General features: G+C 48.7%; 2 protein-coding genes across 3 annotated transcripts in view; one reads left to right on the forward strand and one right to left on the reverse strand.

Moving 5' to 3' along the window:
• Positions 1–1,288: 1,288 nt before the first annotated feature.
• C9H16orf96 (chromosome 9 C16orf96 homolog) lies at positions 1,289–35,308 on the reverse strand. Of its 2 annotated transcripts, XM_050968199.1 has the most exons (16): positions 34,697–35,306; positions 25,809–25,913; positions 24,532–24,612; positions 22,471–22,557; positions 21,305–21,458; positions 18,843–18,928; positions 15,455–15,565; positions 13,843–13,917; positions 11,215–11,379; positions 7,456–7,574; positions 6,292–6,354; positions 6,082–6,177; positions 4,840–4,996; positions 4,397–4,496; positions 3,670–3,759; positions 1,289–2,481 (listed from the first exon to the last, which is right to left on the reverse strand). In XM_050968199.1, exons 1-16 carry the CDS (start codon positions 35,117–35,119, stop codon positions 2,342–2,344), a joined length of 2,052 nt encoding a protein of 683 aa, XP_050824156.1. In that variant the 5' UTR covers positions 35,120–35,306; the 3' UTR covers positions 1,289–2,341. The 2 variants fall into 2 exon arrangements, with proteins under 2 accessions (XP_050824156.1, XP_050824158.1); XM_050968201.1 differs by lacking the exons at positions 11,215–11,379; positions 13,843–13,917; positions 15,455–15,565 and having other exon boundaries at positions 34,697–35,308.
• An 8,771-nt stretch (positions 35,309–44,079) lies between these two features.
• The window catches only part of CDIP1 (cell death inducing p53 target 1), a 33,368-nt gene continuing 6,884 nt past the window's right edge, over positions 44,080–70,563 (forward strand). Inside the window, exon 1 of the mRNA XM_050968487.1 lies at positions 44,080–44,183. The gene's annotated coding sequence lies outside the window, so the exon portion shown is untranslated. The remainder of the gene's footprint in view (positions 44,184–70,563) is intronic.

Consider the following 70,563-nt stretch of genomic DNA (forward strand, 5'->3'; position numbering starts at 1 on the left):
TGGCTGAGCCAGAAGTGACACTGATGGTGCCCACACTTCGCACAACAGGTGCCACTTGCCAGGCTGAATTTTATAAATGCGATTCCACTCTGTGCGGGCGTAGGCCTGACACGCTGCCAGTGGCTGGCAGGGACGCACTGCATGGCCGTCCTGTTGTCTTTTGCTCTCTGTGTTTGCTTGACAAGGACACTTGTTCCCAGAACAATGTGTGCCTTGGCTCTGTCAGAGGGAGCCCAGCATTAAATATCAGTGCTTCTGCACCTCAGCAATGCTGCTGCCACTCGTTGCATGCATTGGTGCTGGCATTGCTCCAGGACCAGATCTCATAGCCCAATGCACCGCGACACTGGCCACAGACTCTGCTCCATGGGGCTCTGTTACGTTGCTTTGGAGGACCAAGCTCTCGGTTCCCTCTCAGGGACAACCCCTCCAGATTCAAGTGCTCTCAGTCTTTCCCAGCTAGCTTTCCCTAGCTACAGGCACCAACACTGCAGGCTTGACTGGTGGGCAAGAGCATGCCGTTCTCTCAGAAGTGCAGGGCTGTGCAGATGCCTGGGAGCCAGAATCGCCTGCATTCTAATCCCACTGCTCCCACCAACTCCTCCTTACAGCCCTGGGCAAGTCACTTCACCTGTCTCCACCTTTTCTCCCCCACCCATAATGGGGGGACAGTTGGGGTACATGAGTGTAAGCAAAGGCAGAACTAGTCCCAGATAGGAGAGACAGAGTCTAGTGATTTCAAACCATTGCAGCCAGAGAAATGCCTTCCTCAGTGTGTAGGGGGAACACGGCATTGGACTGATACGCTCCCTCTCAGGCCACAAAACAGGGACAGCACCAATGTGCCTCACTGCTCTGCCACCACAGCTTTCTTGTCCTTGGCCTCACTGAATACTACGAGATGGACCAAGGCTAGCACAAAGCTGCAAAGTGGGAACAGCTTTTCTCTTGCCATGCTTGGGCTGGATGAGAACCTCTGACCTCGAGACAAAGGGCTGGCCACTGATCTCATGCTGGTGTAACTCCTGTCACTTTGGGATTTACTCTGGTATAAACAAGGTCAGTGTTGGCCCCAACGGCTCTGCAGGTGTAGGACGCAAGGTGATACTCATGGTATGAGGAGATGTCCCCAGCCATCCCTCATGCCCTTTGGCCCAGCGCCCAGGCCTCAGTGAGCATGTGATCAGTAACCTGTCCCCACCCGCAGTGAGGCTCTCGCCTCGGTACCAGCAAGAAATGATCCCACCTAAAGCCACTTAGAAAAGTGAAAACTTTATGGAGTTCCTTAAGTTAGTCTGTTGTGAATGCACAGCTGCGAGGGCAGCCAGCAGCTCCGGGGCACCTGCTTTCCAAGCTCAGTGCTGGGAGGGAAAGGGGGAGTGTGTTTGCAGGCTAAACCAAAGGGTCCCTGCTGGATCTGGAGAGCGGACAGGTCCAGGCGCAGCAAGCCGAGCTGGCGCTGTCTGGTGGAGGCCTGCACATGCTGCCATGCTCGGGCTCTTGTTCAGAACCCCAGGCCTTAGCGCCTCGTGGATCAAGGTGAGCTATGTAGTGATGCACCCCGCTGGAGGTTCATATCCTCATGTGCCAGGACTGCTGCACCTGGTGGAGGGACCCAGTTTGTTGGAGCCGTATGGGGCCCTGGAAGTGACGTAGCAGGAGCCTGCTGGTCTGGTGGTGGCAGGACAGAGGGAGGGAATTCTCCTGGGAACCCAGTTAAGGGTGATGGAGGGAGGCAAACCAGCTGTGTAAGGACCAGAGATCTCCCACTGCAGATCCAGAGGAGCTCCTGTGACCTCAATGCAACACATCTGGGCCTGGGTGATCATTATAATGATTCAACAGGCAAGCTAGCCACAGGCCCCTGAGCAAGGCAGCCTTTGGGACTCGTCACAAGCTCCCATGGCCTAGGGAATCCTGCTGGTAGGGCGGTTGGCTCAGCTCTGCCCCAGGGGTCCCGCTGTGCCTTGTGGATCCTGGCTGTGACTCTGTGTTAATGCAGAGATTATAACGAGGTGACACATGCGGCCAGGGGCAGCCCTCCCAGCCCCCATCCTGCCCCCCGCATGGCTGCCCCCAGCAGAGCTCCTGGTGAAGCTGATGGCTGGTGAGTCCCTGCTGCATGGAGCATGCCCTGCCCAGCAGAAACCCCTCTCGTTGGCCCGGTTGTAAGGGAGACAGTGGGTCTGGCCTGCTGGTGGTGCCGTCCAACGGCCATGTTCTGCAGGAACGCCTGGCGATGGCCATCCTGCGTAGCGACATAGCACAGTATTTACACAAGGAATGGTGGGTAAAGGAAGGGGGGGGCAGGGTCTGTGGAGCTGCCACAGTCCCTTGTGGCTCACAGGCCGGCCACCCCGCCCTCGCTTGGCAGCTGTCCCGGGGGGAGCTCGGTCTTCACCCGCACAGTGCAGGCCAGCAGCTCGTGGGCAAGCTGCGACTTGCTCCCTGTGGACGTGGCCTTCATCCGGACGACAGAGGCTGCAAAACATGGAGGGAAGAAAACACACTCAGCCCATTAGCTGGGTGACTCAAGGCACCCCCAGGCCCAGGGAGTCATGGCTACCAGCCAGCAAGGGGATGCTTTATAGCCACCCCTGGAGTTCAAGGGGGTGAGACAGAGAAGACTGCCCACCCCCAAGTTCCCTGGCAACTTGGGGTAGAGGGTGGAGCTGGTCCACAGGGGATGCTGTGTGGAGGCTCCAGGGATCTGCCTCCTCTCACTCAGCTGTGACTCTGCCCAGGGGACAATGAGCTGAGTGGGCCAGAGCCCACAGTGATGTGATGGCTGTTGCGAGCTAGAGCCAGGGCCTGGTTCCTGCTCCCTCTTTAACGCTGACTTCAGCAGGGTTCCTCTGGCGGCCTCGCGTGCAGCTGGTACAGCCACACCACTCTCACCACCAGGAGCTGCCTGGCACCATGGCAAGGCACTCACTGTGCATGTCATGGATGCTGGGTTGGCCAACCTCACCCCCTGACATCGACAAGGATGGCAGCCACCAGGTCCACCTGGGAGACCCACATCCCCAGCGGGGTATGCCGGCCACTGGCCAAGGGCGGCTGGAGCTCTGTGCTGCTCCAGGGCAGCAAGCTGGCTGGCTGGCCTAGCAGCTCACTCTCCTCTCCACTGCCTGCAAGTCTCTGAAGCTCAGATCGACCCTGCATAGTTACAGACTCGCTCCTGGATTTGCTCCAGACTGTCTCCAGACCCTGCCCCTCCTCCCTTTAGTCTCCTCCCTGCTGCCTCTGCTCATCCAGCACACACTCACCCTGCGCTGCTGCACAACCCTCCCCACAATCCCCCACTCCCTTGGTGCGAGAGCCTTCTGCACTGCAGCCACTGCCACATCTCCAGAGAATGTCACGCCCCCATCCATCAGGTCTTTCCTACTGCCCCTTGCCCATGCCTGGCTCCCTCCGCCTGCATTCCCCGACTCTACACAGCTTGTGTGCAGGCTAGTACACAAGAATGGTGTCGCGCTGTGTGACCCTGGCTGTTCCCAATGTCATGAGCCTGCCAGATGCACTCCCCCTGCCATCACAGGCACGTATCTCACTGTGCACTCAGAGCAGAGCTCTGGAGCCAGGAGCCGCTCTAAATGCTAGCCAGGAGAGGCAGGCCTTGGCCAGCCCCTCGGAATGCCACCCTGCAGGGACACCAGCACTCACATGCATAGGGTGATACATAGTGGCTGCCATAGGTGGCAGAGCGGGTCCTTTCCATCCCATGTTTGGAGGGTGGCCGGGGGGTCTTTGCTTCTGCAGAGTGAAGAATTGAAAGAGACCGGTTAGCATGGCAAGAGGCCAAAGCCGTGTCCAAGCAGTACGGGGAGTGCAGGGAGGCCAGCCCAGCAGGGATATCCCCAGGACAGAGCAAGACTGGGGGTGCATGGCTACCAGGAGGAGATCTCACCTCTGAGCAGCCATCTTGCGCTCTGGTTCCGTGTGTATGGAGCAGGGTGAGGCCAGGGATTCATGTGAAGCCCCCATGGGAATGTCTGAGTTGCTGTCCACATGACACTCCCCACAGCACCTTTCCTCTGCTCTGCTCATGCCTCATGGCCTCACTCAGTCAGGCTGGGCACATGGCGTATGTCCATCAGGTACCCCGCGGCGCCCAAACTGCCCAGTCCAGGGGGCTGCACTGGGAACCCACTAAGGCCACTTAGAACGTGTATACAATGGAGCTGATTGCAGCCCCCTTCATCTTCAGGGGCACCCATGCTGACTACAGATCCCAGCATGCAATGCTCCATTTTGGGCGGAGTAGCTCGAGTGCCAGGAGCTAGTGCGTTGCATTCCAGGGGTGGGGTCATCTGCGCATCTCCACTCTAAAAATGCAAGTGGCCCCAGCTGTCCCACACCATCTGCCAGAGGAGCTGCCCCTCCAACCAACCTGAGAACTCCTTCTCCAGAGAGACACTCTGGTTTGCCGGCTGTGAGCTCACCCTGCCCTTGTAGAGAACTCCGTTGATGCCCAGGATATCCACTTCGCTCTGCAAGGAAGAACACAATGTGCATGGAGATCTCACCTGAACATTGCTCTCCTCACACCAGGCACCCCAACTTCCTCCCTGCTGCTAATCTCTTCCTCTTCCCTCCGCCACCGACCTCCCGACACTGCCTGCCTTAACCCTCTCACCCACAGCCACTGCCCTTCCTGCCCCCCTGCCAGATCAATCCCCTCCAGCAGGTTCTCCTGGTGGCCCCATTTCCCCATGCTGGCCCTTGGCTCGATGCTCCAGTGGAGAAGTGGCCCCAAGCCAATTGGTCTAAGGGAAGTGCTGTGCTGAGGTTAGCATTGGAGGGGAACACACAGGGCAACAAGGGCTGGCTTACATTATCATAGGTGAGGACTGTCGGGTCTCCGTAGGGGTACATGGTGGTAAGAGCCTTCACCTTGGACAATCGCTTGATGGGGTAGGCAGCATGTGCCTGGCATTGCCAGCACTGCTGGGAGGAGAGCCGCCCATCATTGCCCTCTACAGCTTGCTCCCTGGGGAAGGAGAAAGCAGGCAGTTTGCTGCAGAACCTTGACCTTGCCCAGCCAAGAATCAGCCAGTCTCCTAGAGGAAAGCAGATGAGCAGGGACCTGCATGGATCTTGCAATCTAGCCAGCCTGTGCTGCTGGGAACTTGGAGCTCCCTTGGACTGGCTCAGCGAGTTTCAGAGAGCTGGAAAGAAGCAACTGGTGCTCCAAAGAGAGAGAGAAATTTCATGCTAAGCCAGGTGCTTCAGGGGTGATGTGCTGGTGCTGGTGTCCGGTCCCTCGGGCTGCTGATGGGTGTCAGCACCAGCAGAGGGCAGGCTTGCAGCAAGGTGACAGCTCTACAAACTGGTTAAAGTCCCAGTGGGTGAGGAGTTTCTCCCCAGGTCAGAGCAGCAGGGCTGCGACAGCGGGTTTGGGCCCTGGTGAAAAAAATTTTCGGGCCCGCCAGCAAGGGCAGACTGGCTAAACAGGGCCAGGGAAGCTGGGCCTCGGGCCCCCTTCCGGGCTGCCAAGCCCTGATAATTTGTTCCGGCTTCTCTCCTCTCTTGTCAGCCCTGCAGAGCAGTGCCCTGGAGTAGGGTATGCAAGAGCAAGGGTATGTAAACCTACTGCCCGTGGCAGGTGTCTTGCAGAAGTGACATCCACTGGCAGTGCAGGAGCCCTGTGGCAGGGACTGGGAACCCGGTTCCACTCCTGCTCAAGTCACTCACAGGATTGAAATACAGGCCCCTGCCTCGCCAGACACAAGGGCTGAGCCAGGTGCCTGACCCCAGCAGGGCAGAGAGCATCTAGCACCCAGTGATGGGGCACCGCTGAAAGGAGGCAAGTGGCTTAGCATGAGCCTGTAACGGGACTGCAGGTCTTCAGAGTGAGAGAGGGGCTGATTCAGGTGCCCTGGCGAGCCAGATGGTGAGACGGTCACCCAAATTAGAGGGCTGGGAAGGACACAGGCAGCATGTGAGGAGTCCGCCATGCAGGCCCAGGAGCAGCCAGGTACATGGCACGTCCCTCGTCAGATGCAACTGCACGAGAGGAGCCTCCTGGCTGGTTTGGCCGTGCTGGGACCTGCAGCTCCCTGGGGAATTGCTCACCTTGCTCGCTGCTGAAGTGCCAGGTACTCGTAACCGTTGGCACTAGCCGGACGGGGCCGGGAGAGCAGATTTGCTTTTCGGACCGTCACCAGGTGCCTGCACGAAAGTAATAGTATGAAAAAAGGTCAAACAGTGCCCTCTAGTGGAAACACCCTGTGCTCACTTGGCTCAGCCAGAACTGCAGGAAATGGGGCACTGCTTGATACTCACGGCCCAGTCATCATGGCCACGGGTCTGTCACAGGAAATGCACTTCACTCGTTCAAAGAGCTGCCTGAAACAGACACAGTGACTTGCCTTATGCCGTGGTTATGCTACGCTGTAGCCTATAGCAGAGCTCACAGGTGGCACTGACTGTAGCTTATAAACTCATTTATTTTGATTTGCATTATGGTAGCACCTGGAGATCCCAAATGAGATCAGGGCCCTGGACATGTACAGTGAGAGGCAGTTCCTCCCCCAAAGAGCTTACACTGTACAAAGGGGAAGGAGGAACCAAAGTGGGGAAGTCACTTATTCAAGGTCCCCCAGCAGTTCAGGAGCAGAGCCAAGACCAGAAGCCAGGTCACCTGAGCCCCAGCCCAGTGCTCTGTCAACTGGCCAGAGTGGCTTTCTAGAGCCCCCTCTATGAATCAGCCCCAGGAGCTCAGGTTAGTGATTCTTGCCTTGGGCATGAGTAACAGAGGAAAGAGAAACATTAACTCCATTCTCCAAACAGTCTAGGTGAGACTGAGCATTTGCTGCAGGTGTTGAGGAGGCCAATCTGTCCTTCGCTTTTGACACATGGGCCTTGTGTGTGGGGGCAACTGGAGGGGATGTGGAGCAGCTGCTCCAGTTTCACTGAGAACCTTGCAAGCTGCCAGGTTAAATCCTGAGCTTCAGGAGAGAGCAGGATCTCCCATGACTAAGGGTCTGTGACTAACTGCTTGTGAAGCCAGAGTCTATCAAACATGATGCTGACAAGCCTGCTAGAATCCAGACCATTGGTCATGGCAGGGCTGGTGAAGTCCTGCCTGTAAGCCCCTGTGTATATAATGCTCTCACAGCTGCCCTTGTCTTTAAAATTGCCCAAAATTGATTACAGCTCCCAGCAGGCAATAGGGGCTCCATCGGGGTGCAAGGATTTGGCGGCTAGCAGCAGGATGCAGCATTGCTTGCTGGGACTAGTGGTTCACTTGCGGCATCTCTATGAACTTGGCTGCCTTTGGCTCCATTTTATCCAGCAAAGTGCAGCCCTTGACTCTGGGCTGCCTGCCCACACAGTCCTTGGCAGGGCACAGCCCACCTGCTCCTTTGTGATCTCTCCAGGGTAGAACCAGAGGGAGGGCCCAATACTCCAGTCCCCTCCACAGGACTCTGCCTCTCACCCACTCACCTTTTAAAGCCAGCGGCACTGTCAGCATCAAAGCGGGGGCCCTCACTCAAATACTTCTTAATGAATTTCCACACTTCCTCCAGCTGTTTCCGCAGAGGGTCCAGGGCCATGTGGTCCAACTGCATAGAGATGGGGGAGAGAGAAGCCTGGTGACCAAGAAAGGAGCCCTGCCAGCAGCAGCAGGCATCTGTCAGTCTGCACTTTACTCTCCCTGTAATGGAATGCTAAATTGTATTATACTGTTCAGCCATTAGATGGCACTGTCTGTAACAGACCTTATTTAAGCTAACCTCAGCCACACCTGGCAGAGCACTAAAGGATCTCATAGTGAACACATCTGATGTGTACCTCTCTGAGAAGTAAGCTCTGCAGTCAGTCCATATTTGATGCAGAAGCCTGACCTGCTAGTAGCAGCCCTGCAACCTACTGCAAACAAGAAGTACATGACATGGTGTCAGAAGTAAGCTAGTGCCAGAGGGGAACAAACAGAAGGAACAAAGCAACAAAGGTTGCAGGAGATCATCAACATGCCACTCTTCAATGCCCCAGAGAACTTCAGTTTTGACAAACCTTCACAGTGGAAGCAGTATTTTGCAAGATTTCAAATTGCTACAAAGCTCCACTAGTTAACTGGAGATATACAGGTATCATTTTTAATTTATACTTTGGGGAAGCAGGCAAAGCATATCTTTAAATCCTTTCAGTTTACTGAAGACAGGCACAAAGATGACTAGGAAAGGGTTCTGGCTATGTTTGATGCATACTTTATACCTCAGAGAAATGTGGTTTATGAAAGAGCATGTTTTCACCAGAGGATTCATTAACCATGGAAAAATATTGAATTTTTTATAAGAGTTCTGCATGTATTAGCTGAAAACTGATTTTGGGATTGCAGAACGTGAAAATTGAACCCTAGCTACAGCTATACAGATAAGAAAAGCAGTCTGAACTAGTCAGACAGCAGAATCAAAGGCAGGAGCAACTTGAAAAACCTGAAACTAGCTTAGAAGCTATAAACACACAGTTGATTGTTAAAAGTCATTATCATGAAACCCCTGAGGTAAGGAGAGAGAACTCCCAGGCTAAGAGGGTCAAATTCCAGCCTACGTACACACAGTGTAGAAAAAGTCATATCCCAAGAAATGAACCATGTCCAGCCAGAGACTCACAGACACAAAATAGGGACACTTTGCAGCTGTTTGCTGCACAAAAGCAGTCAGGGAGTTGACTCAAGTGCCATGGCTTCTGGGATCTATCACTTGTGATGATACAGAACCTGCCTGGAGAGTGAAACTTAATATTCATGGAAAGACTATTGACTTTAAAATTGACTCAGGATCTGACAGTCATCTCAGAAGGGACTTACAATCACCTTGAACCCCTTTCAGAGCTGAAGTACCTTGACACCGCTCTGAATAGCCCCGGAGGTATTGTGAACTGCAAGGGCCAGTTCACCACAGAAACAACTTACAAAGACAAAAGCTGTGTATTCAGAATGTATGTGATCAAAGGACCACAGAGTAAAAGCCTTCTCAGTCGCAGTGTGGCCCAGTGAGACAGGTGGAAGAACTCAATGGAATATTTTGTGATATTGGAATTTGAAAAAAGCTCCAATACAAATCACCTGAAGACACAATGCTAAACCCTACAACTGGCAGGCTTTCTATCCCATTACTTCATAAAGTGGAAAATGAGTTAAAGAGAACGGAGTGGATTGGAATATCAAGAAAATGTCTGAACCAACAGCATGGTGTGCTCCGCTGGTACCGGTTACAAAGAAAAATGGAAAGATACAAATCCGTGTGGATCTTGAAAGACTTAATGAAGCAGTTGTCAGAGAAAAATATATCCTCCCAACATGGGATGACTTCCCCCCAGAGTGAAGGGAGCTACAATATTCTCCAAAATGGATGTCTCAAGTGGACTATGGCAAATTCCTTTAGCTAAAGAAAGTGCTAAACTGAGTATATTTATCACACCTTTTGGGGGATTTTGCATTTGAAGTTTACCTTTTGGGATTGCTAGTGCACCTGAATGTTTTCACAGAACGACAACAGAACTGTTAACGAACACACATGGAGTTTTCATGGACAATATTTTGATATGTGGGTTTTCAATGGAAAGACAAGACAAAACCCTCAGCAAAGTCCTGAGCCTAATCAGTCAGTCCGGACTGAAGCTGAACAAGGAAAAGTGCAATTTCCACCTACCCCAAATAGGGGTTTTGGGACAGACAATAAGCAAAGATGGAAAAGTTCCTTGCTGCTGGTGGCAGGGCAGATAAGCCCATCAGTGCACAGTGCAGCCAGCAGTGGTTAGAGAATGGAGCCCAGGCCTGTGCCCTTCCCTCTCCATCCCTGTGCCAGCTGAATGGATCCCTGTAGGGGTTTGGCCGGGACTCGTCCCCCTCATGTGTGGCTGGGAACCAGGCTGCCTCACTACTTAGGTCCGGTGAGTCGGGGAATTAGCCCGGCTTGTAGGCAAACAGTCAGCACCTCAGGCCCTCAGGCAGGGGCTGAGCGAAGAGTTTAATATTAGCAAGCCCCGGCCCTGGGTCAGAATGGGGCAACGAACAGTCAGTGGCTCAGGCCCTCAGGCAGGGCAGAGCAAACAGTTCAATAACAGGCCCAGGTCCTAGCTCCGAAGGACCAGGGAGCGGGGAGACGGCCACCCGCGAGTTGGGTGGCAGGGGTGACACAGACTCTCCCACTCCACTGCGTCCCAGCCCAGGGCCCTAGCAGCAGCAGCAGAAGACCCGCTGCTGCATAAGTGGAGATCCTGGCCGCAACACACTGACATTGGCTCTAGATGTGCTGCAGCCAGACTCGGGTCGGCTGCCCCCGGCCTACTTCCTACCTCCCCCTCTAGAGGTACCTGCATCTGGACGGAGTCTTCCAAGGAGTCAAGCACCATGGGCTCCTCTGGGTACCTGGCGGGTGGTAGGCTTGGCAGCTCCTCTGGGTAACTTGCCAGCGGCAGGTTTACCAGCTTCTCCGGGGTCTGGTCAGCATCTGGCCAGTCGTTGGGTTGGCCGCAAGCTGCAGGAGTCTCCCAACTGGGAGCTAGGCCACAGGTGTCTGGCTTCTCCGGCAGCCGGGCCTCTAGTGAGCTCTGGGGTTGGGCTTTTGTACTTCCTGTCCTGCGCCCTGACGTCTGGGGGGTGGGCACAAGCTTCACTGGCTCCACCCACTTCAGCGTCCGGAGGGGCTCATCCCCCTTCGGGGCAGCTGGGAACCAGGCCGCCACACTACAATCCCTCAGTGAGGTATCAGCACAGGACTTGAAAGCAGGGGCAGCACACTCCCTCTGTGGGGAGACACCTGCCACGTTAGTGCCCTAGGGCTAAGGCATCAGAGCTCGGAGCAGCCCTAGGGTAGAAGGGAGTATGTGGGCCAGATTCTGCTGCCATTGGGAGGGACTGCATTTACCCGAGTGGAACAGAGCCAGGCCTACCCTGCATGCTTCCTTGATCCCCTGCCCCTCACACAGAGGGGAGCTGGTCAGCCTGTCCCCATGCAGCATGCTGTTTATCCAGGGAGCGAGCTGCAGGGAAGGGGGGCAATAGGGAGACTGATCCTGGTTTCACTCCAGCAGAGTCCGGTGTCTTTCCATTTACATGGTGTGAAAGGAAGATCAGGCTGATGGTGCTTTATACCCTGTTCAACTGCAGCATGTACCTTAGGCCCCTCCCCCCACTTGCTCTGGAGTGTAGTGATTTCATGCGCTAGCCATTCCCTCCCTCCCTGGTGAAGCTGCTACCTTGGAATCCATGTCACTGAACAGCTTCTCCAGCGCCTTCTGCCAATCCTTGTCTTGCAGGGACATCTTCTGCAACAGATCCTGCATCATCTCGCTCAGCTGAGTGGTGGCGCTTTGCAGCTCCCCATGGTTCACCATGGCCTCCAGTGCACTCTTGTCTGCTTTCTAGTGGAGAGGCAGCGTTTCAAAGGGCTCGTCCCATCCTAAGTGGCTGTGATGCAAGGACTCAGACCTGGTGGGTTTTGGGATTCCACTGCCACTGCCCTATGGCTGCAGCCTACAAAGTGGATACCCTACAAGCTAGGACTTTCCCTCAGTTCAAGGGGTGGGGCCTGCAATTCAGGAGCAGAGGCTGCTGAGCTCTGTGTAGGCTGCCTGTGCAGCATCACTAAGGACAGAGTTGGTTAACATGTGGGCAAAAGCACTGTAAGGAGTGTGAGCCAAGGGGCAGTTACTGTAAGGAAGCGGTTTCTAGAAGAATTCATAGACTCATAGAACTGGAAGGGACCTCGAGAGATCATCTAGTCCAGTCCCCTGCGCTCAAGGCAGGACTCAGTATTATCTAAACCATCCCTGGCAGGTGTTCGTCCAACCTGCTCTTAAAAATTCCCTATGATGGAGATTCCACAACCTCCCTAGGCAATTTATGCCAGTGCTTAACCACTCTGACAGTTAGGACATTTTTCCTAATGGCCAATCTAAACCGTCCTTGCTGCAATTTAAGCCCATTGCCTCTTGTCCTATCCTCAGAAGTTAAGAAGAACAATTTTTTCCCCTCCTCCTTGTAACAACCTTTTATGTACTTGAAAACTGTTACGTCCCCTCTTAGTCTTCTCTTCTCCAGACTAAACAAATCCAATTTTTTCAATCTTCCGTCAAAGATCATGTTTTCTAGACCTTTGATCATTTTTGTTGCTCTTCTCTGGACTTTCTGCAGTTTGTCCACATCTTTCCTTAAATGTGGTGCCCAGAACTGGATACAATACTCCAGCTGAGGCCTAATCAGCGTGGAGTAGAAGCAGAAGAATTACTTCTCGTGTCTTTCTTACAACACTCCTGCTAATACATCCCGGAATGATGTTTGCTTTTTTTGCAACAGTGTTACACTGTTGACTCATATTTAGCATGTGGTCCACTATGACCCCCAGATCCCTTTCTGCAGCACTCCTTCCTAGGCAGTCATTTTTCCTTTTGTATGTGTGCAACTGATTGTTCCTTCCTAAGTGGAGTACTTTGCATTTGTCCTTATTGAATTTCATCCTATTTACTTCAGACCATTTCTCCAGTTTGTCCAGATCATTTTGAATTTTAATCCTATCCTCCAAAGCACTTGCAACCCCTCCCAGCTTGGTATTGTCTGCAAACTTATAAGTGTACTGTCTATGCCATTATCTAAATCATTGATGAAGATATTGAACAGAACCAGACGCAGAACTTTTAAGGCTGGTCCAGGTTCCTCAGGCCTCAGGGGCCAGACCAGTGGTGAGGAGCCAGGATTTATGTAATGAGAGACCTGGATTTTGTACCAACTGCAGGATCCCACCTCTCTTGCTTAGAGGGGATTAAGGGCCCAGTTCTACCAGGTGCTGCACAACCCTGGCACGGTGCTGCAAGCTCCCATCCAGGGCCAGCTCCAGGCCCCAGCACGCCAAGCGTGTGCTTGGGGCAGCATGCCGCAGGGGGCGCTCTGCCGGTTGCCAGGAGGGCGACAGGTGGCTCCGGTGGACCTCCCGCAGGCGTGCCTGCGGAGGGTCTGCTGGTCCCGCGGCTCCGGTGGAGCATCCGCAGGCATGCGTGCGGGAGGTCCACTGGAGCAGCGGGACTGGCGACCGGCAGAGCGCCCCCCACGGTGTGCCGCCGTGCTTGGGGTGGCGAAATGGATAGAGCTGCCCCTGCTCCCATCCTATCATGGAGGGAGAGGATGGAGACAGGCAGTGGTGACAGGGCATGACTAGGGTCCAGAGCGTGAAAAGAGGAGCAGATCCTTGGGGCTCAGTCAGAGACGGGTGGTGTCCGTGACCCAGGCAAGAAACAGAAAAGGTTAAATGCCTAGCACTGAGGCCCTGGTCCTAAAGCAACAGAGGTACCTATCTTCCTTCTTCTCCCTAGGTGACTAGGCTACACTTCAAAAGAATGCCTGGACCTAGCTCCATTCACAGCAGGAGAGAGAGAGAAATAGAGATACTGAGAAATTCATCTCAGCTATAATGGAGGGAACGCCTCCTGTTCAGAGACCAGGTGGTCGCAGCGCCCCCTGTGAGCCTACAAAGAGAGCAGCGACTGGGGCTAACTGAGATCCCCCGGGAAAGGCTGGGCCACTCTACGCACCATGGTCAGAATTTAAAGTCCAGGCACCAGGCTTGCAGCTGCTAGGATTTATTCCCTTTGCTGGATTCTTTCCTGTGCTCTTTCCTAAGCTTCAGGACCTGCCCGCATGGGGTGAGATAAGTGCCAGGCTTGTGCCCTGCAAGTTCAAGGGCACCATCGGGAGAAATGTGTTCTGTGCCTGGGCCATTTGTGCAGTGAGCGCTGAGCTGGAAACCTGTTCTGCAAGGCCAAACATATTATGGGGGAGGAGGGAATAAACTCTTAGCCCTGAGATCGGTGCCACAGGGTGTCTCCACTCACCACATTCATCTCCTGCTCCAGCAGCGCTTTGTCTGCTTTATTCAGGTCCAGCTGCTGAACCATCGCCTGCAGGTTCTGTGGGCAGGCAAAACATGCTGTTGTAGTCAAGCATTTCCTAGATGCTTAGGCCAGAAGGGGCCACTACGATCCTCTAGTCTAGTCTGTATAACTCAGGGTAGAGAACCTCACCTTCCTGTCCAGCCCAGGAACTCAGGGCTGAATGAGAGCAGCTGTTTTACAAAGAGATGTCCAATCATGATTTAAGCTTCAAGGGATGGAGAATCCACCAGGTCCCTGGGCAAGTTGTGTCAATAGTTAATTCCCTCATTTAAAAAAAGTCTGAATTTGTCTAGCTTTAGCTTCAAGCCACGGGGTCTCTCTCACTCTACCTGCGTCTGCTGGATTAAATCGGAAACCCTCCTCCCCATGTAGACTCTTGGAAGCCATGATCAAGTCACTGTTTAACCATCTTTTTGATAAGCTAAACAGACTGTGCTTCTTTAGTCTCTCACTGGTCCTCAGCTCTGCCTCATTCTTCTCCTATAATGTCAAGCTGCCTGTATGTGTCAGTCCTGGGCAGAGACAGTCAGCACAGAACTTCAGGGCCAACCAAACCACAGGGGGGTGGCGGATGCTAGGGTCACAAATCATCCCACAGTCTCTGACCATGAGTGGCAAGAACTGGCCATGCCATTTTCCCACCCATCTGGGCACCTCGTGCCCCATCTACCCCCTGGCACAGCTGGGTTTGTGGCATTCCCACAAGGCACAGTGACAAGGAGCACGGGCTGAGCTGCATCTGCACTGCTGCTTTTCTCACCACACGACCATACGCAGGGCCGGCTCCAGGGTTTTTGCCGCCTCAAGCAGAAAAAAAAAAAAAAGCCGCTATCGCGATCAGCTCTACCGCCGCCACTACAGTCTTCAGCGGCAATTCGGTGGCTGGTCCTTCGCTCTGAGAGGAACTGAGGGATCTGCCACCAAATTGCCGCCGAAGAGCCCGACGTGCTGCCCCTCACCGTTGGCCAACCCAAGCACCTGCTTGCTGGGCTGGTGCCTGGAGCCGGCCCTGACCATGCATCAGCCATGTTTGTGCTGCAGCCCCACCAAGGTGCCTAACTGTGTTTGTCCCAGTGCCTTCTGGGAAATCTGGGCAGCTCTCCCTTCGTGCCTGGTGCATGCAGCACATGTGGCATTCCACGAGTCATGAAGGGCCCAAGGGAAAATCTCATTCAAACTATTTAACCCCCTCCCCCATCCCTATGAGGTCCCAGAGCAGCCAGATGCCAGTTTCCTGAGCGAAAGCCCCTGGGATCAGGAACCCAGAATTTTCTCTAGTTAGGGCCAAATTGTTGCTGGCTCTAGTGCACATGTGTGAGGAGGAGAAAGGCACAAGAAGCCTTCCTCACCCCCTTGCTTCCCCCACATGGGGGGCAGGCCAAAGGCTGTCCCTGCTGGTGCCCTGGTGGGCACTGGCCTCCCCTATGGTGGTGCGGGAGGCTCTGTGCCCAGCAAGGCTGGTCAGACACACACAAGGGGCCCTGTGCCTGGTTGCCTTTCCCCGACCCCTCCTTGGGTGGTACCTGGAAGGTCGCACTGGATTTGCTCTTACCTGGAAATCCCCCATGCTGCTCAGCAGCCTCTCCGAGCCTTTCTGCAGCTTCTCGTACTGCTCCTTCAGCTTCTGCACCTGGGCCAGCAAGTCCCTCTGAAATTCCCTCCCCTGAAGAGAGCAAGGCACAGCGCCGTCTCAGACACCCAGCACAGCGATTGCCACCTCATGGCCTCTAAAGCTAAGGCTGCCAAGCAGCTTCCCTCCAACGCCCGGCTTTCAGATGCTCTAACCTCAGGAATTCCCCAAACGTCTAGATGGGTCAAATGTGAAACATGAAGCCTTGCAAGGACGAGACCTCACTGGGGGCCAGTGGATGGATTTCATAGAGTAAAGCTGACACAGGTTGGATGGGACCCGTTAGAAGGTAATTGGTCCAGCCTACCTGTGCCTCATTAACAGCCTTTCAAATAGGGCCTGGTAGAGGGCAGCTGGTCTCTATAAAGAGCCAGAGAGGAACAAGAAAGTGTGCAGATGGGAATAGGTACATCCCTTTTTGCAGATGACTCTGCTCTAGGGACTAAGCATAAAAGACTTAAAAGTAACCACAGAAAGACAAATGAGAAACTCCAGAGCATTTCCAAGTGGGGAAATGATTAGGGATTGAAATTCTCACTTACAAAAACCAGGGGAATGATTTTAACCAGGAAGAAAATTTGGGAAGAATGGGATTTATTTTTTTATGGTGAAAAAATTCAGATAGTTCAAAAGTTGATGTTCCTAGGAGGAGTGTTTGAAAATAAATTAACTTGGAAAGATCCCATAGATAATATCATACAGAAGTGTAAAAGTTGGATGAAGTTACTTAAAAGTGTAGCTGGAAACCAATGAAGTACAGATAAGAAGGTACTGGTGATTACATATAGAGCTTTACGGAAGCCAGGTTTAGACTACGGTTGACAAGCTTTTGATTCAGCCTCAAAAACAGTTCTTAGACATTTGGAACTGCTCAGGCTCAACTCTGCTTGGCATGTGGTGTAATGATAATCCCACCCGTGTATGCGCTGCCAATAGCCACTGGAGAAACACCTATAAATTTAAGGATGAAACGGTTAGATCTAACCTTTTGGGCAAAGGTAAAAGGAGTCATGAAAATAGAAGTACAGATTTATGAGGATTGCTGGGAGCTTAGCAGACAAAATAATATGGAATCCCACAGACTTCCTTATATTATCAGGGACAAACACCAGGTAAAGGTGACATGTGCAAAAGACAAATGGAAAGAATGAAAATTTTTTAGTCATGGGAAGTCCAATTATAGCTGGACAATCATTCCCCCATTTGTGGATTTGGAACTGTATGAAAAAGAAAAATGAGGGAAGAAAAAAACCCAAACATTTTATGACAAATGACATTTCTGCATTTACATATGGAAAATGGGGACAGCTTTGCCAAGTCTATATAGACAGATCAAAACATGACAACGTGGATACTGTGGGAACAATCTTCTGTGTTCCTAGCCTTGGAACCCAGACATCTAAAAGGCTATCAAATTATGTGCCATTTTGACAGCTGAACTAATGGGGTAATGTTGGCACTAACTTGAATAAGAGCTGAGTAACTGGCTGCAGTTGTAATTTTATCTGAATACTTGTCAGGCATAATGACAATCAGAACAGGAACTTCAGAAAGATGAAATGACCTAATAAGTGAAGTAATGTTCCTGACTACAGAAATAATGTGTGCCATCTGTAAGGCCTGGTAAATCTGAGGATATCCACTTTATATCTGCAGATATTCTATGATTCTATGATATCCGCGGACCATGTGTGTGGATTGGATCTGGATACAAATTTTGTATCTGTGCAGGGCTCTAGCTATCTGTGTAACAATAGCATGGAGTCCTGTGCATATGGGAATACCAGGAAATGAGATGGCTGACAAAACAACAAAGCATGCTCTAAAAAATGAGGAGGTGGATATTAAAATACCCTTACGTAGACAAGAGTGTGGTCCTGAAGGTACTCACAAAGGAATGGCAAGACTTATGGACTAAAGAAACAAAAGGATGAAGGTTTGATGTATGCTCAAAAATTGAAGATAATACTACAGTAGAACCTCAGAGTCCGAACACCTCGGGAACGGCAGCTGTTCATAACTCTGAAATGTTCTTTCAAAAGTTTACAACTGAACATTGACTTAATAAAGCTTTGAAACTTTACTATGCAGAAGAAAAATGCTGCTTTCCTTTTAGTTTTTTCATTGTTTATGTTTAACACAATACTGTGCGATTTTTCTTTTTTGTGTGTGTCTCTGCCACTGCCTGATTGTGTACTTCTGGTTCGAAATGAGGTGTGTGGTTGACTCTGGTGTTTGTAACTCTGAAGCTCTACTGTATGCACCTCAGTCATGACAGAAAAAGTGAGTAGTCATTTTTAGAGGGTTAACATGTCATTGCGCCTTAAATAATAAGTTAAACGTATTAAAAAGACAGAAAGACAGGCTGTGTAATGTTGCAAAACCAAAGAAATTGTTGATTGTATCCTACGGTACTGTGGGCAATAGTCCATGGAAAGTAAATTTCTTTATGAAAAATTAAGTTGGCTTGAAATCAAAGGGACTAGTGAGAATGTCAGGGAAATGGAATAGTGCAACAAAAGCCTTACTGCATTTTCTACAGGATACTAGACTGAGTGCAAAGGCATGAAAAAAAACCCTGGCAAAAAAAGAATGAAGAAAGTAGCGGTCCTAGACTCGTATGACTGTTGCATCAAAACCAAACAAAAGACAAAAAGAAACAGGGAGAGGAAGCTGCGACAGAGGCATGAGAAAGCAGGAGGCGCCTGTAGGAGACCCTTGACCAGGGTGAAAGGTTTGGGCCTGGAAGCCAGAGCTAAAGGGCTGAAGAAGGCTGAGGGCCAGGGAGAGCTGACTCTAGCCAGAGTGGCCAGCAAAGGCAAGGAAGAGCTGCCCAGAGCAGACTCCAGGGGAAAAAGGGGAGAAGAAAAGCCCCCTGGCCTGAGTTTTGTTTTCAGTTTTATGTCAATAAACTGGCTCTAGTGGAAGAGCATTACTGGATAAAAAATGTGTGTGACATTTATGTGTGTGTTTAATACAGAGCCCTGAAGACGGGAAGCTGAGGGCAGCTGCACAGCCATCCCAGGCCATGAGGGGGTGCACAGGAGGCATGGGAGCATTAGCAAATCACACCCTGTGCCCATGCAGTAGAGAATGCCCTTACACGGGGCACTTGGCATGCATGCACACTTAGGCAAGGGAACACAACTACCATTGTAATCACTCCATTTCTGCATCTATGCCCCATTCTGCTCCTGTTCCCTCCCCACTCTCATTGTAGCCATTGCAAGAGACCATGAGAGAAATAAGATGTGCTCTGAGCTACAGCGCTATCTTGGAACAAACACGCACAGCCCTGGACCCAGATCACCTTGTCTTCTTTGCTTTGCAGGCTGCTTATTTCGTCTTTCATTCTCTCCAGATCTGCGGCTACGTCATCTGAGATCCCAACTTTGGCTGGAACCAAATGAAAGACACCAAAGCTGTGTCTGCACGGAGTGCTCTAGGGAATCCCCCCACCACTGTCATATTACAGGTGCAGCTCCATCCCTGCCAGCAATGGTCTTGTAGTCCACTGCTAGCGGTTCTACCACTGGCTCACCTAGTCCTGCTCTGGGAACATCCAGGGATGAAGATGCCGGAGCTCTGTCTACACTAGTGCTCCCAATATTGCCAGTCCCAGGTGAGCTGCACCAGTGTGCTAGAGCTGAGGTGAGAGACTGTCCCACAATTATAGCATGCATATGGTTCTCTATAGGGGCAGGGTCCTGAACGGATCAAGCAGTAAAGGAACCACAGAAGGAGGGTTTGCTTGAAATCCAGAGCAGCCTTAGGGGGCTCCTCAGACTTGGGTTCATAGTAGGAGCCTATCATTAAAGCTAACTCAAGATCAGGCAATGCCTCTCAGAGCTGCTGGAGAGAAGTCATGGTCTTGTGGGATAGAGGGTGATGGTGCTAGTGAGGCCAGCAGTGGTAGCTGGAGGAACTTCTCAATGCTTTAGCACTCTGTCTTCCTGCCCTTGGGCTTCCCTGCGAGAGCCCCCATCCAAGGCAGGGTGTTCCTGCTGAGAGCAGCCTCACCACAAGAATAATGTTTCCCTGGCAAGTCAGCTCTAGGGAAGGTCATCAAGGCAACTCAGCTCTGCAGACAGACTATAGACCTGGTGTCAAGGTTTCCTGCTAGGTTTGCCAACTTTCTAATTTCTGAAAACTAGACCTGCCCCCACACCGCCTCTTCCCCTGAGGCCTCGCCCCCCGCCCCCTTCTTTCCAAAGGCCCTGCCCCCCCTCTTCCCCCAAGCAGGGCCGGCTCCAGGTTTTTTGCCACCCCAAGCAAAAAAAAAAAAAAAAAAAGGAGCCAGAGTGCTGCCCCTTCAAAAGTGCCACCCCAAGCACATGCTTGGAACGCTGGTGCCTAGAGCCGGCCCTGTCCTCAAGGCCCCTGCTCCCCAACTCTTCTTCTCCCCACTCCTCATTGCTCACTTCTCTCCCCCATCCCCCTAGCTCGATCCTCTCCACCTCCCTCCCCACTAGCTGGGCTCCCTCTACTCCAGGGCTGGGATGGGAGCTGCAGCCTGACGTGGCACCTGCTGCCTGGCTGCCCATGAGATGCAGGTAGGAGGTGGCCCTGGCTGAGCAGGGGCTGGTGTGGATTGATGACCCAGCACTTCCCTTCCCACCCCGCTCCCTCCACTGCCCGTGGTAACCAGACTTTTGGTGTCCGGTCAGATGTATTGACCAGCCACTGTACAGGTTCCCTTTCAACCAGACATGCTGGTTGAAAACCGGACATCTGGCATGCCTAGCTCCCGCACTTACTGCATCTCTGATTCCTAGATCTCCTCTCTTTTCAGGAGGCAAGATGCAGGGCCGTCTCTAGCTATTCTGGGGCCCTACGCAGCACCCCCGTGGGGATGAGGGGTGCAGGCCTCTGCAGGGCAGAGTGGGGGGCTGGACCCAGGCCTCCATGAGAGGGGAACGGGGGGGCTGGCCCCAGGCCTCTGTGGGGGAGGGGCAGGGCTGACTTGGGGGGCAGGATGGAGCCACCCCTCAGAACTCATGGGTGGTGTGGCTGGAGCCAGGTTGCTGCACTTCCCGCCACCAGTGAGTGCAGCCCTGGCCCTGCTGCAGAGGTCAGGAGAGTGGGGCCAGGGCGGGGCGGGGGCCCTGGGGAAAGGCCAGAGCAGGAGCTGGAGCAGCACACAGTTGCGCAGGGCATCAGGAAATTTGGTGCCCCAAATTTCCTGGTGCCTATGCAGCTGCGTATTTTGCTAATGGGTAAGGACGGCCCTGGCAAGGTGCTTTTCCCAGCTCCCAGCCCTACAAGCTCCCCCTGGGCTGGGCTCCCTCTGCTTTCAACATCACCAACAGGAAGAAAGATGCTGCATTCGGGACAGTGCCCAGGCCCCAAGCCAGGATAGTCCCCTGCTCCATCTCCCTGAGAGCTCTACCTCCCTGAGAGCCAGCTTCCCCTCCCCCAGAACCGGGCTGGGCCCTGCAAGGACAAACCCCAGTTCCTCTCCCCTGAAGCTGGGCTGGGCCCTGCCAGACAGACATCCTCCCCCTGGGTCCCCTCTCCCAGAGCTGGGCTGGGCCCCGACTAGACCCTGACTCCCCTCCCCAAGAGCCAGGCTGGGCTCTGCAGTAGTGGCTAGCCATCCAAACTCATTTGTGTCCCTCCCTCCAGCCAGGCAGAGACTCTGACTGCTCAGTAGGAAGGAGCTGGCTGCACCCAGTCAGGTCTGGGCCCTTGCTGCCTTCTAAGGCCCCGGGTTTCTCCTGGAAGACAGGCCCAGCCCAGGGGTGGGAGCCAAGCTGGACACTAGGGCCTCACCTAGGTGATCTGCTTGCTGCTTGAGCTCATTCTCCAGCAGGCTGATGCGAGTCCCCAAGGCTTCATGCTTGTCCGGCAGCTGGCACAGCTTGCCAAAGGCCTCCCTGACCGTTTCCCGTTTCGAGTCGAGGCTGGGCACTGGGTCTGAGGGGCTCTGAAATAAAACACTCCCGCGCTGGCTTTATGGCAGGCTGGTTCCTGCAGAGAGCTCAGAAAGGGGGTGCTGATCAGAGGGGTGGGGGTGGGGGTGCAGGGGACTGGTCGGGGCAGCTGGGTCATATTCGCAGATTCCAAGTTCTCGCTATTGGAAGAACAAAGCAGCAACCGGTGTCCAGCTACCACCTTTTGCCTTTGAGGAGAACTGTGCCAACACCAGAGCCATTCATTGACCTCCCCGAACCATAGGGGTCGGCTAATACAGACACTGAACTCACTCCTCCCTTTATGGCATCAATCATGACACCACCATGCATTACGGAGCTCAGATCAGCCAGGTATCCAGGCTAATCTTGTTAGTGTGCGGGCTCAGGGGTATCTTGAGTGAGGATGCAGGCTGGTGCCAGTTGCTGTACTCAGGATGCAGGGCTGTGGCTCTAGAGGTCCCCCATAGATTTCAGAGGCCCAGTAGCACAGTGAGTAGAGCGATTGGCTGGGGACTATAACCAACCCCTGCAATAATCCCTAGGGGGCATTACTGGATGCTGAGGAGTAGTCATGAAGGGGTGAGCCGATCGCAGCAGAGGGCACGGACTGCTGGGTTACAGGACAAGTGTGTGTGATGGCAGAAGAGTTTAGTGTGATCTAGCACACCCTGAGAATCCAGAGGCTTCAGCTTTGCAGCATTTTCTTCCCTCTCTGAGAGAGACACCAGCCCTTTTGTGCCCTGGATTGGAGCTGATCAGTGATGAGACCCACGTGATCTTTTTGATCTCAGCATGAGTCAGTACAGTAGCCCTGCCTCATCCTGCAGGCTCTTAAAATCTGATCAAATGGTGAACAATAACCCACAGCAAACCCAGAGGGAGCTGGCTTGCCCCATTCAAAGAGTCGTGATGGACACTGGAACACAATTCTCATTGCTCCCAAAATGCTTCTGCTCAACTCTCCCTTGAGTGACCCCTCAGTTCGAGATAAGGTCCCCCAGGCAGGCGGGAATCTGCACCTACCTTGTCAGTGAGTGAGTCAAAGAGAGAGCTCCACTGCACTATGTCCACCTGTTCGGGGAAAGAACTCAGCTGTGCCTGCATCTTGTCCTGCATGCAGAGGAAGAGAAAAGGAGCTGCACATCAGAGGGGAATGGCCTTGCTCTTTATACTGGAGCGAGGGATGGGCAATCCAGGACAGGGCGTGCAGGAACAAACCCAATCCTGCCTCCTGCCAGACCCAAACCTCTCATCAGATTCAGCAATGGCATCATCCCCATAGTATCTTTCCCTTGCACGTGGTCATGGAGTTCAGGTTCCACCTGGGACTGGAAGTGCGGAAGTACCATGATAGAGCCTGTCTGTGGGGGATCTCCAGCCCCAGGAACTTGGAGAGAGGACCGACCCTAGGAACTGGTGGCCTTCTAAAGTGCCTGAGGGTGTTCCATTGTGGGCACGCAGGCAGGGAGAGGCCAACATGCATGTCACTGCTCTGGGATGTGGCTGGAGGTGGTTCTCTGCAAAGGGGATCAGAGAGGACTGGGAGGGGAACCTGACACTTTTTCACGGTGTGTGTAGGGGTCATCACTGCTGGTAAGCACAAGGGGGGGGGGTCACACCAGAGAGGCATGCTGGGACACTACACCCACACAGCAGGGCACACCCTGCGCAGTGACACCCTTAGCCTGCTCTAGAGCCAGCCTCCCTTGCATAGTTCTCCAGGCACTCCCCCAGCCAGCATCTCCTCAATGGGCAGGCCGATCGCCCACCACCCACTGCCGTGCAGGGTGCTCTGCTGAGCCGAATGCAACTCCTCCTGTGTGAGCCCGAGGCAAAGCAAGAGCTGATCCGAGCTGCCAAATTCAGAGCAGAATGCGAGGCCCAGAAAAAGTGCATGTGGCTCATGGGCCATGGACTGACTATGGCTGCTACGCCCTGTGAGCAGCAGGGGACGTTACAGCAGATAATCAGGGGCCAGTGCCCCAGGCCAATACCATTCTCAGGAGCAGAGGGTGGGGCGAGGACAGGATACACTCTGGATTCCGCACAGTCACCCACTGAGTGCAAAGGCAGCAGGAACCTCTGTCACCCTGTGGGCACCCTACTTACAGCTCCCTGCACTGGACGGGCAGGGTGCACCAATACAACAGGCTGCCCTCTTCTCGGGCTGCACAGCGCAGCAGCAGGACACAGGCCAGTGCTGGCAGATCCAACCATCTTGAAGACAAGTCGGTTCCCACTGCTGGTGGATGGTGTGAAGCAGCTGCATGAATGGTGACTGCGCAGCCTTTGGTGTAGAGGCCTGGACGTGCTGTCAGCTGCTCACCCACACAGAGCCTGGTGTCCAGTCCAACGAGCACACAGGTAACATGGCTACTGAGCTGGAGACATCTACGCGTCTGGATTGACCAGGCATAAAGACTGCCGCAGCGACTGTGTATATTATACACCGCATCTAGCTTGCCCTTTGGCGGAGCTGTTTGTTACAGATGCTATTACAAATACAGCCATGCAGCTGGTTAGGGAATGGAGATGGATTTCACCAGGGAAGGTGAACCTGTGGGTCCAGATCCTCCACTGGCGTAAATCATCCTCGTTCTGCCAAAGTCAGTGGAACCCTTTTACACCAGCTGAGGATTTGGCCCATTGTTCCTCAAGATTGCTTTGGATTATCTTTGCAGCCCAGGGTTGTTTGTGAGCTGCTCCCTTGCGCTGGGCACGGATAGTGCCTCGGGACTGGTCACCTGCACCAAGTGTATGGAACGTAGCAGCGTAATTAACCCTTCAGAAAGGCCACATTCTGGGGTCTATGTGAAGGGCACTAAAAATGTGGCATCACTAAGCTCTGTGCTCTGCAGGGCTGAGCAGAGTGGCCAGAGGAGTTGGGCAGCTCACACCCTGCACAAGGCTCTGAAAAGCTATCTCCCGCGGTTCCCAAACGAAGGGGCCAATGCCCACAGTCGGGCTGGAGCAGGCTGCGGCAGCCCTGCCTGGCTCCTCTTAGCTGCGCTCCCGGAGTGTGCGGGCCTTTTCCAGAGCCCTTTGCCACCAGGTTCTCTCTACTCCCAGAATCTCCCCACTCACCAGCCTGTCCAGGATGGCTTGGATGAGCTGGCTCTGCTGATCCAGCTGCGCGAGCCGCTCTCTCATTTCATCCATGCTGACCTGTTAAACAAACCACATCGGCATGATGTGCAGAGGGAATGAGCAGCCAGCGGCGTCCTGCCAGCTCCGCACTCCAGCCTGTGCCCTAGCTCTGGAGCAGCCAGGGAATACCTGACTAACTGCACAGTCGAGAGCCAGGGCTAGCTGAGGCTCACTGATCTCTGTAGTTACACACAGCACACACCACAGCACGAGAGGGCTGGAGAAAGGCTGCACTGGGGCTGAGCCATGCAGGGAGCCCAGTCTTGTGCTCCTCACATTAGCAGCTCAGCTCCTCTGATGGTGAGCCAATGTTCTCTGAGACTCAGCGGGGCCTGCTCCGGGTAATTCAGGAATGCCTTTGGCCAAGGACACTGTGTCCTGCCTTCGCTGGTTGGATGGACGGGAGCTGGGGGACAGAGCCTTGGAGGGAAGGGTCCCACAGGGAACAAAGCAGAGGCGCTTAGGCAGGAAAGGGAACTGGCTCACTTGAAAGACAATAAGCATGTAAAATAATCCCCAGCAGGGGGCAGCCTCCGGCTACATGTCAGCACCCAACTCTGTCAAGGGGGACCAGGCCTCATGCCTTAGCTGAGCAAGGAAGGGCATGGACCAAAGTGTGAAAGGAGCCCCGTGGAGCAGCCCTGGAAGGATGTCAGCAGCACTGCAGCAAGAGTGTGTGCACGCTATGATCTCAGGGCTGTGCTTGGACTCAGGATTTCACGGCTACTTAATTTTGTCTAGGGAGGCACCAGAGCAGGAAGCAGGTGCTTGAGGCGGCCAAGCGAAAGGTGCGGCACGTCGGGGTCTTTGGTGGCAATTCAGCAGCAGGTCCCTCAGTCCCTCTCGGAGGGAAGGACTGGCCACCGAATTGCTGCCAAAGAATGAAGCAGCGCGGCTCAGCACGGCTGCCGCAAAGTGCCGCCGATCGCAGCTTTATCTTTTTTTTTTTTCCTTCGCTGCTTGGGGTGGCAAAAAAGCTGGAGCTGGCCCTGCTTGTTGTTCCTCTGTCCTCACATCAGAGCACCCAGGTCTCACTCCAACCCCCACCCCCCTCATTTTTCTTTGCTATGGTGAGCAGGAGCCCAAAGACAGGGAAGCCGGATTCCCTGCAGGCCAGTGCAGTGCTACTGAGTCACCAGGGCACCCCGTTGCCAAGACAGCTCTCCAGGGGCAGTACCCCCAGCCGCCCCTTTGCCACGGGCAGACGTACGTACTTGTTGGAAGTTATCCTTCAAGACCCCCAGCTCTTCCTGAAAGGTGTTGACAGTGCTTTGCAGGGAGTAGATGTTGGTGAGCAGCTCCTGCAGTGTGTTCATGGCCTGAGGACAGGGAAATGAAGGAGTCAGCACCAGCTTGAAGCAGACTAGGCAGGACTGGAAACAAGCCAAGAGCGCTCTGCATGGACAGTCAGCCTGGCGTGACGCAGAAGCCCACACTCTGCCCACCCTGGAGCCAGAGGGCCATACCCAACTTGCTGCCGACGGAGCCGACTACAGCCAACCAACCTCTTCTTTAACCCAGATCGCAGCTATGGAGACTCCAGGAGCCCAGAAAACAATGTTCTATCTGGAGCCAAGTAGCCTCTCCTGGGATCAAGATGCAGCATTGGATGCTGGGATCTGTAGTTTTCATGGATTACGCCTCTGTGTTAAAGGGCAGCTGGTGCAAACTCCGTGGGAGACTCCCAGGTCACATTGTCCATCCTGCAGAAATTAATGAGTGGCCACAGATAAACTGGGGCAGAATACACCCTCAGGGGCCTCTGGGAATGGTCCGCTTCCTTACCTGCCACCACATGCTTATTACAAACAGCACCTGGGCGTTCCCATTGACCTGTCAGGTGGTGACAACTATTGGAGAGTGATGGAGAGTGGTTCAATGAGCCCAAGGCTCTCCTGACTATGCCACAACCTATTCTGTCCTAAGTTACAGCTGGAATAGCCATGCCTCCCTGCTGGAAATCTGGCTTCCAGTTTTATCCTGGGGGTGCCGGGTTGTGATCAGCTGAGCATCCATGCCATCGCTCAGATGGATTCAGTTCAGCCTCTATGAGCCCAATTCCCAGTTCCTCTCTAGTCATTGGTTTCCTCCCACTGTAAGGGTCCTTACCATGGGCAGAGCAGTGTGAAGTGGTCTTTGTGCAAATGAGAATCAGACCCTACATCTTCTGCCAGGACACCCAGGAGATCAGTACCATGCCCTAAGAGGTGTTAGCCATCTCTGGCAGTGGTGATATTGACTCTATGCACAAGGCAGCCTGTTGGCTGTTCTCCCTGGGGAGTCCCTCAGGACTCAGTCCATGCAGAGCAGTCTCTCATGTACAGAATACCCAGCAGAAGGCTCTGCCTAAAAACAATCCCCAAATCTGGTTTCCAGAAGGGATTTGCTCTCTTCTGTTGGCCTGCTGGAGCCGGAGCAGAGAGGGCTGAGCCTTGCTGAGGCTCTGTGATGTCATTTACACTCGTGCAATGTGGTTCTAAAATGCTACCAAGCGAGACCCCCATATGCAGTCATGCCTGCTTGGCATGGATGTAAATGGCTCCATGGCGGAGAGTCCAGCCCCGTACATCACGGTGAGCATGAACTGCTGTAGGTCAGAAGAGAATCAGGTCCTGGATACTTTACAACGGAGCTGTGAGGGGGATGCAGAGACCCATGTGGAGGAGAAAGGGACCAGAGAGGTCCTGGGGGCAGGGCTCCTCCACTCCTCTTGCCGTGTCAATCACGCACGACAGGGAGGAGAGGAAACCTTTAAAAGAGAGGAAGCTGCAGTCAGTGAGGGGAAGGAGTGGGATTGCCCTAGGAGTGACTCCTGAAGCTGTGGAGGGAACTGCCAGGCAGGAAACCTTCACCCTGCCCCGAGGAGAGTACAGTGGACTCCCTGGTAAGACAGACAGCTGAGCCTGCCTCCCAGTCTCAGCCAGAGCCATTGCATGGGCGCTGGTTTGTTGGCAGCACTGTAGATTTGCCGCCCCTGGAGTGTGTGTGGGGTTTATGACTTTCCTTGTGATCCCCTGGCTTGAGAGACTTAAGGAGGCCCACAAAGGGCAGAGCCCCCCTGCAAGGAGTGGGGAACTGGAGCCTGGATTGTGACCACCCAATGGATGTTGCTTGGGAAGGGATTAAAGCGAAACTGAAAAAGCTGCTCGTATAAGAGCAGCCACATGTAAGATCAGACTGGTATAACTGTGACTGATTCATTGGTAAAACTTCCCATGCAGACAAGCCCTCTCAGTGCCAAGAGGCAGGAATCTAATTCTTCTCTCATGCTGGTGTAAATCAGAAGTAAGTCCCCCAGAGTAACCTAGTGTGAAACCAGTGCCCATCAGATCAGAGTCAGGCCCAGGCAATCCAAAGGCAAGGCTGAGTCTCTGGCCCCAATCCTTGGCTATGGCCAAGGACTGCGCAGCGCAGCTCAGTCCAGAATTGGTTGGACATCAAGCTGGTCTCCAGCCTAATTTAGAGCAGCCTGGAGGCTGTGTAAAGTTGTGCAAGCTAGCAACAGCCCCAAGGGATTGACCCAGCGACAGCACTCAGCAGAGTGTCAGGTTGCCCTGATTGCAGGGCAAGGGTGGTCTAGAGCCTTCACCTTCAGTTGCAGTTCAAGGCTCTGACTCTGACCTGTCAGACCCCATAGCAGGCTGGGTGGCTCCTACATTGTAGATATAAACATCAGGAGCAGGGGGAACCGAGTCCCCCCGGGAGTCCACTGCTTTGCTGCCCTGCCAGGCCCAGAAGGCCCAGTGCCAGGTCCACTGTAGTGCTCACACCCAGAGCAGTTAACTCTGGGGGATGCCCATCTCTCCAAGAGGCAGACACTGCCCGCTGCATTCCAGTGCTTCCTACACAACGGAGCATGTCGGACTCAGGCTCAGCTGGGGTGCCTGGGAGATTGTTCGCTGTTAACAGAGCCCCCACATCGGGACTCACATGCTGAGCACGAGTCAATCTTGATGTGTCCAGGCTTGTGCTCAAACTAGCACTTGACACAGTGTCTGTCTCTCAGGCCCTGACAGGAATGCCGCAGGGAGAGGTAGGGTTGCCAACCCTCCAGGATTGTCCTGGAGTCGCTAGGAGTTAAAGATTAATCTTTAATTACAGATGATGTCATGTGATGAAAAGTCCAGGAATATGTCCAGTGAAAATTGGCAACCCCAGGGAGGGGGCAGGTGTGTGCGCACAAGGAGGTCTGACACTGCTTGGCAATCCTCCCTCCCCACCTCCTGCCCCAGGACGGGTGTGCAATGCAGAGCAGTCCCATCCTATGGAGAGCTCTGGGAGCCAGGGATTGTGCTTCCCCACAGCACAATGGGAGTGGGGGGGATAATCCCTCCTAGAACTCCCTGCATGCTGGGGATTGCCCCCACTCTCTAGGAGTGTGCAGCTCCCCTCTGCAGGCTGCCAGCTGTCCTGTGAATTGAGGAATGCCCTTTTGGGGTGGATATGCCCCATGGCACCACCAGGGGACAGGCCTCGGGCTCCCTCACTGGCCCTTGCAACATCCCAGCAAGTTGCAGTTAGAAGGCTGTGCAGGGCCCTTTAAGGCCACATCCAGACTAAGAAAACAGGCCATGTTTTAAAACACGCCCCCTGCTCATGTCAACTCTGGGAGGAGCCTGGATTGGCCCTGGCCAGCTGTCACAGTGCTGAGACCATTGCCTCATGGTCTTCTCATTTCCTTGTGCTCTCCTGTCTTCCCCACTTGTTACGTCTTGTCTTTCTCTTCTGTGTCTGTACAGCGCCTAGCACACTGAGGCCCCAGCCCATGACAAGGGGTCCTAGGTGCTAGCATAGTACAAATAAATAATAATTAAACTCAGTTTGCCCTGCCTAGGCCAGGTGCAAAGTTCTGTGCCAGTAGTGATTGCTCAAACAGGTGAGCTAGCACATTTCCAAACAACAGCCAGCCTGCCCCAAGAGACTGCGGGAAGAGCTGGCTGTGAATGATGCTTCATGAGAACATTTTAAAGAAGATTTTAATACTGTTGTTGAAAGGGAAAATCACGCTGTTATTTTTTTAATCTCTCCTCCCCCTCCCTTCTTTTTTCCTTCTTTCCACTGGAAAAAAGTTTTAAAAAGAGAGAGAAAGAAAGAAATGGGATTTTTCATAATTTCAACCCAAAACATTTATAAAAATTTTGATTTTTTTTCAGTTTTAAATTTTTCCTTTTGAAATTTCATTGGAAAACAAAGAGCTGTTGATTAAAATTGACATTTTTCTGCAGGTTTCAGAGCAGCAGCCGTGTTAGTCTGTATCTGCAACAAGAACAGGAGTACTTGTGGCACCTTAGAGTTTTGTCATCCTCAAACCCCCATTTTTTGGTTAAAAAAAAACAAAACATTTTTGATCGGCTCCTGTCCCAAGCCTGACCAGAGGGGCTGCTAGGGAAGGGCAGGGCCAGGCATCACCATGGTAACAACATGACAAACGTGGAGCACGCTAGTTACTTCTCGAGTCCACGCCCCATTGGTTCCATTGGGGTGAGAGGTTACCAGGGCCTGACCTTGCACCACAACTCCCATTGATTCTGTGGGCACTCAGTATCTTTGAATCAAGCCACAGGTTGGCTGCACTCACGGGTAACGAGGGCAGCTGGCCCAGCCCATGTTAGGAGCCAGATTATAGCAGCAGCAAGAGATCGGACTGTGCCTAGTAGCTTTCAGCAACAGGAGCTCCTGTGCCATAATGCATTTACAGCCTACAAGCAAGCAGGTTCCACCCCAACACACAGCAGCTGATTGCCCCACACAGTTGGCATTCACACAGAGAGCTTTCCTCCCAAATGTCCCCTCTGGCCACGCAAGGGGAAGCTAGAAACATATCCCTCTCCTCTAGGTCTGATTCAAACAAATTAAATACGAAATCTGGGCAATTGCTTGCCCCAAGCCAGCACTGAATCTGTTGCATTAACCCCTCCTAAGGGCTTGCTAACCTTCTCTGCCCTGATGCTGCTTATCTCCTGCTGCCACACACAGGCAAGTAACAGGAGCAGGCTGGCACACCAACAGAAGGGGGGCAGCAAGCCCAGCTGGCTGGTTGCACATGTGTTGGTGTATCAGCAAGCAGAATTGTCCCAAATAAGGAGCTGACACAACAGCAATCCCCATGCACCTGTGCCAATCCCTGGGCAGCAGGGCTGGGTAATCTCTTTGTTTACACAGAAACAACTTTCTCATATTCCTAACTTGGGAGGGAGAAGCACCAAACAACAGGAGGCTAGCTAAGCACTGCAACAGGTCACCTGGGGAGGTCATGGCATCCTTGGCTTGTCACTGAAGGTCTTTAAGAACAGGTTAGACAAATGTGTCAGAGAGAGGTTTGGTTTACTTGATCGTGCCTTAGCATGGGGGATAGATGAGATGACACTCAAGCTCCCTCCTAGCCTACATTTCTATGATTCCATGACCTAGTGCTGCTATCAAAAATGCTTCCATTTTGTCCTTGAAATGTTTATTTAAAAACATAATAATACCAGCTGTTTCTAGACTAGAGTGCCCTAAAGGAGACTGTTACGGTGATATGCAAACTCTAGTATGGTGCATGTGTGAATCACTGCACCTACCACTGAAATGCAGCCACTTCTGGGAAGAAACCCAGCTGCATCGCCACACAACAATTGATGAGAAGATGTGAATGGGAATGCTACCTCTGATTGAGCTGACAGAAAATTTAGTGAAACAAAACGTCAAGTCCCAGGAAGTGGATTTCTAACTGGCTAGAGCTTCACAGACAACAGCTGAACATTTGTCAGCCAGCAAGGTCAGTACACCACTAATTCAACACGGGCTTATGCTGGGATAATAATCTTAAAAGGCAAGATGACTAAATATGGCAATTACATTCTGGCCTCCATAAATTCCCCCTGCAGGTTCAAATGAATCTCATTTCCTGTCCATCCTAAAATATTGTGTGATGTTGCTGTGTGCTGTTAAGCAGCTGCCACATTCCACCCCAGAGATGGTTACATTTCGATGGTGGGTAAAGTCCTTGCTCTATGTCCTTCTTGTGCTTCACAGGTGTGTTGTCAGTTGTAGTCAGTTAGCATTTGTGAAGCACAGCAAGGCCCTCAGGTGAAAGGTGCTATGGAAGTGCAGAGTATTATTAGTGTTGTGACTTGCAGCATGTTTAGCACCATGCTGTGTGGTTGCTGGTGGTACCGGCTGTGTGCGCCTTCGGGGGGCCAACCTACTGATATGATTTGCTGTGTGGCATGTGCTTGTACAAGGGAGTTCCGCCAGCTGCCCAGACTGCGATGCTGGCCCTTTGGTACCATATGCAGGGGGAGTGCAGGTCTGCACTATTTGTTCTCCTACTGCCCCATTGTTTTACTCCTTTCTCTCACCCCACCTGGCACAGCAGCACCACCTGTCAGTCACGGGGAGGAAGTGCACGCTCTGCCAAGGTGGCCTTCCCAGGTGATAAGACTCGGTACCCCCCGCTCAGGGCACGTCACGTTCATCTGTGTGCTCCTGCTCACGCTGTTTCTGAACCCTCATAGCTGAGTTAGATTCATGGAAATGCTGCTGCACGCAGAGAAGAAGTGGACAGAAGTGACTCTCTGTCCACAGTGGAGAAAGGAGGCAGGAGAATGACCCTGAAACAGCACATGGGACCCATGCGGGGAAACTTCAGAACAGCCCATTACAGCCAGCCTGTCCCTCCTGCTAGGGGCATGGCAGCCCATGAGCCATGGGACTGGTGGGAAATACAGGGCAATTCTTATTCATCCCCTGGGTGACCCCCCCACCCTTTCCCAAAAGGGGAATGAATGATACTCAAGGGGAACTGCAGAGACAGATCAAGGATTACATCAAGGGCTGTAGGTGGGATGAGTGTCACAACTCACCAGGCTCAGGGGGCACCAGCACCCCCTTCCCCACTGACCTGGCCCAGAGGCACTGGCACTGCCACTGCTGCTAACCTGGCTGCTAATCTGACAAGATCATGTGCAGACGGCTAAGGAAAGCCCCTCCCCATCTGACCAGGAGCAGGACAAGGAGATGGTACTTAGAGAACTCACAGCTTTCCCTTGTTTCACATACTCAACTACACTCTAACCAGGCAACTGGACTGGACCTAGACTGAACACCTCTGTTCAGGCAAACACTCCTGGAACAACAATGCTGGTCAGGGGTAAACGGCCTGCCCAGATGGTGAGAGAACACCAGCACTTGCTACCTGGACGGAAAGCCAAAAGGACCATGGGAGGATGGGGAATGGAGGATCCTAACTGGGAAGCAACAGCTGAGCTAGTTGTGCTGCTTTCTGTCTGTGTGAAGCTCTGAGTGAAGGGGCTTTCTCTGACTATACTAGGAAGGGGTTAGACTCCTGTGTTTTCAAACTCCCTTCCTGAGCAAGTAAATGAAGAATTTAGCATGTGTTTCTGCTCTGGAGAGGGGCTTGGTGACAATCACGGGGTCCCAACTGCCAGATCAAGTGGGCTCCGTTTACAACTACAAAGATTTTTTTTTCTGTCAGTCCTGTGTCCTCCCCTTGGACTCCGAGAGTCACACTGGGCTCCTTCCTTCTACACATCAGTAGCAACAGTAGTGAGGACTTTGCAGGTAAATTATGTCCTCACAGGCACTTCTGATGATGCAGGAGGAGGTGTGGATTCCAACCCCTCCCAGAGCCAAGCAGGGCAGAGGGGAGATTAAAGCGCTAAGCAGTCATGGCTAGAAGATAATGTTGTTTTTACATAGTCACATATAAGGGTGACAAACGGCACTTTAACAACAAAATAAGCTGCATTCTGAGCAAACTGAAATTCCCTGTGCAATTGCAACGCGTTTTCTAGGTACAATATGGCCTTTTAACACGAATGAGGTCTCCAAGAGTTAAGTCCATCGATTTAACATGAGAGAACAGAATAAAAAAAGATCAGGTTTTAGATACCGCAGAATGTCCTTCCTTGCCTGGAGAGTGACAGATAAACTCCCAGGGTCACAGTCTGACTCCATCTACATCTGTGAAGGACAGGACAAACTGATAGTACTTAATGAAATAACACAGTAGTGATGGATTAAGAGGAGGTACCAGAGGAACCATCTTTCTCCTAGTTCTTTTCCAGCTCTGCCATCAGTAATGTCACTCAAAGCACGGAGGGGGCTGCCAATTAACTACATACTCAAGTCTCCTCTTTGGCCTGTCACTCGAGACCAAATGCACTGCTCTTCTGCAGTGGGTGGACCACCACTTCCCGGGAAAGTTAACACCCCACTCTTACCCTTGAACCCATGTCTCCAGAATGGCTGTGTGTATCTTTAGCTCAGGCCAGGAGATGATGTGTCTTGGGGCCTGCTTCCCCATTGCCTTGCACCTTGTGCAGTCATTCCCACTAGTGCAGAGCGGATGTGAGACCATTCTGATTCGGTGGCGTTTTATACCCACCTTGCCCTGCTGTCAATGATAACACAAGATGTGGGGCAGCAGAGAAGCGGGCCCTCTGGTTTCCTTGTCCAGTGCTGAGTCTTACCAGGGGCATGGTGTGTCAATGGGTAGAGGATCTTGGACCGCAGTAGTGACCTATCAATACTGAAGTGTGCTGTGGGAAAGGCCTAGGAGAGACCTTTCTCAGGGGTTCCAGGCCTGCTAAGGAGTGGAGTCAAAAGCAAAATGGAAATAGACTTCTTGGGACTCCAGAGGGGCCCCCAAGTGAGTTATTGCTAGGGACAGGCATAGCGAACACCTATTCCAGGGGAGCAGGGACTGAAACCCAATTCTGGGTGTCCCATCTCTTCCCGGAGTGGATTAACAGAAGTCTGAGGGAGTCCTCTCCATGCTATGAAATAGACCACATCAAACCAGTGCTCTTCAACTCAGTTTGATCCTTCCTCTATGAACTGGACCAAACTGGCCTGTAATCTGCTCAGATAAACCTGCATTAGTGCTGATCAGATTCTTAGGAGACATTTCCCTACAGAGTCTCTCTCTGGATTCCTGTGGACCAGACACCCCTTCTAGCTGGCTTTGGCAGGACACTGCCCTGGGTATGTCAGTGGCAGGAGCTGTAGGCAATACAATTTACACCCAGTGAGGATCTGGCCCTGACAGACTGGAGGGAAGGGAAGCAGGAGCTTTCCCAAAGCAGGTCTGTCTCACCTTAGTCATTCCTTCCTCATTCATTTCCATCTTCTTCTTCAACTGCATCATTTGCCACATTTCCTCAGCGGGCTTGTTGTGGGGCTGGCTCCGAGACAGCAGCTGTTCTGTGGTAGGGGGACTATTCAGAAGAAGCAGCTGACTTTCGATCCTTGACAGCCTCTCCTGAAGCTGGTGAAAGAGCGAGCTGGATTTCTTCTCCAGGGAGACCTGCTTCTGGACCTGGCCTTCCGCTGTAAAGCTAGGTGCAGGCTGGAGAAAATCCCTCTCCTCCTGGGAGATCTCCTTTTTGACACCTTGGAGCTGGAGGTGCTCCAACAGGCCGTGCAGCAGGACATGAAGGGCATTGAAGTTGACGTTGCCGAGCTCAGGCGTGCCAATCGCAATGTTCACTAGCTCTGCGAATGTAACGGAGAAGCTCATTTTTCGTTCAGTCTCTAGCCTTGGGAGACCAGCAGCTGCGAGCACTGAGGCGGCCTCGATACAGTGAGTTACTTCCCAGGACCAGTCGTCCTAGGGATCCACAATAACACACCCTGATAGGCTCAAAGTTAATAAGTCATGCTCTGGTCTGTGCTCTCCTCGGAAAGTTTCTGCTGGTTGCTAGGATACCAAGGAATGTGCTGAGATCTGAAAGGAGATGGACAACTTAAGAAAGGTGGTGAGATGGTGATGAATGGGGTGAGTCACTGTGCTGTTCAGCTGGGGACCAGGGACAATCACAAGCACAGTGACATCTGGTATAGGAATAAAGGAAAGTGCTCTTGGAAGCAGGAAAGCCTGATTGTTGAGAGCATGAGGTAACAGTGGCCGGTTACCTAGGGATTCTTCTTGAGATTCCGTGCTCGTCTCTCTCACACCCAGGATTTTACTCAGCTCCTAGGGATAAAATACAAACCACTGGCAAAGGCAAAGCCCCCCAGTCTGGTGGGAGATTTAGACTGTGTAAAACACCCCGGCCCGGGACATCCTCCATCAGAGAATGAGTGTTCGCCCTAGCAGCCTGACCAGATTCCAGTGGGAAGGATTATATGGCACCTGCCTAAGCTGACCCTCATCATGTTTTCTGGAAAAAGATGCCCCTTGCTTTTCTGTCCTTGGCACGTCAGGGTAATTCCACCTCCCTGGCAGCCAGGAAAGTCTATGTTCTCAGGGCCTGCTGGCATCCCAGTCACTTCTATAGAAACAGCTGGCTGGTCCTGGTTTTTGCAGCCCTCATCGGACTCTGGCAACTTGAGGCAGCTTCTGGCCAGCTGAGCCAGCAAAACGCCACAAGCTAGCTGAGAATGGGGGGTCCCCTGGGCCATGCCTCTCTGGGCTGCCATCTGGCAGGATGAGCCCCGACCCAAACAGGGAATTGCCAAGCCCCAGCATTTTTCCCTGGATTATTATTTTATAGCATCTAGGAGCCATAGGAATGTCCCAGGGCCCCGTTGTGCTAGGTGCTGTACAGACACAGGACAAGAAAGACAGTCGCTGCCCCAGAGAGCTTAGGCAGTTTGTAAGTCTGCTCCCAGCCCTGATGTATGGCTGTAGGAAGGAGAGAGTGAGATCGTAAGGCCGTTTGGACAAGAGACTGTGTCTACCTCTCTGTATATACTGCTCCTAACTCAATAGGATCCTGATACCATCAGATCCCTTAGGTGGTATAATAATAATTAATTGGCAGGCACCCTTTCCCCCTCCTCTCAAGCTCCCACATCCCTCCCAAATGCACCTTCTTGGCTCCCACCTAGACCTCCTCCTTCCTGCACTCTCCTGTCCCCACCTTCCTGTAATAATTGCTTTGAAAAGCTGATCACCCCCAGAGGTGGCTGCATTACAAAGATGGGTGAAAGGGTCCCTCTCTGGCATGGCATGTTCAGGGATTCTCCTGGATGACAGCCACTACAAGCAACATGTCTGGGCCAGATTCTGCCAGCAGTTAGCCCAGGGTAAATCTCAAGTCACTCAATGAACTTGACTGGAGTTGCCCAGGGTAGAGTAACTCCAGTGGAGTCAGTAGAGTTACTCAGATTTAGGCAGGTGTAACTGACAGTATGGTCTGCCCCATGATCTTTATGTAAAACCCAGGACTTCCTAACATGTATTTCTAGCCTCAGGCAACACTAACTCCAAAATACAAACCCTAATATAATAAAGACAGCAGCTGGTTGACCAGTAAACTGTCTGCTTTGCAAAGCAGCTTTACACCCAGTGCAAATGGTTGGCTGCACTGGAGTTATGGCTGCCCTGCTTCACCCAGCTCCTATCAGCAAATCTGCTGGCCCACTGTCCGTAGCTCTTTGCAAAGCCACAGGGTTTTAAAGAGCTCAGTGGGCTGCACTGTTATTTTGCAAAAAACAGTCACATTCCAGTTCTTCCCCTTAGGCTGTGTCAAGATGGCACCATGGTAAAAACACCTCTGTCCTGGATATATCACCGTTGCTGGAGATTTCCTGACAAACAGAGTGAAGTCGAGAGCTAAGAGATCACATGTGCTTAATCCACGGAGTGTATGTCACAGCAGTCTGGGAATTCAGCATGGAAGAGAGCTAATGCCTATGCATTGCCATCATACCCTCCCCACTCCCTTCCCACTTGTTTGTCTCTGCCATGTGTTATGTATGTCTGGTCTTTAGATCGTCAGTTCTTTGAGGCAGGGACTCTCATTTGTCACCTGTAGGTACGATGGAGTCCTGATCAGCTGAGCCTATAGGTGTTAAGCTGTCTACAGTGGCCCAAGAGGGTGAGTGCCAACCTCAGGGCAGTCTGTTAGAAACCAAGGCACAAACCCCAAATTGGCTGTGAGTTCTTGTGACACAATGCACCTGCCCTTTGAGGCCCCCTGCTGGAGGCCCTACAGTTCTACCACACCCCAACCCAGGAAGGAGCAACGAAGGTGGGTCCTCCAGGCTTGCCAAGAAAGGCTGCATAGAGCACAGCCAATCAGAGCACAGCAGGCTCAGATAAAAGGAGCTATAGGGGCTAAGTAGGGCAGTCATTGGCTGGGACCAGAGGAGCAGGGGCATGGTTTGGCTCGGCTCGGCTCTCGTGCTGCAAGTCACAGGAACTCAAAGGTGTCCAAGAGGATAGATTGTAGTGGTATTTTGCACGTAGCAGGAAGGAAGAGGATCTGAGAACTTCAGCCCTGAGGTCAGGACGAAGAGAAGGGGGCTATGGAGGAAAAGGCCCAGGGAATAGCAGCAGTGAACTGGAGGCAGTGATACACAACTTCTGCGTGTAGTGTCCCTGGGTTCGGACCTAGAATAGTGGGTGGGCCTGGGTTCCCCCACTGTTAATTGGGAAAGTGGCCTAAGCCCTGAGAATGGAACAAGGCTTGTTTAGAAACTTGAGTGAAGAGTGGGAATTACAGGGCCCACAGATGGGGCTGGAGACCCTGGTGAGGGCAGATAGTTTTGCTAGACTTTTGCTACCCCAGAAGGAGATCATGACACTCTGCACCTCATATTCACCATAATGATATGATTATGACATAATTATGATGCGTTTTCTACGAAATGTCATGTGAGGAGTCAATGGAAAAGTAATGGTTTGCTGAATATTATTATCCTATCTGTATGCATGTAGCATTTTTGTATCTGGAGTTATGAATATTGACTATACATCTGTATTTAAAATGTGCTCATTCCTGGGTAAGGTAGTTTATATCCAGTCTAGCCAGCATGTTGTGAAGGGACTATTCAAGGTAATGGCCCATCAAGGAAAAGAATGGGCATGGGGAACAACTTATCCTCACCTGATGACTTTCCTGGGGATGCTTCAGCCAGTATATGGGTAATGGCTGCTATGACTCATCAAAGCATGCAAGGGCATGTGACTAGATCATGTGGTACTAGACTCCATGCCTGTACTTTTCCAGAAACTGTTCTGGGGCTTTGGGACAATGAAGTTCCCTGCACATGGAAGAAGCTATAAAAGGGGGAAGTGACATCATCACCTTACAACTCAACACCTGGAAACACCTTAGGAACAAAGACTAAACTGGGGAAGGGGGTCCCAGGCGGGAAAGAAGAAAGCCCTGCCTCTGTACAGAAGATTGGTGGACTGTTTGTACCATCAGGGTGAGACACTGCTTATTTCTAAGGCTGCGAGTCTGTCATTGAAGTCACAGATTCCGTGACTTTCCAGGACCTCTGTGACTTTTACAGCAGCTGGTGTGGCTGACCTCAGGGCCAGCCCAGCCCCCAAGACCAGCTGCTCAGGCAGCCTGGGGCCAGCCACACTGGCTGCTGCTGGAGCAGCCCCAGGCAGCTGGCCTCGGGGGCTGCCGGAGCAGCAGCAATCCTAGGCGTGGCCCTGGAGCAGCAATGTTGCCCCCACCTCTGGAGCAGCAGTGGAGCCTCAGGCTGCCCTGGAGGAGCAGCAGCAGCAGTGTCCCATAGCCCCCCAGAGCACCTAAGATTTAGTCAGGGGTATTTATAGTACAAGTCATGGACAGGTTATGGCTGTGACCTTTGCTTATTACCCATGACCTGTCCATGACTTTCACTAAAAATACCCATGACTAAATCTTAGCCTTACTTATTTAAAATCCGGTCCAGTTTATAGAATTTAGATTGTGATTTTGTTTTTCTGACGTAACCAACTTTGATCTGTACACTTATAAACACTTAAAATCTATCTTTTTTGTAGTTAATAAATCTGTTTATTTTTTCCCTAAAACAGTGTGTTGTTCTTGCAGAATCTGCTTAGGAACAAAAAACTGGTGCATTGTCATCTCCACATTGAGGGATAGACTGGGTAATAAACTTACATTGTTCAGGTTTTTGACCAGGACAGGACAGGACAGCTCTGAGATTTGGGTGGGGGGAGGGAGCTGGCTGGAGTCTCTCTACTGTTAGTTCATGAGTGGCTAGGAGAAGCCTTCATGTAACTGCAGTTGGGTATGTCCCTGCTTGTATATAGCAAAGTAAGACCTGGAGAGGATTGCAGCTTGTATGCCAGAGGTCTCAGTAGTACCTCAGTCCCAGGTTGCACCCTGGGGAAGTCTGTCACAGACATTGTCCATTATTGATTGTGTGACTCACCTGGATGGCTGAGCTGCTGAAGGTCACTTAGCAAGGTTGGCAACCTACAGGGAGTGCCTGGAGCAGGAGAAAAAAAAGATTACAGCACCACACCCAGCTGAGAGGAGGCTCTCAGGTGAGGTTCCCCCTGTTACAATTCTGTACTTAAATTTCACCAATCAGTTATCAAGTGTAAATTCTTGAGGAACTGTAACAGCCTAAACATGGAGTCACAGATAGTCTCTTTTGCCACCCAGGTAAGCTTGCCTGGCCTGTGTGATAGATAGTTCCATACATGCAGAATCACAGCAATATTCAGGTTACTCCCAGTTCCAAAGGACCAGTCACTTACTCCAGATCAGTTGCCCTACAGACAATGCTTGTAGCCAATCCTATAATAAGCTACATGAAGATTTTTTAATAGGAAAAGAAAATGAGAGCTATTCACAAAGTTAAACAGATGAACAGACACACACACATGAGTTACAAGCTTAAGTTTGAGAAAGTTATAAAAGCTTCTGTAATAAGCAAGGTCTATGTAGCAGTTAGGGCTAACCCAGGCTAAGCATTGGGGATTTAGCATCATTATCTCTATTTTACAAATGGGGAAACTGAGGCATAGCAAAGGATATGACTGGCCCAACAGCAGCTCAGTGACAGATTCAGGAACAGAACCTCAATCTCCTGAATCCCAGTCCAGGGTGCTAGCTACCAAGAATACATCTATGCTATAGCTGTGTGGGGGCTTCCCAGGCCGGGTAGAAATACCTGCACTAGCTCTGCTCGAGTTAGCATGTTCAAAACAGCAGTGTGGCTGTGGGAGCATGGGTGGCAGCTCAGGCTAGCCATCGGTGTACAGTCCTGCCATCCAACCACCTGGGTACATATTTAGGCAGCTAGTGGAAGCCGCAGCTGCACTTCTAATTTTAGTATGCTGGCTCAAGCAGAGGTAGCACATGTACCTCTAACCATGCTGAGAAGCACCATCGCAGATGCTGTGCAGACATACCCTTGGCCACACGGCACTAAGGCCTAAAGATTTAAAAGTGCCTTCTGATTATTGGGGGCTTCCATTTTTTTGTGCCCAATTCAAGTCACTTTATGTGAGGCAACCCCGCAGTCAGACCAGGACTGCTCATGCAGCTGCCATGACTCACTCCCACCCCCCATGACTCCCTGCTTGTGGCCCTGTGACCCTCACTCCCATTTCTGTTTTATCTTTGTTATCCCTTGAATGTATTTGAGCAATGTGTCCAGTAGCTCCTCCCCATAGGCTGTGGGGGAGGCCTTTTGGCCCCAGGAACTCAATAGGTACCGTGACTCATCCCTCCAGTTTATGTGCCTGGCTTCTTGAGTTCTTAATAAGAATGTCAACATCCTCCTTCTTTTCAAAACACTTCTCAATGTTGTCAGCAAACCCATCCCGCACAGCCCTGATCAGCCGCTGATGTCACAGAGTCTTTAACTCTGAAACCTATATAGTTATAACATTTCCCCTCTTGAGACCTGATTGGTGCAGCTATCAGGTGAGTAAACAAGGAATGACTTGCCAAGGTGTGTTGCTTGCAATGAAAACATCCTATATGGCTCAGAAACAAATTCAGAGCATATCTAGTAATTGTCACACTCTACTTCTGGATGTTCCAGGGCCAGGTGATCAGCTCTGCATGTATGCTAAGATGCAACATCTAAATGTTTTAAGTGAGCTGACAATATTTTGTTGCAGCCTACTGGACTGTGTCATCACACCGCTGTGGCTATTGCAGTCATGGACTCGTTATTATTATCATCATCATGTAAGAAAGGTGTAAAAGACAATGCTGTGTTTTTATTTACATTTTCCTGGGAGCACAGAGGAAAGGATAAGGTTTACATCAAGTGATTGCGAGCAGGTAGAACCTGAAATCAAAGAGGAATCTTTACAATTTAGATCACCAGAAAAAGGTGGATCAATTGGTTAATTCTAATGTGACACAAGTGCCATGACTTTATGTATGTTGCTTATAGAGGGGATAACTGTACATCTGGGCCAATGCTCTCTGTGTGCACATCACAATTTACCATAACACTATCAGGCCTTCATTTTCTTGATCATAAAAAACATCCTGACCAGTTCTGGGCAGAGAAAAGGAGTAAGATCACCTTAAATTTGAATCTAAAACCATGTATTGAAATTTTGCAAGGCTAAAACTGATACCTGTGAAATATTTCAAAAGCTTTTCTACAAAGGGGAGCATTTCGGAAAATTAAGGTGAGTGCTCCACTGCTTTCCTTCTTCTCCTTGGACTTAAAAAATCAAATGTGGGTTACACCCGGACTATACAAAACTTTAAAAACGTTCAAGACAGATCAACGGCCTAATGATTAGCAGTAGTTTGGGAAAGGACTCAAGCAATTTTTTATGGTTGTCCTGACTGCCATTGCCAAAACTAAGGTGACTATTTCTGAATGAGAGCACCCACACAGGAGTTTAAGGAACTGTAAATGATGTGCATTAACTTCATATATTTAGAGTGTCTGTGTAGATAAACCCTTTGGCTTTTTCTACACTAGCACTTTCGTCCGCAAAACTTTTGTTGGTCAGGAGTGTGAAAAAAATACACCTCTGACTGACATAAATTTCAAGTGTGAACGGCTCTATGTCTGCAGGAAAGCGTCTTCTGCTGAGTGGTTACACAACAGACCTTACAGCAGTGCAGTCAGGGGTGGCTCTATGTATTTTGCTGCCCCAAGCACAGCAGTCACGTAGCTTTCGGTGGTTTGCCTGCGGGAGGTCTGCTGGTAACGCGGATTCGGCGGCTTGCCTGTGGGAGGTCCGCCAGTCCCGTGCCTTCAGCGTGCCCACCGCCGAATTACTGCCAAAACCACAGGACTGGTGGACCTTCCACAGGCATGCCGCCAAAGGCAGCCTGATGGCCACCCTCACAACAACCAGCATGCTGCTCCCCGCGGCTTGCCGCCCCAGGCACGCGCTTGCTGTGCTGGTGCCTGGAGCCACCCCTGGGTGCAGCACCAGTGGTACAGCTGTGCTGCAGTGCGGTCCATAGTGTAGACATTGCCTTAGTAAGAGAAAGGGAATAAGGGAAACTGAGTGGGGGAAAGCCTCTGTTAATTCTTTTAGTTTAAAATGCGGTAACTAGTTTTCAATGATACCCACAGAAATGGGAAGGAGGGTGCTGATATTCATACACAAATACCTCTGATGGCAAAGAGGACATGTTATTAGCACAATCAGTATCAGAGTTGTCAAGCCATAAACAATAATGGTGCATTTAACATCTTTGAGTCAGCATTATAGTTTGTCCCCTCATTGCAAAGAAAATGTGTTTTGACCGAAGGGTAATTAACATGCATTAACTATCCCACTGTAAAAACATAGTGGACACAGGGTATTTTAATTTCACCAAAAGACAAACTATGCCTCCTGCTCACCAATGCAAAGGCCTAACAGAATCATTTATTTTAAAAAATCCCTGATTTCGGCAGTACAAAACAGTAAACTTATCCGCGTGAAAAACATCACTTTATGTATCATCGCAAAATATGTAACATACATAAAAGGCTATAAATGTCAGATATGCATTTAGAAATATAAACAATTCAGTAGAAAATTCACCATCTATGTATGCAACAAGTGAAGTAACAGATGAGTAAAGCATGTGGTTCAGTGTTGGGGGATTAGTTACACAAATAAGGATGTTTAATAAATGTTCAGTTAAAAAGCGAAGGAGCGAGGCGGAATCACATGCTAAAGGAAGTCCAAAACAGTACTGAATATTATAGGAATGTACAAATGTTTTAAGTATATGGATTTTAGGGTGCAGATTCTTTGAGGAAGGTAACAGCAGAAGTATGATGCTGGTGCACCACCACTGACTGGGACACAAAAAAGCAAATAAAAATGTGTGTGTGTGTATATTTTTAAATTTAATAACTTTTGGTGCACAACCCGTGACTTTTGAACTCTTGGGGCTGTCAATCTATCTCAGGGTTATCTATCTATGTAAGAATTACAGTGGAGTCTGCCTACAGCAGGATCTCACACCAGCTAGCAGCCACAGCACCTCGTGGTACAGGCTTGTCCAGGTGTGTGGGCTCCCAGCGACTGACAACGGCAGCCAAGTGCACGCAGGTGCCCCAAGAGGCACCTAAACAACAGCTTCCCTGACCTTCAACCCCTGCCCTCCCTTTGCCCCTCCCCCTGCCGGCAGCTGGCTGAGTCTGACCTGCTCCTGCACAGGCTCCGCCCATCCCCACCCCTCCCCTCGGATTGGCCCCGCGCCGCTAGCCGCAGGGACGCCGCTGTCATCCCAAGTGAGGGCACAGCGGAGTTGCGGCTTCAGCGGATGTTACTGCGCATGCTTCATTCCTCAGCGCGCATACTCAGTGACAGCAAGGCAGTACGGGGAGCGGATTCACCCACTACGTCCCGCCGCTGGGTCTGTCAGGGGTTTCCCGCGCCGCCGCCTTGTTATCTGGTAGGTGGCGCGTGAGGCGAGGGGGGCTTGGCGGTTCCGACAGCGAGGCGGCAGTGCGCCCTCTGCTCGGTGCCTGCGCCGCGCTCCCTCAGCAGGGTTGGGGCAATAGGGACCCGGGCGCTTCCCACAGGGTGGCCCCGTTCCTCGCGCGGGGTATGCCGGGGGCTGTAGTCCGGCCGGGCCTCGCGCTCCAGTGAGAGCCGGGAGAGGGGAGGGGCCGAGAACTACCACTCCCAGCGACCTCCGCGATGCGACAACCTGCCCCTGTGAGGCAGCAAGCTTCGGGGTGGGGGCTTGGCCCCGGTCCTTTGGCTGGGGGGTGTCTCTGGGCGCCGCTCGGCAGCCAACGTCGAGCTGGGGGGCGTCCCCGGGGGGTTTATGGACTCCGGCGCGTTGCGAGACCACCTGGCGGCTCGCTGGGGAGCCGGCACTGTCCAGTTTTGCGTCCCCCTGGGGCTGGGGCTGCGTCCCCCTGGGGCTGGGGCTGCGCCCCCTGCCCCGGGCACCAGTCGGGGGGAAGGCTGGAGGGGCCGGAGCGGCTGGCGAGCCTGGGGCATGAGAGGAGTCGTTAGTCGGGTTGAGCTGCCTGGCGGATGTTGTTGGGGTCTGTCTGCGGGGCAGGATTTCTCCCTCACTCCCGTCTCTGTTTACTTTCCTGAATGAAACTGATGAAAATCAGTGGGGCTGCTGCGTGCCCTGTTACCCCTGTCCGTAAACCATGATCCAGGGGAAAACGTTACCCAGGTCTTGCACCCTCCTATCTTGTGAGGCAAAGCAAAGGTCAGGCTCCCAGCCAAGCACCCCACTCGTGATACACAGCCATAAAAATACTTTGTGCTTCTAGAGCACCTTCAGCGTGAGCATCACAAAGTGGTTTAGAAAACTGGAAAATCATAAATAGGTGGAAACAGATGGTGTATAAGGCCTCGGTGGTGCATGAAAATTCTTTCATTTTCACAGTACTTGTATAATGAAAGTGGGACAACTTCCTGACATGGACCTGATATCAAAGTGCTTGTACCAGTATAGAATTATATCCACACTTGAGGTTGTTCTGGGATAGTTACATTGGTTTAAAAAAAAACCTATACCCCTAACCAAAATAGTTATCCTGGCACAAAATCTCTGTGTAGAGTAGGCCTTAGTGACTTGCCCAGATCACCGAATGAGGCAGTGGTATAGTCAGAAATGCAGTGCCAGAAGTCCTGTACGCTAACAGCTGTCCTTAATTTTTAGCAAAATAGCTACTATTTTTTCCATTCTGTCATTCCAAAAATCTGCAATTCTGTGTATTTCAACCATTTTAAAAGATGTGCCTTGGATTGTTTCCCAAATATCCCAGTTTTTTTTCCAAATATCCTGAATTGTAATTTTTAGATATTTCCTGGCATGACTCATATGAAGAAAGTAGATGTAAAATGTTGTCAGTGTTGGTTTTGTGGTTATGAGACCTTTGATTACAGACTTATATTCTTACTGAGTTTGAAAGTAGTTTCATAAGTACAGTTGTGTTTTTTTTTCATGCACTAGTGAAGAATTCCACTAAACTTTTTATCAGAGGGGTACCCGTGTTAGTCTGGATTTGTAAAAGCAGCAAAGAATCCTGTGGCACCTTACAGACTAACAGACATTTTGGAGCATGAGCTTTCGTGGGTGAATACCCACTTCATCAGATGCATGTAGTGGAAATTTTCAGGGACAGGGGTGTGTGTGTGTGTGTGTGTGTGTGTGCAAGCAAACTAGAGATAATGAGGTTGGTTCAGTCAGGGAGGATGAGGCCCTGTTCTAGACCACCTTATAGACCTTATAGGTTCTAGAACAGGGCCTCATCCTCCCTGACTGAACCAACCTCATTATCTCTAGTTTGCTTGCATATATATACCTGTCCCTGGAAATTTCCACTACATGCATCTGGTGAAGTGGGTATTCACCCATGAAAGCTCATGCTCCAAAATGTCTGTTAGTCTGTAAGGTGCCACAGGATTCTTTGCTGCTTTTACTAAACTTTTTTTGTGAGTACTTTGTAAATTGTAGCATTCCATGTCATGACTAAAATGGTTCACTTTTAACAGATGACAGACTTGGTTAAATGTAGTAATGTTTTCTTTGTTACACTTTAGAACTCTAATACAAGGTTGAAAAAAACTCTTTATAATAGAAGTTATTCTGAGGAACTCGTAACTCATTCAGAGGCACTTTGTGAACACTTGAAACATCAAGATCATTCCCCTTTGGCATCGTTTGGACCTAATACTCCAAAATATTTGGAGTTCCATTTTGACATGGTATTGCTCTGAGCTCACCTTTATGTATTTACAAAAAAGGCCTTCCCCCTTTTCAAGTAAACCTGAGTGAGCTGGGGTAGGAAATGACTGTTTTGGGAGAAAGTGGTGATTAGTTATTGTTAATTTGTAACTGATGATGTGCTCTACCCTTATATAAGATCCTACCATAAAGATCTTTCAGTCAAAAATCTGTAATTGAGATGACTGCAGGCCCCTATAGGGCCAGAGACAGGATTAAAATGACTTATGTTTTTCATTTCTTATGGGTATCATGTCAGAAGTGAATCTGTAGGAGGGGTTTGAAACCAGAGAGGGGCTGGGGAGTGTCTTGGCAATGTAGTAAAGGCACTGAGTGAGAGAAAATGAGTGGAGTACTGGCAGTCATCAGTGGAGGAAGTCAGTGGAGGAAGTTCATGCATATAAACTAGTTCAGAGACTATAGGCCAGAGCACAGTTCTGAAGGACTTTGAGAGTGAGAACAAGAGTTTTTAAACTTGATGTGGTGGATAATGGGGGAAGCAAGGGAAGGAATTCAAAGATGGGCATGACATGGTCTGAATGATGGGCAAGATCCTAATTATAACAGGTGCATTTTGGAAACACAAGAGTAACGATGTGAGTATTGTATCAGAGGGTAGCCGTGTTAGTCTGGATCTGTAAAAGCAGCAAAGAATCCTGTGGCACCTTATAGACTAACAGACGTTTTGGAGCATGAGCTTTCGTGGGTGAATACCCACTTCCTCAGATGCATGTCTCAGATGTGAGTATTGGGGAGACAGTAAGAGGAAGTTGTAATTAGTGGTGCCTGTTCCTTTTTGAAGCTGAGGAGGGAGTATTTCAGCCATGTTACTAACCCTGCATGTCCATGGCACTGGTAATTTCCAGAGCTCACTTTTTCATTCTTTCATCCTGTCATATTGGAATGTGTGTGGCATAGGCAAATGCAATTGTCTCATTTGTATTTAAAAAGGGGTGGTAATGTCAAACCTATATTAATTGCCTCTGTCAGTGCAGCTTCACACAGATGGAAGCCTGAAAGAGGGGGAGGTGGAGGGCCTTTTTTCTTTGATAATAGAAAACTCAAAGAAAGGCATAAGTTTGAATCCGTTTGGGAAGTAGGATAGAATAAGTGTGTCTGCCATTAAATTCCTCAAGCTTCTGTTCTAACCTATAGGTGATCCTTACTGGGTACTTGTCAGGTTAGAAAGCAAAAAGCACTGAGGAACTTTATTATGTAAAAACTGATTATTTTGTTGTTGTTGGTCCAAGTAGAAAATATTGTTAAGAGTGGTGACTAATGCACAGCTCTTCCCAGTCTGGAGGTGACTGGTTTTGGAAGGAGATATGGGATACACACAGTCCTTTAGCATGTGCTCTGATCCAGAGAGATTTGGTTGGAATATATGTAGCAAAGAGGTTGCCCCCTTGAAAGACCTATATTAGAGCTATATGCTATAATATAGATAATTGCTGTAATCTGAAAGAGTGTGTGTTGAGCTCTAAAGAAGTCTATTAAAATCTCCTAATCTTTAAACAAAAAAATAAAATGCAATGATTTTTGTAGAACAAAACAGTGTTTTGTGCTCCCCTGTAGACATCACTTCCAGAGTTCTGTGAACATGTCTGATGTGGCTGAACAAAGAGTTTGAGGTTGTGAGGCACTCTAGTAGTTATTAAATACAAACAGGCCTGTTAATGTCAATGTTGTGTAATGTTTGCCAAGTGCAAATAGGACAAAATGGCAGCCTGGTAACATGGTGATTATAATGAAATCATTAGAATGGAGGTACATGCAACAGTGGCAGAATTTACATTTTCAAGCTTCTAAACTGGCATACCAAACTGCTGGGTAAAAAACAAACCTTGTAATTGCGGGTGCACTGCTTCCCCAGACTGAACTTTGTGAAGTTGGTGGTGGCGTTTTGCGACTGTGAGCTGATTCTGTTGTTCTAATCCCTCCCCCACACAACCTTGAACCATCTCTCCTAACTTAACTACATAGGACAGGATGTCCTGCTTGCAACCAAGGTGAGAGAGAGTGGTGAAAAAGTAATCTAATAGAAGCAAGCTTTGTGTTGCAGCTCTTAGGTAGTAAGATGATATCTCTGTATCTGCGACATCATGAAAGGAAGAGAACTAGGTTTAAAGCTTTCATCCTCCTCCATATGGCAGAAATGATATTGTATATGAAATATATCTATTGTATCAACTTTTTTTTTCAAATAGGAAAAAGTTGATTAAGCCTGACCCAGCAGCTTTTATGCAGGCAAAGCTCACTAAAATAAAGCTGAGTTTTACCTTCATAAAGACTGCAGGATCAGGCCCTTGAGCAGGGTATTCAGTTTTATTTTCAGAGAGCAAGAGTGTCAACTTCTATCTTTTGATGTGATACTTACATTGTTCTTGTGCTTTGATTTCTGATAGAAGTAGTTTGTGATTGTCATAAACAGATAGCTAAGGGTTAATGTCTTTCACCTATAAAGGGTTAACAAACAGTGACCTGCAAACACCTGACCAGAGGACCAATCAGGAGACAAGATACTTTCAAATCTTGTGGAGGGAAGCCTTTGTTTGTGGGTTTGGCTTTGTTCTCTCTGGGTCCTGGACGGGACTAGAGGTGCAACCAGGTTTCTGCCAATCTCCCTGCTACAGTCTCTTATCTATTCAGAATTGTGAGTAAGAAAAGGCGGTCATAGTCTTTTTTAATTTGTTTTTTTTTCATTTACATATGTGTACTTGCTGGAAGTAGCTTAAATTGTGTTTCTGCTGGAGAAAGTTTCTTTCTATTGTTTATAGTTGAAAGACCCTGTAACTTTTTACCATCTAAAGTGCAGAGATAAACCTTTTACTTTTTCTTTCTTATTAAAAGTTTTGCTTTTAAGACCCGTTTAATTTTTTTTCTCCTAGTTAAGGTTCAAGGGAATTGGTGGGGAGAAGGGAAGGATAAATTTTCTCTTTGTGTTATATTCACGCAGCTTGTATTGCCTCTGGGTGAGGGGGAAGGTAACACTCCTCTCGGTGTGGTGATTCAAAAAGTTGAAACAGGCAATCTCCTAGTGTTCCCAGGGCGGGAAGGAGCTGGGAGGAAGAAGGGAGGGGGGAGGGAATGGCTTATTTCCCTTTGTTATGAGACTCAAGGAATCTGGGTCTTGGGGTCCCCTGGGAAGGTTTTGGGGAGACCAGAGGGTATCAGGCCCTAAAAATTCCTGATTGGTGGCAGCCTATCAGATCTAAGCTGGTAATTAAGCTTAGGGGAATTCATGCTAGTACCCATATTTTGGACGCTAAGGTTCAGAATTGGGAATTATACTACGACAGTGATCACGTGCAAACCAGAAAGAAAGCAACTTGATTTTCATAAGTTTTATGTTAGAGCCTTAAATGTGGAACAAAGCATAGGCCTTTTTCAGCTATTAAAATGATCCAACATAATGTAGGTGCCATGATGGACCGTATGGTGTTTTAAGGTGGGTGAGGTAATATCTTATTGGACCAGTTTCAGTTGGTGAAGAAACAAGTTTTCGATTTTACACTTCTTCATGGCTGGGAAATTCACTGAGTGTCACAGCTAAATACAAGGGTAGAAAAGATTGTTTTGCATAAGGAGTTAACACATGTAGCTACTTCCCCTCGAATAGTCCATTGAAACAAGAACACTGCATGCATACATACATATATCATTTTATCACTAGTACAGAGAGTCCCCTGGTGGAGGGTTCAGAGCACTGTGTGCACTCTCAACATAAAATTATGATGATGGAAACATTTGGCTGCTGTGCTATGGTGTCACTTTGGGCTTTTTAATTTTGGGGAAACATTATAGATATTATTGAATTTTTGCTGTGGTTTTTATACTGGTGAAAGATGCCTTTCTGACAGACTTGGACTGAAAGCCTGTGTTTAGCCTCAAGACAGAAGTAGCAAGTGCAGTGAGTGATGAGGCAAACTTCCTCCATGTTCCAAACCTGACCTGAAGGCACCAACTCTAGGGCCAGATCTACATTAGATCTATACTGGAAAGGGTTTACTGGTGTAGCTATATTGGCAACCCCTTCTAGTGGAGATATAGCCTATACTAGCAAAAGAGTGCTTTTGTAAACTTTGCTGGCAAAATTATTTTGTTGCTAGTATAACTCTGTCTGCACTAGGGATTTTTGCCAGTATAAAAATGTCATAAAATATCACCACTATCTGACATTACTGTATTAGCAAAAGCTTCTAGTGTGGACCTGGCCTAGGTGTAAGAAGGGCAGTTTGGTCTTTGTGACTCATTCAGTCCTCTGTCTCTGTTAGAGAGTCAGAAATGCCCATTGTGTTGGTATTTTTGTAACATGTACATCTGGCTGCTGGGAACTGGATTGTTCACACAGGCAGCCATCCGGGATGCATATGGTCACAGTCATCACCAGTTTTGGCTAGTTTTGAGCCTGTGATGTGCTCACTAACATTAATAATACAATGAATATGTTTGGAAAGGGTGTGAGCTGTGTGTATGTCCTGTAAAATGCCATCATTCAGGAGTCCTCTTTGCAAGATGGGTTTTCAAATAGAACTAGGCATATGGGCAGAAATCTTGGCTTTCTCCACTTTCCACTGAAACTCTGAATCACAATTATCCATCAGTTTCTAAGTGGATGCATCTCACACAATCAGTTTAGTGAGGGGGGGCGTATGCTGGTGGACCTCAGTTTTCCTGCCTTCATTGTTTCGCTAACTTAATTATCCAGATAAATTAGATCTGATCCCCCCCCCCCCCAAAAAAAAAAAAGGTGGTTTGAGGCCTAAATAGCCATTGTGTGAGAAGTAGAGTCCTCCAGATGGGATGTGAAGAACAGCTGAATATTAATTACATTAAACCTAAACTACCATCGCTCAGAAATCCCGTGTTCCCTCCAAAAGCCATGCAGCTGGAAGAGTAGGTATAATCTATAGACAAATAAATAAGCTTAAATTCCTGTAGAGAATTATTGAAATATTGCTTTTTAATTTAGCTCACAGACTAAAGATTGTGTTGTGGACAGATTTTAACAAAACTTAAACTGTGGCTTAGCTCTGGGGGGTGGACTCATTGCTTTGTTGTGGGCAGGACTGAGGTTGGCTGCAAAATAATTGCACCGGTAGCAAATCTGCTGTAATTACTCTTATCCTTTTGTTTTGAAATTGGGAGGTCCTGAGCTGTATTGTAATGAAGTCTGCCGATATGTCACGCTGCATGTTGCATTCTTTTGACGTGGGTGGTGGGAATAGTTCCTCTTAACCGAATAGCAGTGTCCCTAAAATGGGACATTATCCATATTTTGAAAGGCAAATATAGGTTATTCTGCCAGAGTGTTTGCATGACATTTAAATGCTGAGACAATCGTTATCCTGTCTTTCTTTCCTTTTGAATTTTTCAGGTTCTTTTCAGTGCTTTCTTGATGTTTCTGTGCTTCCTGGTGCCTGAAATGGCAGTTCTTGACAGTGCTTCCTGCCTTTGACTGACAACGGGAGCTGTTAAAGATTTTCTCAGTCTGTTCTGTGATCTTTTCTCTTTCCCAATCATCTGTTTGTTTTAAGATGCAGGATTGCAGCAGGGGCATATTGTTGCCCCAGTGTTATGGTAAACAAATCCTCCAGGGACTGTTTGCATTGTACAGCTGGTTGTTTGCATGGTTGTGCTTTTGCAGTTCTGTGTTACAAACAGTACCACTGCTTGGAACTCTTTTTTTCAGAGTCTGAAGTGATCATCTTTCTCTGACATTGTTGCACCTATTCATATGTATATCATAATACTTTTTTAAAGCCTTGACTGTATCCGTCTAATTCTCAGGTTGCTGTCAGGCCTGGGTTTTCACTGATCTGCCATGCAAGACAAAATTGTGAGGGTTGTAGACAATCTCACAGTGCATCACAACATTGTATTGTATCTCAGCATCCCAGAAACACTGCAAGTTTTGACCACAGGACTAGAGGAAAATGCTGTCCCATTTTAAGCTAATGGATGTGGATCATTTTGGGACCCTACCTTTTTCTATATAACTTCACAATTGGGGAGATCGTGTGAACTAGTGTGAATCCGTTTGATGGCTTTCTTAGTTAGAAACAGCCTGTGTAATTTTTTAAAAAATATGTGCAGGGGAGCCAGCTTCTTCTGGGAGTCCATCAGCTTACTGCATCACTGGCTGGAAGAGGCTTGCTTACCAATGACAAGTGGCACATGCCGGGCCGATCATGCTGTCTCCTATCACTTGTTGATGGGGCAGTTTGAAGTTAATTTGTATTAGACACAACCAGAGACAGATTAAGATAACACTGTATCAAGAACAAAACTATATTCATCAAGACTCTTGAGATATTGCAGCCCCTGACTTGAAATAACAGCTGCTTTTTATAGAATCTTGATGCATTGTATATTTTCTCAAAGACTGGGGTTACCAATAGCCATTAGACTAACAAAAATAGGACAGGGCTTGGAACACAGTGCAGTGTTTCTGTTAAGAATCCCCTGCATGTTTTTGGATATGCCATGTTTAGCCAACCAAACTAAAAACCTTCCTAGCCAAGAAAGTGCTATAAATGTTCCACTACAGGAGTAAATTAGCCCCTTTGAGAATAAATTATTTGATGCAATGCTACATCCATTTGTGTCACATTTGCAGTACACATTTTTTTATATATTACAATTTGTTTAAATAGTAGCTGTGAACCTGCAAAAACTAAATTCAGAGCTGAAGCTTCCAACTGCATCCTTACATGAGCCAAATGGGATCAAAAATGACAGCTGATAGCCTGGTTTGCATATTGTTATTGTTTGTTATTAATCTTTAAAACACAGTTTGTGCCTTTACTGTTGCCTTATGATTAAAAAACGGAGCTCTCAGTTTAACAGAGCAAGTTTTCTGAAGGCTCAGAATACTTTCCCTGAAGTTGGAGAGAGCTGCAAGTTAGCTTTCAGCCATCCTGGTCCTCCAAAAATCTTACCAAACTCTGCCAGTACTGTGTGAGAAGGCAGGACCTGAGCTGCCTGCCATTTCTACTAACAAAAATCAGAAGTATTCTCTAAACTGTAGATTCCATCTTCATCTACCTCAAAAGGTCCAGGAAAGAACACAGATTTTTTTTTTCACCTCTATGTGATGCCATTGCTTATGATGGTGTAAGTTAAGGATGGAGTAAGATTTCTTCCCTCTGAATTTATTGGTGTATGGGATTTTGAGGCTAACCCTAAATGTTGCTTTTAATGTAGGGCTTTTTGTGGATGAGAAAGGGAGGCAGAGTGTAAAGTGAAAATATTTCACTAGATTTGTGTTCAGATGGCATCTCCAAAGAAGAATTGTAATATTTGTCCTTTTAGAGTTGAGAGATTCCTTTGAAACACTCTGCTTCAAAGTATGATTGGCATGAGTCAAAATCCTTTAGCAGTTGTTTCAGGCTACACCAATTCGTGCAGGTTGGTAAGAGACGCTCTAAGGTACATTAGACTGATAAAGGTTCGATTCTAAACTGGTTGAAGGTGTGCTCTCATTGAAAAGGCAGAAAGAGGGTTTTCCCTGGAAGCGTTTCACAGCCATGGCATGTGATATCAGTCTCATGAAGGAGTGGCTAGTCTTGAAAGCTTTAAACTTTTAGAAACCTGGTCGCCAATAATACATTAACCCTGCCCAAACAGTGATGTTTTAATTTACACTGACAAAAAGGAGAGGAGGAGGAATTAGAATCACCCCAAGTTTAGGCATGGGGAAATCTCTCACCAAGTCCTGATTTGGCTGGCAGGAGGTGTTCCTTCCACTCCAGATAGACAGTAGTGCTTGTACTCAAGTAGCCCCTTATTAGTGCTCCCTTCGTCAGGTGAGGGGAGGCAGAACTAGAATGGGTAACTTTGTCCAGCACCCAACAGGAAGCTGCATTTCTCTGTGTAGGAAAGCTTTATTCAACCTTGACAAGAAATGGATAATATGTTTCTCTCCTACAGGATCTCTTGTGATGATGGTCCTTATTACTTACTAAATTACAGAGATGAGATTAGTATTTCTGTTTTCTTCCTTGGCAGTGGCAGTTGGCATCCCTATTGGAGAGAGCCTTAGCAGACTCCACCAAGTTCCCAATTTTGTCAAATTATTGACCGATGAATCAGTGCAAGAGTAGAGATCAAACTATTGTATTTCCAAGGATCTGTCTCAAGTGTTCCCAGCTTCTCATAAAACATTCATCATAAGTAGGGCTTCTGTTTTTCAGTGTTTTTAACTTCATTTTTCAGCATTTATTTTTAGCAATTCTTGAGTTTTACATAATGTCCAAAACCCCTGATTTTGGATGGGTTTTCTTTTTGTACAGTATATGCTGTCATGTGTAATTTCTTTGTAATGTTCCCTAGTGTGTTTTAATGTACTACTGTTTCAAACAGCACTAGGGAACACTTTCACAGATTTGTAATGTCTTCACAATAGGCCTGTCTACACTAGAGAAATTTTCACTGGTGGGCCAGTGTAATAATTTGGATCAGTGGCGTTTTGGAGTGGGGAAGGGAACAGATGCCAAGCCTGTGTCTCTCTGTGATTCAGTCACTCCAGATTACCTGCTGGGCTCTTTGAAATACTGTGACTGGAAGGTGGTGATAGTCCAAGGTCTTGTGGAGCTTGCTGTAGGATATGCCCTGACTGCAGTGGGATTCAAAAGAGCTTTTAATCAAAAGTCTGCATCCTTTTGCAATCAGAAAATATTTTTCTTGTGATTTTTGGTGTCTATGAAAGTGTCACACAGAGAAGGGGGACGTTTAGAGCTTACTTTAGTCCTGACTCTCCCACCTGCTCATGGAATGATCTTGGGTAACTCACTTAACCTTCCTTAAGAACATAAAACGGCCATACTGGGTCAAACCAAAGGTCTATCTGGCCCAGTATCCTGTCTTCCGCCAGTGCCAGGTGCTTCAGAGGGAATGAACAGAACAGGTAATCATCAAGTGATCCATCCATCCCTCCTCTGTTTCCCCACAGTAAAATGGGGATAATACTTGCCTTCCCTCGTAAGGTACTTTGAGATCTTTGGGTGAACATTATTTGTTGCTGTAACAGACTTGGCTTTGTCTAGTGCTGGTAAATGCTGCGTAAGCTCCCTATCCCAGATCTGTCAATGAACCTTGAAGTCCTGACTTACAACATCTCTTCAGTGCCCTGCTTACTGAGCCCTAATTATGTCAAATGAAGGTGTGGCTTTATGTTAAGCATGTGTTTGTGGGGCTCACACATTTTTCACCTTATCCTGCACTTTCTTTATTCCTGTTTGATGTATCTACAGGGCCAGGCCAACCATGTCCAGGCTGTGCCCTTCTTGACATCTGCTGAGTGGCTGCCTGGAGGTCTGAGCAGGCTCTTGAGGCCTCACTACCATTCATCTCACCTGTGGAGGTGACCTGCTGCTCTAGCCCTGCTCTGATATGGGAGACAGTGCAGTTAGGAGCAGGGAGAAGGAAATGGCCTAGCAGAGAAGTTGTCCTCTCCCTGAAAGACTAATTCATGCAAAGGCCAAGAGACCTCTGTACGTCGTGGGAACACCCAGCACCCCATGTTCATCCTTGTAAAATGATGGTGTGGTATCCAGTGCAAAGTTTATCATGTTGGGTGGTTTCAGAAGGCTCGTGATGTACTGAGTGTTGTTACTATAGTGATGTTATAGGTTATAATTTCATGTATATAGTTATGAGGCTGAAAATGTATCCTCATGGTTTAAAGCAAACCCAGACAAAAACTCCAGAAGCAGAATGGCAGTTCACACCTCAACAGGGCATAGATGGGACAAACCCAGCTCAGCCTCACAGGAACAATGGACGCTGGCCTAGGCAGCAACAAAAGAATCTGTTAGACTCTCGAGTGAGTCTGCCTCCTTCCTTTGCTCAGTTTGGAACTGCGATGAGGTAATGCTCACCTGACTCTGAAGGGATCTGGGGAGGAGGGCAAAGCCAAGAGGGAAGAAAGGACATGATAAAAGGGAGAGGCATTTGCTGTGCTCTCCCTCTCTTTTCCGCATACATCTACAGACACCACACCAAGCGACTGAAGCGCTGATCAAAGGGGAGATCCTGGCTGAAGAGCAACCAGCCAGCCTGTGGTGAAAAGTATCTAAGTTTGTAAGGACATTGAAAGTGTTAAGATCAGCTTAGAATGCGTTTTACTTTTATTTTATTTGACCAAATCTGACCTATGCTTTGACTTATAATCACTTAAAATCTATCTTTATAGTTAATAAATTTGTTTTTTATTCTACCTGAAGCAGTGCGTTTGGTTTGAAGCATGTCAGAGATTCCCCTTCAGATAACAAGCCTGGTACATATCAATTTAACAGAGAAATTGATCAAACTCGTATAAGCTTGCAGCGTCCAGCGGGCATAACTGGACACTGCAAGACGGAGGGTTGTGTCTGGGACTGGAGATATTGGCTAGTGTTATTCATTTGCACGTAGCTGAGAGCAGCTTACATGCCAGAGGCTGTGTGTGAACAGCCCAGGAGTGGGGGTTCTGACAGCAGAGCAGGGTAAGGCTGGCTCCCAGAGTCAAGGATTAGAGTGACCTAGCGGAGCACCCGTCCACACAACACCAGAGGAGAAGGTTACAACCTCCTTCCTCACCACAGAGGGATGAGTAGTGAATTGGTGGGGGTGAGAAGAATGCCAAGTTGGGCGTTGTAAACTGGCACAGAAGAGGAGCGTGAGGGGAAGGCAAAGAGCCTAGTACTTCCTACACATTGACACATGTGAAATTCTAACATCAGCAAGAAAGTCTCTCCTCCAGAATGGGACTAGAGCCTTGTTTTGAGATGTAACTGAACCTTCCCTAGTGGCTACACTGAGCACTTCCCAAGCACTTGTGATCTAAACTGACTTCCGGCTTCCAGAGGTGACAGGTTGGTGCTCTCACTTTTGCCCCTCTTAGAGCCGTCTCCCCAAATACATATCATCTTAGCTGGGGAGTTCTGTTAGCTGCTGTTATATGCAACAGTGCCTATGTGTGCTCCTGGTGTGTATGAACACGTGTAGTGATATGTCTGTAGCACCCAGAAATGTGCAGGGGTAAAGCACACCACAGGCTGGCAGAGTAGACTTAGCTATGGGCACCCCTAACGTTTTTCAGGGTATCACAGTGTTACCCCATGTGTGATCTGGGACCTTCCCAGTGTGTCCCCATGTTAATCCTGAGATAAATTTTGAGGGGGCTTAGTGAGGAGCAAAATACAATGTGACCGCTACCACCAAACTGTTAAAAGGAACTAAATCCCTGTACTGGCGAGGAACTGCTGGAAGCGGGGGTCATTCCGGTGCCTCTGCATTTAAGAATAAGCCTGCACCATCTGTTGTGCTTCCTACCTCGTGAATACAGGAAGATCTAGTTACATCCTGTGAGCAGTAACTAGTGTTTGACGCAGCACACAAGGCAGCAGTACTGCCAGTGCAAAGTACTTCATTTAGGAAGGAAAAAACAAAGGCACAGCTACAAAATGGGGAATCACTGTCCAGGTGGTAGTATTGCTGAAAAGGATCTGGGAGTTATAGTGGTTCACAAATTGAATATGAGAGAACAATGTGAGGCTAATCCCATGCTGGCTGTATGGAAGACACGAGAGGTAATTGTACTGTTCTACTTGGCACTGGTGAGGCTTCAGCTGAATACTGGGTCCAATTCTGGGTGCCACACTTTAGGAAAGATGTGGATAAATTGGAGAGAGTCCAGAGGAGAGAAACAAAGGATAAAAAGTTTAGAAAACTTGACCTATGAGGAAAGGTTAAAAAAAAATGGAGATGATTAGCCTTGAGAAAAGAAGACTGAAGTGGGACCCAACAGCCATCTTCAAATATGTTACAACACTGGCAGACCAGATGCCAGCTCTTGCCTAAGCCATTTGGGCATTAGCTAAGGACTGATGGTATCATAGCTGGAGACCTGGCCAGGTTACTCGTGTGTTCATTTTGCTCAAAACAGATATTAGTCTGATAAGAATGTATTTAAACTCCATGAAAGGCTTGTATGTTGCTGCGTGCATTAATCTCACTTATAATATCTATGTCTCCTGTTATAAGGTAATAGTTGCAGAGCAAACAGTTAACTATCAACCCCCACAGTTGGGAGAGAAACATTACCTAGTGCGAAACACAGGAGGTGTTATCTGCTGCCCAGCAAAAGAAGGCCCATAGACCCCAGACAAACCATTGTGGAACATCAGAAGACAAAAGACCTTTGTTTGCTTCTCCCCACACCTGTATGAAGAGATGTGCACATGAACTTGTCCATCATCTTGAATTCAGGGGGGAAGGGAATAAAAATCCCTGACAAGGAACTTCATATTTTTGGCTGTTTGACCAGAGACTCTAAACTGAAGTCAGAGATCTGCAGGGGCTGCCTCCTGCATCTGCCCTGAAACACACTTTTAACTGACCGATCACTACAACTCTGTCACTCTTAGGACTTAAATGACAACTCATTTGTGTGTACAGTCAAACCTCGCAATAATGCGCCACGCCATAATGCAAAATCGCATATAATGTGATCATAAGTTGGCTCCCCTTTAAGGCCTAATACCAGTGGTCCCCAACGCCATGGCACCTGCCAGGACATTGATATGCCCCCGCCTAGTGCCCAGCAGGGGAGAGACGCTGTGGCTCTGCACCTGCTGGGGACAGAGAACTCTGAGGCTTTGGGCGCTGGTGCTCACCGTCCCCGGCAGGCGCGGGGCCTTGGCTTCTCTCCGGCCTGCCAGGGACAGAGAGCACCGGTGCCTGCAGCCCCAGAGAAGCCAGAGAGAAGCCACGGCCCCGTGCCTGCCAGGGATAGTGAGCACCGGTGCCCGCAGCCCTGGAGTTCGCTGTCCCCGGCTGGCGTGGGGCCACGGCTCCTCTCCCCTGCTGGGCACTAGACCCTAGGGGCACTAGGAGGCGCACATCAATGCACTGCGTTGGGGACCACTGACTTAAACTGAGTGGCTTGAACCATGACCCCGCATTTATCGCAGTGGAATTTTTTGGACCCCAAACATCACATTATAGCGGGGTTTCACTATATATGTTTGCTTGCTTTAACCGGTAAATAACTGTCTTATTTCTTCTGTCCTAGTGAATAAATCTATGGATAGTTTATTACAGGATTAGCTACAAACATTGTCTTTGGTGTAAGATCTAGGGTACCAACTGATCTGGGGGGTAAGTGACTGGAAGGCACCTGAATGTGGTGTGATTTTTTTTGGCGTAAGTGACCATTGATCACTAAGTCCAGTTTGTCTGGGTGGGCGGATAAACTGAGGAGTCTCAGGAGGCTCTATGTGACTCCATGGTAAGACTGTTATAGTGATCCGTTCACATTTGTTATTGGTTTGGTGAATCTAATTATAGAACATGCCACCAGCTTGGGGGTGTCTGCTCTGTTACAGACAGTGTTCAATTATTTTCAGTGTCCACTGAAGGTAAAACAGGAAATAAAGGGCTTAATCTGCAGCAGGGGAGGTCTAGGTTAGATATTAGGGAAAACTTTCTAGCTATAAGGGTAGTTCAGCTCTGGAATAAGCTTCCAAAGGAGGTTGTGGAATCCCCATTATTGAAGGTTTCTAAGAACAAGTTGAACAAACCTGTCAAGGATGGTCTAGATTACTTGGTCCTGCCTCAGCACGGGGCTGGACTAGATGACTCTCAAGGTCCCTTCCAGCCTTACATTTCTATGATTCTAGAAGTTCCCTCCAGTGGCAATATGTCTAGCAGGGTCTGTGTGTCACCTTTTCACTTAGCATCATCTCATGGCCCACAACTCCTTAAGTTGATCTACCTCAGTCGGAGCTATGGGATTTTCAGCTTCTGATTCATCCTTTCCCCCATCTTTATCCTCCTGGTAGACGACTCCACAAAACGAATGCAGCATCTGGTGAGAAACAAGCAACCTCCTCCAAGGCTTCAGGGTCTGCTTAATTGGGATTCAGTTTCTCTATCTTAGGTACTTACCATTGTATCTGAACACCTCATCTTTAACGCTTGCTTGCAACACCCCTGTGAAGTAGGGCAGGGCTGTTATCCCATTTTACAGATGGGGAACTGAGCCACAGAGAGGCCCAAGGTCACAAAGGAAGTGGAGCAGGGAACTGAACCCTGGTTTCCCAAGTCCTAGGCTAGTGCCTTCATCATTGAACCATCCTTAGTGAGTATTTATATATAGTCTTTCTCTGGAACATTGCCTTAGTGATTATGCCTCACCCGCATCTCTGTTAGCCCAAGGAAGGTGTCCTGAAGCTGTGCCTAACTTAGCATGCTATCCAAAATCTAAGCTCTTTCACTGCTAGGAGTCCACCTTCTAGATGCAAATTTTATCTTTCATAAACCTTGGTTGAGTATCTCCAGGCCCTTTGCAAATATTAACTAAACCTCACACCATCACTGCGTTAGTGTTGTCATTTTGCAGATGGGGAAATTGAGGTACAGATCATCTGTGACCTACCCATGGGGTCCCAATCTGTGGCAGAGTTGGGAAAAGAAACTACATCTCCTGACTCCCAGGCTTCTGTTTTAACTGCAAGACCATGTATCCTTGCTAGAAATGACCATGGAATCTGAAAAATCAAAATTACTTAGAGGATATTTCTCACAAGTCTTCAGTAACAACAGTTATGTGACATTTATAGCAAGCAAGCATGCACAACTTCCCTAGTGCTAAGATAAGAATATCTGCAGAGAGGGAAAATGAAAAATCCACACCCCTGAGCAGTGTAGTTAAGATGATCTAATCCCTGTTGTAGACAGTGCTAGATCGATGGAAGAATTTCTATGCCAATGGGAGACCCCTCCTGTCAGTGTAGATTGTGTCTACACTTTACGCTGAAGCACAAAGTGGTATGGCTGCAACAATTCAAGTGTAAACAAGCCAACTGTGTCATGAACTCAGCCTTGTCCTTACTGCTTGTTTCATGGGATACATTTAAAAAAAAAATCTGTTTATTGCAATAAACAGTAACCTATTAAACTACACGTTCCAGCAGAAGAAAATAGGAAGAGAAGCACTTTGTATATGCAGTGATGAACTTTCTAATTCTTTGCAGAATTGCTGCATTTGGAGTTTATCAAAAATAGGAACATTTATCTTATTTCACTCAATAATATGTTAAACTACAAAACATTGTAACAAGCCCAGCATAGGTTACTGCCGGACAGATTATTAGACTACATTAGTTATAGTGCTATGGACAAGATTATGTGATTTGGGGTTTATGAAATTTTAGACTAGAGATTAGATCTGGGTATTGGTCCATATCCAACTGCCACTGAAATCAAGGGGAGACTCCACTGAATTTATGGAGCATTGGATTGGCCCACAGTGAGACGTGCAAACTTCTCTGCCAATGTTTATCAGTTCTGGCCTGCAACACCCCTGCCATTCTGGCTTTGGAGCTGTTCTGGAGAAGAGACTTGTAAGGGATAGAAGAACTAAGCTTTGGGTTCTGCTGTTCATTTTAAGTGAGCTAATTACATCCACTATAACACAGAATACTGCAGCCTGCCCTTTGTGTTCTGAGTCCACCTCACTGTCAGCACAGGGCAAGACAGCAAGTAATTGTGGGGATATTAATTTCTCAGTGATTAATGCTACAGCCTGGTGTGCATTGTGCTCTTGGTCTCCATGTTATACTTAGAAAAATGTCTGAAGAAACAAATACAACCGCTTTGATGGTGCGAAGTAGAATGCGTGCCTGAGCTGTCCTTGTGTGCTCCCATTTAACAGTATCAAGGCTGGGGTTTGGTTTCTGGTTAAGGTTTTAGTTTTAAGTGTACAGCAAAGAGCTGCAGCGTAATTTGCTGTTTACTTTTTTTTTTTTTAAGCAGGTTTATTTTAAATGTTCAAGTTAACCATCTCCTACTAACTCGGCTCTGGCATTGTCGATGCTGAAGGCAAACAGTGCGTGATAAAAGCAGCCCACCTGGAGGCACAAATGGCGCGGCACAGGTCCTTCTGAGTGCTCCTCCCACAGTGTAACTCTTTGAGGGATGCTGGGGGAGAATTAGCCTTTGTTTTTAGTTGAATTTATTTACAGTTTTTCCTGATCTCTCTTGTTGGGGAGCTGGGTGAGGAAAAACAAATCTGATTTTTCTGGCCAAGAAGCAGGTGAACCCTAACAGCAACATGCTGTTTGTTTCGTTCTGCTTGTAATTTATTTCCCTGGGAATCTTGCCTTGGATGCAGCATCTGGTTTTCAGTGAGGTTTCTATTGCTTATTCAGTTTTCAAGCTGCGTTAACTGAGGCACATGGAAGGTCACCGCAAGGTCATGTGATAGAATGAGTGTCTCATCGGTGACTGGAACCCAAGATCTTCCTGCAGAGAGATGCAGCCTATAGAACAGGGATGGGAAGCAGCATCTGTCTGACTCAGATGGATTTAGAGTGACCATGTACCGATTTTATAGGGACAGTCCTGATTTTTTGGATCTTTTTTCTTATATAGGCTCCTATTATTTTTACTCACTCACTCACTTGCTGTCTGGTCACCCTAGATGGATTTGCCAAGCTGAATGTCATTATTTTGGCTGGCGCGTGTGCGTGTGCGTGTGCAAGTACTGCTTTTGTTCTGCTCTGCCAGTGGATCTCTCCAGCCCTGCACCAAAGAAGCTTGCCACCCTGGAAGCAGCAATATTTCTACAGCTGAAAGCTGGCAGCAGGATGTGAGTGGTAAATTATTTTTCAAGGTGTTTTGGGAAGAGGGTGCCAGTGTAGAGCTGCCTCTTTCAGCATGGTGGGGTTCTGGTCCTGGAGGATAATGCTAAATACACACAGCCTGTGCCCAAGAAAATACAATAGAGTAGCTCAAAAATATAACTGACCTTTCATTAGCTCTTACTGGATTTCTAATCGTTTCCACTGCTCATGCAAACTGTAGTTACTGGGCAAGACAACAAACGGGTGTATCTGGTAACAAGTGTTCATTTGTGAGTAGGTACTCTCAATGTAAGTGCCTGGGTCAGATAAAGGGAGAGTGTGACATGACGTGACCAGGTGTGGTGTCAGGTTCAGATGTCATTTATTCTTTTCCTCGCTTCCCAGCATGTTCCCCAGATTGCAGAACAGGCTTTAGTTTTATGCTTTGTAAAATATATTTAATGTCTCTAGTGCCTTTGATCTTGATGGATTTCAAAGAGCTTTACAAACTACACATTTCTGAAGAGACCTGTAAAAGAAACTCAAAATTGGGTCTGTGCCCTGTTTTTTGCAGGGCGAAGCGTGAGAAGGTTCTGCTTTTTTTTTAGTAGTATCTGGAATCTTGAGCCTTTTGCTCTCTGCTGTGCTGGAGATCTTGTAGGGCCCAGAGATGTACATTGGAAGCATTCTGCGTCCTAATTGAAGGGCCTGCGAAACTAAATCTGTAACAGAGTTTTAATTCTGTGGGTTTCTCAGGTGTTTGAATTAAATGAATTTTAAACCAAACAGTATTTTGGAAGTGATTTTTAAATCAGATTCTCTGTCTCAGTGGCTTGCATTTCGTTTCTTTGGTGCTTGTGATACTGACTTGTAATCCTAGTTTTGCCACATTAGCCGAGACATGAATTTCTAATGAAAAATCAAGCAGAATGCTCCCTGCTTAACAAACATGAAGGGCCTGAGTTTTGTTTCTCCAACACATCAGGGGGCACAAACCCGTATCTTGTTTCCTTTGGATGTCCACTGTAGCCTTCCAGCTGAATGATCCCCAGAAGGGAGTTTAGCTCCTGATCTGTATTGAAGGCTGGCATACTGAACCGTGTGGTGCTACTTAAAAGTGGCTTGCAAAGAACGTGGAAATTGTTTGTGGCTTTTTTGCTGCTTCATGATGTATAAATGAACAACAGGGCATGCACAGATGTTTCTTGCCCTTTACATGTCTCTCTTTATGGGCATGTTCTTACAATGGGAAGAGGAATGAGTATTTCTGATGGCCTCATTAGTTTATACAGAATTTACACTTTCATTTACAAACTAATTCAGTTTTTAGCCCTTTTTTAAGCAAAGAAAACATTCTGACCCTGACCTGTTGTACAGCCATCTTGCTGAGTCTGCAAAATCACAACCTGAAACCATAGATTGGCAAGGTGTGAACTGCCTCTGTTCCTCTTAAGAGGCTGGTGATTCAGAAGCCTAATGATGACATTTTAGTTGCCAGCCATATCTGTTTCACTTCTGATTATTTTAGGAGAGCTGTCTTGCTGCCCACCATGTTTTTGCCAAACCGATCCTTGGAGGGAGTTATTTTCCATGACACCCTGGTGTACCCATCAGTGGGGTTCAGATGTTGAAAGGGAGCCATGTGGATAAAATTCTTCAAATGATGTGTAAACCCACCCCCCAGAAAACCGTAGCACTCCCTTGGGGTCATTGTAATCTTTGAAACTAACGCTTTAATGGCATTGTCTATTACAGGGGTAGTCAAACTTACTGGCCCTCCAAGCCACGTACGACAGTCTTCAGACGTTTGAGAGCCAGGACGCACGTGCCAAGAGCTGGGGGTTGGAGCTTCAGCACCGCTCCTGCTGAAGCCCCGAGCCCTGGCAGGTGTGTCCTGTAGGGCTGAAGCCCCGAGCCCTGGCAGGTGTGTCCTGTAGGGCTGAAGCCTCTACCGCACCACCCTGCTGTAAGGCAGAGGTCCTGAGCTCCTCCTACCTCCAGTCTGGTAGATGGAGAATGGGGTCCATGGGGGCACTCCGCAAGCCGAACTTTAATGGTAAAAGAGCTGCCTGTGGCTTGCGAGCTACAGTTCGGCATCTCCTGGTCTATTAGAATGGGCAGATCCTGTGGGACTATAGTTTAGTACAGGGGTAGGCAACCTATGGCACGCATGCCGAAGGCGGCACACGAGCTGATTTTCAGCGGCACTCACACTGCCCAGGTCCTGGCCACCGGTCCGGGGAGCTCTGCGTTTAATTTAATTTTAAATTAAGCTTCTTAAACATTTTTAAAACCTTATTTACTTACATACAGCAATAGTTTAGTTATAGACTTATAGAAAGAGACCTTCTTAAAAACATTAAAATATTACTGGCACGCAAAACCTTAAATTAGAGTGAATAAATGAAGACTCGGCACAACACTTCTGAATGACTGCTGAGCCCTGGTTTAGTATGTCCCTTTTCTCTGTTCCCTGAAGATCCTTTCTCTGTCCTACCTCATTGCCTCGATCCTATAGCACCTTAGGCTTTGTCTAAACATATTTGCTCTAGTTTATTGACACTCTTATTTTGGCATAAAAGGGGGCTTATTTCAGTTTAGTTTCCATCAGTTAAGAATAGACTTAAGCTAAACAGAAATAAGCCTAGTTTAAACTGATAGTGTCCACATACCTTTCGCAGCCCTTTAACTGCATGAGTTTAAAATAGCACCTTGAGTTAAACCAATGAAACTTTGTATATAGGTGATGAGCCCTTCGACTAATTGGTATCGCCACTGCCTGCCCAGCCCAGGGGGACTGGACACATTCCTTTAGGGGCTCTTCACTGGGCCAAAGGTGTTGCTTTTGGCACATCTGAGATACCCCATTCTTTCCCCTCCTAACATCCTGAATGAAAGTGACTTACATGTTGTAGTGCAGCATCCTGACTTGTTGCAATTTGGAGGAAATGGCAATTCAGCAGCCACAGGCAGAGAGGGGTGAGCAGTTGGTGTTTTAATGGTTCCTTGAAGGGTCAGTCCCTCTGAGTATTTAAAAGATGGGTTATTACTTAAGTGGCCTGTCATAAACGGATAGTTAAGAGTTAATGAAACAGAAGTACTTCATATCTCTTTTGCCTGTAAAGGGTTAACAAGATCAGTGAGCCAGGCTGTCACCTGACCAGAGGACCAATCAGGGGACAGGTTACTTTCAAATCTTGAAAGAGGGAAGTTTTGTGTGTGCTATTAGTTTTTGGTGGTTGTTCACTCTGGAGGCTCAGAGGGACCAGATGTGCAACCAGGTTTCTCTCCAATCTCCCTGATACAGGTTCTTATAGATCCAGAATAGTAAGTACTAGGTAGATAAAGCGAGTTAGGCTTATGTTTGTTTTCTTTATTTGTAAATGTGTATTTGGCTGGGAGGATTTTAATTTGTACTTGTATACTTAGGCTGGCAGGGTATTCTCAGTGTCTATAGCTGAAAGACCCTGTAACATATTCCATCTTAAATTTACAAAGATAATTTTTACTGTTTTTTTCTTTCTTTAATTAAAAGCTTTTCTTGTTTAAGAACCTGATTGTTTGTTTTTTTATTCTGGTGAGACCCCAGGGGACTGGGTCTGGATCCACCAGGGAATTGGTGGGGAGAAAGGAGGGAAGGGGGAGAGAGAGGTTATTTTCTCTCTGTGTTAGGATTACTTTCTCTCTCAGGGAGAGTCTGGGAGGGGGAGAGAGAAGGAGGGGGGAAGGTGGATTTTCCTCTCTGTTTTAAGATTCAAGGGGTTTGAATCACAGTGATCTTCCAGGGTAACCCAGGGAGGGGAAGCCTGGGAGAGGCAATGGTGAGGGAAAGGGTTTACTTCCCTTGTGTTAAGATCCAGAGGGACTGGGTCTTGGGGGTCCCCGGGCAAGGTTTTGGGGGGACCAGAGTTTACCAGGCACTGAAATTCCTGGTTGGTGGCAGCGCTACAAGTACTAAGCTGGTAATTGAGCTTAGAGGAATTCATGCTGGTACCCCATCTTTTGGACGCTAAGGTTCAGAGTGGGGGAATTATACCATGACATGGCCTTATTCCCTATTTCCAATGAGCAGAAGTTTGTCTCACGCACCCTGAAGAAAAGTATATTAGCCCTAGAAACAGGAGAGAGGCTTGTGGCCAGGATAATCTCTGGACTGAGAGTTAGGATTTAAGAGAGCTACTGTATTTAATTCTTGCCCTACCCTACCAAAATCTGTAGAGCCTTTAAGGTGACTGGCAAAACACAAAATGTGAGGTTTGTGCTCTCACTGCTTTGATTTGTAAAGAAGGCCTCCTGGGCTTCCCCCCTCCCTGGGTTTTCACATAAGACATTTAGGTCTTGTCTGCCCTGGAAGACTATCTGGATGAGTCATGAACTATTAGGATAATTGGGAATACATGTACCAGTTAAGTGTTACCTGAGCAATTGAGGGAGGAGTGACTTTTAGTGAAAAGATCAGTGTTTCAAATGTAACGCTTTTGTTTATCACTTATTTAACTCAAACACTCTGAGGCAAAACAGCTCTCTTAGAGGATTTAATACCTCTTCAATTCAATGCTGAGAGAGCTCTCAATCCGTATGTGAGTCACTCATGGAGATCCCAAGCACAAATGGGGAAGAGCAGACCTGACATTCCTGTTATTTCAATTAAGCTAAAAAGGGCTTAAACCCAATTTCTGTCTTTGCAGGTCATTCTGATAGAATGACACTCTAGAGAGATGCTGCAAATTGATTAAACTACTCTGAAATAAGCACTGCTTTCCCCCAGGCATTTGAAAATGGAGATTGGCAAAGATTGGCCATGGCTACACTGGCACTTTACAGCGCTGCAACTTTCGTGCTCAGGGGTGTGAAAAAAACACCCCCCTGAGTGCTGCAAGATACAGCGCTGTAAAGCCTCAGTGTGCTGCAAGCTACACCCGTAGAGGATATGGTTTACATGCAGTGCTGGGAGAGCTCTCTCCCAGCCCTGGCGCTGCGACCACACTCGAAACTTCAAAGCGCTGCCGCGGCAGCACTACTGCCGCAGCGCTTTGAAGTTTCAAGTGTAGCCATACCCATTGTAATTGTTTGATGGATTTTTCCCCAAGCGCTGCACTTACGATGCATTTTGAGATTACGTCAAGGGTGCCCTAGAGCATAAATCTGAGGGCTTGTCTTCATGTACTGGTGCAGCTGTGCAACTGTAGAACTTCAGTGAAGAGGCTGCTGTGCTGATGAGAGAAGCACTGTAGCGCTGTCTACACGTGGGGTTAGGTCATTACAACTGTTATTCAGGGTGTGGATTTTTCACACCACTGAGTGATGGAGTTATTCTGATATAGGTCTGTAGTGTAGACCTGGCTTAAGTAAATAAATAGAGATAGCTAGCTGAAGACATACAGGCCTTGATGGATTCCTTTGCTCCCCTGGAGATATGAGAAGGTTCCTGGATGATTAAAAGTTTGTAAGACAAGAGAGTGATGTATGATTGAATTGTGATGATGTGGTAAGGTTTTTCTGCAGTTTCCTACAAAATTCTCCTTGACTGGGTTACACTTTGAATGATCTGTTTATAAAAGAAATAGGGAAGGTCATTGGAAAAATATGAGCAGAATAAACTGAACAGGCAAAAGGAGCTATAAGTCTTAACAGGTGGAAGTTAGTCTCCCTCTGCCTCAATTTAGCTTTCTGTGAAATGGGTGTAATGCTTCACAGAGGAGACTTGCTGCATGTTTGAAGTTTCTTGGGAAAGGCAAGTGTTTTGTTGTATAGATTTGTCCATACTCAGGTACTTGCCTTGTTTAATTTTTCATGTCAAGGCCTTGTCTGCATCCTCCTTATTTAGCAGGCACGTGGTTCAAAGACAGGTGATAGTAGAGCAGGCAAAAATTACATCCCAGTTCTGGGCATCTCCAAATCACTCTTCCCCTCCTTTCCTGCAATGGGAGTCTGGAATCCCAGTCCTTCAGTGCTGGACTTGACTAAGGGGATGGAAATGGCCCTAGAACTGGATGTGATGCAGTGAATTCTGTGCTGGCAGAATCTGAGCTGTTTTATTATTGCTGCATTTCAGTGCCGTTTGCCCCAATAGCCAGTAATGGTTAACAATGACCCTAAAAAATACTCTGTTCCTGGGGGCTGGAGTACCAGGGAATAGATAGCTATTTTGAAAAGCAAGTTCTGTTTGGAGGGGAAATAGTGTTTCTTACCCCTTGCCAATCACTGTGAAATATTGCTCAAGGGGCAAGAAATGCTGTATAAATTTGTGTATAAGCCACCCTCTTAATCTCTTTTATCTAAAGCTGTGCTAAATGAGTGCCCTACGGGTAAACTGATACCCATCCCCTTTCCCTTCCCACTAAGGAGCCCTACCTCAGCATGAGGTGCTCAGCAGATCATTCCCAGTGACCCTGTTGTCTGGACTGCAGCAAGGGAAAGATCCTGGATGGGGAGAAGTTTCCAAATGGATTCTCATATGAAGTGCATTCCTCACCCACGTAGAAAAGCTGTCTTGAAATACTTGTAGGAATGTCTGATCTACACAGGCTGTATGGTAGTGCTTGGTCTCCATGATTAGTTCTCTGTTGTTATCACACAGTCTCAGTCTAGCCCCCAGGTCAAGTCCCAGCTCTTGCCCCCCAACAAAGTGCTATCTATAATCTACGTGCCTACCCAGTGGGACTAGTGCTGCCAGTGTGCTCGACACCAGCCTGGGACTGCATGACCTGACCTGAACTGGACTTCCTAGTGAAAAGACAGAATGTAGGCTCCAATTGTGATGCATTTATAATCTGCTGAGGAATGTCCTGACCCTGAGAGCCCTGGTTCCCCACTGGCACATGCACTGTCTCCACGAGGAGTTGGGCTCTAGAGACCCCCCAGCAATGGAACATTAGTCATTAAAACATCCAGAAAAGAAGCCATTCCCATTAAGTGCAAATAAAACACCCAGGACTTTCTGGATCCTGACCTTCCGCCCAGGCATCTTCTCTGTTGATTCACACAGGGAGGGGACAACTACTGGCCTGAATGGAGATTTGTGCAGATACACAGTTCTTTTGCAGGAGCTGTGCCACTCTCCACACATGTATACAGAAGCACATCCAGAAAGGGGTGTGGCAGTGGCAGATTCAGAGTTAGTGGGACCCTGTGCTCAGCTTCATTTTTAGGGCCTCTCCTGGGGACCCAGCCAAGAAAAAGAACATTCTCTCATCTCCCCCTCCCTGCCCCCGTTTTTCATTCTTTTTTTCCTTCATCCTTCTCCTATAAGTAAGAGGAAGTAAATGAAAATAAAGTGAGGTACCTTGATTATTTTTGTAGTCTTATTTTTCCGCAGACCACTTGAAAATCACTGGGGGTCTTGGCCATGGCTACCACTTAATGGTCTTTCCAAATATTGTTTGTACTGTTGGCTAACTATTGTAAAGCGCTTTGGATAAGAGTGCTTTATAAAAAAAACTGTTGGGGTGTGGGGTCTGGGCAGG

The sequence above is a fragment of the Gopherus flavomarginatus genome, chromosome 9 (assembly GCF_025201925.1).
Source record: "Gopherus flavomarginatus isolate rGopFla2 chromosome 9, rGopFla2.mat.asm, whole genome shotgun sequence".
NCBI lineage: Eukaryota > Metazoa > Chordata > Testudines > Testudinidae > Gopherus > Gopherus flavomarginatus.

Excerpts from the sequence above, each read along its gene's own strand:
- C9H16orf96 (XM_050968199.1), bottom strand. The coding sequence starts at position 35,119 with ATGAGCTTCTCCGTTACATTCGCAGAGCTAGTGAACATTGCGATTGGC. Across the intron at positions 24,613-25,808 it reads TGAAGGATAACTTCCAACAA|GTCAGCATGGATGAAATGAG; the intron begins GTACGTACGTCT and ends TTTGTTTAACAG. Across the intron at positions 15,566-18,842 it reads TGCAAAGCAAAGAAGACAAG|GGGAGGGAATTTCAGAGGGA; the intron begins GTGATCTGGGTC and ends TGCTCTCTTCAG.